The sequence below is a fragment of the Nicotiana tomentosiformis genome, chromosome 1 (assembly GCF_000390325.3).
Source record: "Nicotiana tomentosiformis chromosome 1, ASM39032v3, whole genome shotgun sequence".
NCBI lineage: Eukaryota > Viridiplantae > Streptophyta > Magnoliopsida > Solanales > Solanaceae > Nicotiana > Nicotiana tomentosiformis.
In genome coordinates, this window is record NC_090812.1 from 159,073,107 (window position 1) to 159,145,195 (window position 72,089).

The 72,089-nt window shown below is 37.6% G+C and overlaps 3 protein-coding genes across 6 annotated transcripts in view; 1 reads left to right on the top strand and 2 right to left on the bottom strand.

The window, feature by feature from the left end:
* Nucleotides 1-1,498: 1,498 nt before the first annotated feature.
* Nucleotides 1,499-8,602, bottom strand: LOC104098658 (protein EMBRYONIC FLOWER 1). Of its 2 annotated transcripts, none has more exons than XM_009605447.4 (7): nt 8,352-8,602; nt 7,037-7,227; nt 5,975-6,384; nt 5,767-5,874; nt 4,294-5,681; nt 2,509-3,481; nt 1,499-2,384 (listed from the first exon to the last, which is right to left on the bottom strand). In XM_009605447.4, exons 2-7 carry the CDS (start codon nt 7,201-7,203, stop codon nt 1,951-1,953), a joined length of 3,480 nt encoding a protein of 1,159 aa, XP_009603742.1. In that variant the 5' UTR covers nt 7,204-7,227; nt 8,352-8,602; the 3' UTR covers nt 1,499-1,950. The 2 variants fall into 2 exon arrangements, with proteins under 2 accessions (XP_009603742.1, XP_070048785.1); XM_070192684.1 differs by having other exon boundaries at nt 6,806-7,227.
* Nucleotides 8,603-46,751: 38,149 nt separating this feature from the next.
* On the bottom strand, nt 46,752-53,614 carry LOC104110862 (protein PEROXIN-4). Of its 2 annotated transcripts, XM_009620422.4 has the most exons (6): nt 53,466-53,614; nt 52,292-52,348; nt 49,195-49,314; nt 48,915-49,043; nt 47,772-47,901; nt 46,752-47,133 (listed from the first exon to the last, which is right to left on the bottom strand). In XM_009620422.4, the coding sequence occupies exons 2-6, from the start codon at nt 52,295-52,297 to the stop codon at nt 47,045-47,047; spliced, it is 474 nt and encodes a 157-aa protein (XP_009618717.1). In that variant the 5' UTR covers nt 52,298-52,348; nt 53,466-53,614; the 3' UTR covers nt 46,752-47,044. The 2 variants fall into 2 exon arrangements, with proteins under 2 accessions (XP_009618717.1, XP_009618716.1); XM_009620421.4 differs by lacking the exons at nt 52,292-52,348; nt 53,466-53,614 and having other exon boundaries at nt 49,195-49,341.
* Nucleotides 53,615-71,082: 17,468 nt separating this feature from the next.
* The window catches only part of LOC104110861 (protein EMBRYONIC FLOWER 1), a 6,927-nt gene continuing 5,920 nt past the window's right edge, over nt 71,083-72,089 (top strand). For both annotated transcript variants that reach the window (XR_011413395.1, XM_070192685.1), the window contains exon 1: nt 71,083-71,347. The gene's annotated coding sequence lies outside the window, so the exon portion shown is untranslated. The remainder of the gene's footprint in view (nt 71,348-72,089) is intronic.

Consider the following 72,089-nt stretch of genomic DNA (forward strand, 5'->3'; position numbering starts at 1 on the left):
TATTATTCAAATAATTTAATGAATTTAAATTCTCTAAATTTACAAAATTTTATGAAAATGGAATGACATATTAAAACACGACATGATTCTAATAGAATTAATCAAATATTCAGAGAATTATTTTAAACAAGAAAAGGGCTCTTTGGAAATTACAATCTAGATCTCTTTAATTTTATGCTAGATTCGTGCATCCCTAAATCTGGATTTTATATGATTCCAAGAAGCAAATAAATGTGTTATGGTCAAGTCTAGTATACATAAAATTATACTGTAGTAATTAAATACCCAGGTAAGTTTTCTTTCGTTAAAAACAATTATCTCAAAGAAAGTTTGAGAAATTTCTAATACATCTATATATATTAGGGAAGAATGGGAGCCTTGGAGTAACCAGTAAAGTTACTGTCGTGTGACTAGGAGGTCACGAGTTCCAGCTGTGAAAACAACCTTTTGCAGAAATACAGGATAAGGATGTGTACAATAGAGGTACAATAGACCCTTGTGGTCCGGCCCTTCTCCGGACCCCGCACATAGCGGAAGCTTAGAGCACCGGGTTGCCCTATATATATTAGGAAAATTTACGCTTTTCGTCCCTGGTATGGATATATAGCAATCATAATAAGAAGCAAGTGAAGCAACTAGAAATACTCGCTTCTCGCCCTTGAATTATTATTTTTTGATTTGGTCCTTATGTATCTGGTTAAGCACATTTAATCTTCAATTAATTAAAATGTGAACTTTCATATCCTTCTGATATGAAATCTTCACAAATTAACGAATCATTAACTATTAAATTGATTAAATACCCATGTGGTATGTTAATTTGTGGCGTTACTCTATGTCAGTTTGATGGTAGTATAATTCTAATAAAAAATCTAAATGTGACTTATGTTCTATGTAAAGGACCAAAAACACATATTTTACTAAATTCAAGGTAATATATGTACACAAGGACCAAAATTAGAATTTACCAATAATCGAGGGATCAAAAGTGAAATTATCCCTATATAATATTTACCTTTGAATGTTTGTTATTCTAACTAACAAGAAAATTTAAGAGACCACCATCAAAGTGTTTCAATTGAGTTAATTACAAGGAACAAATGTTCCAAGAAATAAGCCTCCGCATTAGTATTACTTTGAAATTGTAAGTGTATGGCCGCGAAATTGACTGGTAAAGTTGTTGCCATGTGATCAGGAAGTTACGGGTTCGAGTCATGAAAATAGCCTCTTGCAGAAATGAAGGGTAAAACTGCATACAATAGACCTTTGTAGTCCGGCTCTTTCCCGGACTCCGCGCATAGCGGGAGCTTAGTGCACCGGACTTCCCTTTTTATGGCCAGCCATATTTTCCACTTAAGAATTTTGAAGGAAAAAAACATCCAAGAGTATCCAATTGCATATTATAAAAGCTACAAGCTTGCAACCATCATCTCTAGAGCTTAAAACTCACACTAGATAGAGTCCGCTATAAGAAAATTAAAAGAGACACAACAGAATATATACCAGAAAATAGAAGGTACCATCTCATATTGTCTCTGTTCAACATGCTTGGGACATACAAAAGATACACATTTTAAGCTTATTTATTTTGACAACAGAAGCGCAACAACACACAAGTTATCTAGAATTCACCATGCCTGCAAGCTGGATCAAGATCCGGAATCAAGAACTCCGGTTTCTTGAATCAGTTCAAGTTTGTGTCCAGAGTATAACTCTATTCAAAGTTTCTGAACATTTTGATACATTTCTTATTATCATAGAGTATTTTACCCTGAAAACTTTAGCTGCTTTAGTAAATTAAAGTATATGCTGGGAAACCAACCAGCATTAACCATGCCCTATGAATCTCACGAACCATAAGAAAAGCTGATATACCCGAGCATAATTAGGAGGTGTGCTTTCAGCAGAATTGAGTCTCCACAGCAAACAAAGATAGGTAATTGGTGGCATTCACAATGCACGGCCTAATGATGGTAGTCTCCCTTCTTTTTCCTTTGTAATTCTCCGCTGCTTTCGCTTCTTCCCAATTTTTGGATCCTTTACACTCCTGGTGAAGGGGTTCCCTTCTTCTGGAACACTAAATTCAGCAGGGTTACGGTTAAGGCTGCAAACATTACTTCCGTTGACTGGCAATATAGCTCTGGCATTACAGTTGCCCTCCAGGTCAAAGAATTTTGAAGCATTATGATCCTGCAGCGGAAGCACCCGAGAACTTGATGTGCCAAGAATTCTGTTTTGCTCATCCTTCTCAGGATAAGAATGTTGAGTCATGCTTAGCAGTCCATTTGAAGACACAAATCTCTCCGGTTTGCTTCCACCACATCGAGAAGGTGCATGAGATTTTCTTGATTTCTCTTGTCCTCGAGACTTGAAAGATATTTGATCTGTAAACTAAGCTTATTAGAGTTTGTTTCATTTACACACGGAATGCCGATGAACCAATTAATGTACAGGAAGTGAAGATGAAATATTCTAAAAAGGAAAAGAAAGATTATCTTGAGCTCTAACCTGCAAAATGACCACCAGGGTGTACCCCGGTAGACTCCTTAAACTGATGATGTGATAAATATGACCCGTTGAGAATACTCTGCTTACCATCCATATGAAACCTCGGGTGATAACTGCACGGAGAAAAAGGTTTCTCTCGGAGCTTGTTTGCATCCAGATTGAAAGGAGGAGTAGATGGCGGCATCCTTCGGTCCATAAGGCTGAGTAACTGCATAGCCGGGATTGTCTCATTATTATAAGGATCTAAAGACCCCATACTTTTCACGTTCAAATCCACATTGCCTCCTGATTCGGGTAAACGAAGATGAGGCTCATTCTGCATTCTCACATCACCACTCTTTATGTCGCTGATAGTCCTCCCTTTCTGGATCATTTTGTCATTTGGCTGACCAATGGATTTCTGTGCAAGTCCATGTCCTAACGGCGTGTTCTGCACAGTTGAAAACCATAGAGGGTTTGCTTCTTCACCACACTGAAAACCGGATCTGATATGCATGGCATGCATATCAGAACCGTGCCCTCCACTAGATAATTCTTGTTGAGTTTGTGGAAAAGTACCAAACAGTTTGACCGGCATTCTTTCAACCTGGGCCATCCCGAGGTGGTTCCTCTTAACATGAGAGAATTGGAGGGTGCTTCCTCTGCTTGCTCCAACATCAGTGTTTGTTTTCGCATTAGCTGGATGGAAACTAATTACACCAGGACGTGACCATGTCACTGCTTCACTCTCACGTATCTCAGTATGCGGCCTTGCAATACCATCAGTTCTTTCCATCATGCATTTGGTTTTGGTCTCAGTAAGACCCCTCTCGTACTGGTTCTTTGCCATTAGCTCCACAATTTCCATTGGTATATCATCTGACAACCCTCGTTCTAAAGCCTTCTCAGAATGTTGATTTCTTTGATGCTTAATTACATCTGAACGCTCTAGAAATTCGTTAAGATTTTCTTTGTTATGCCGACGAGGCATTTCCTGCAAAGGCAAATCCCTGTGACTTCTCTGACTACAAGAAGTTACCTTAAAGTTTGTGCTAATAAGTTGCATTGACTTACTCTACAAATTTCATGAAACACCACAAAAATAGAACAATAAGCCGCACTTATAGAGTAGTATTAAGCATAACCATTCCGGTAAACATAACAATATCTTCTTTTTGATATTGTCTCTTGATATCCAGACAGGATATTCAGCTAGTCACTTCACTAACTTCAGTAGCTTAAGAACATAAAAAGAAATTAAAAGAAAAGCGAGACGTGGCTGTCTAAAGTGAATACCATTTCTTCTTACCTTTTTGACGTTTGATGTTCTTTCATCAAATTGGCAGTCTTCTAAGATATCAAGAACAAGTTTTCGAGACAGAAGCCTGTAAACCTCCCTCATTCCCATTTGGCAGATAAAAATAGTCAATCTGATATGTAAGAGACGAAGGACATAGACTTTCCTTTTTTTCTTTTGCCTAATAAAAGACTTAATCTTGCTACAATATGGATTTCAAGTCTATTTAAGACATCGTTGCTAGTTTATTATCAATATTTTTGCTTTTCCATCATATAAATCTGAATAAAGTAGCATTGACTTTGAAGGCAATGGCAAATTTCTCTGCAGGCAGTCACATGTAAAGAAAAACTATACTCGAGAAAGCTTTACTTTATAGCCTGAGCAACCAAAGAAAAGCAATGTTTCCATTTGATATAGATCCTCAGAAATAATGGAGGGAGGGGGAGGAAACTAAATCATCGCAAACAAAAGGGAAGCTCAAGTAAAACACAGAAATAAACCAGTACCATTATATCGGGAACATGAAGGTTCCCCTTCTGAAGGAGAATTGGAGAGCTTTGAATCTCTTGCCACATTGATGATGTCTGGGAAATTCCCTGGTTGAGGTCATATATCACTCCTTTCCTTGAAGATTGACCTGATTTAGGCACATTTGACTGTTCGACAAGAGTATTATCTTTCCCTCGAAGATCGCTACTCTTATTTCCCTTATGCAGAATGAATGGCCAGTTTGTCATATTTCTGCTTTGGGTAATATCATTCTCAGCATGTTTGTCAGAATATCTGAAGCTGTTCAAAGACAGGTCTAGCCTTACTTTGTCAGATAATTCATGCGTTGGCTGAGAGGTCACCATTTCCATATCAGTTGTCACAGGCACGAGATTTTTCCTCCTGGTTGAACTTTCCCCCGGGAAATTATTGTCCGGATGCATAAGAGTTGACGGAACACATCCAACTTCAGGAAACTTATTACTGTTCCAACACAAATCAGAGTCTCTGTCTGTTCCTACCAATGACTGATAACTACTTAAATGAGGTTCAAATTTCCCATCCCTTTGCGTAGAATGAATGAAGCTATTCACAGCACCATATCCCTTTGAACCAAAATCTTCCATGGTTGTATCCTGCCAGGGCATTTCAGGAGAATATCCACCGACAGGTCGAAGCTGCTTGTTTTTCTTTTTATTTATACCATTTCTATGCTTAATTCGCAGATTTTTGGTGCCACTCGGTATACCTTCTCCGTCAGATTCCTTCTCATCTGAACGTGAACCATCAATTTCATGAAAGGACCTGACCCGTTTGGCCACATTACATTGTATGCTCATCTCCGACAGATTGCTGTCATCTTCTTGAGACAACTTCCTCTTCTTCTGAAAGGATCCCTTATCCTTAGGAGCACCAACTGTATCTAGCTCAGAAGGCACAGAGGGCGTCGTACTCGATGAATTACGCTCTGCTTTGGCATGCCTAGTCTCCAAATTGACTTGTCCACCCAATATATCAGTCAACAGACGCACCTTTCGAGTTTTTCGACGCGGTAGATCGTTTGGAATATGATTGTGCAAATCACACTGTCCTTTTTCAGCCAAAATTATGTCACTTCTTGAAGATGTTTCATCATAATCTCTCAATTCAAGGGAAGGTAGCCTGCTTAGTTTTATCTTGCTAGTTTGAAGAGCTTTACCGTTGCTACCTGGTACATCAGATCCCTTGAAAGCCATTGAGGCTTTGCTCTGTCCATCATTTGGAGAATCCATTTCTTTTTCTGGACTAATATCAGCACTTACATCATTCGCACTTATGTGGAGATTTCTATGAGAAACAATTTTACCCGCTGACAGGGTTGAGTCAGAGATTGCAACTCGTATGCTGTTGTTTGAGAGATTAGCAGCTGTTTTGGAAACCAAAAGAGCTCTGGTTAATTTAAAATTGACAATCAATTAACACATATCCAAAAAATAATGCTATAGAATTACCTGGGCTCTTTGTATCTATTTCTTGACTTGAGTGTTCTTTAGATATTGCTACCTCAATAGTTGGATATCCGGTCATATTTCTAACATTTCCTGAACCAGTTCTGTTGCCTGAAAAGCAATAAGGATTATAAACACATAGGTAGAAATTATTATCATCCTAAATGAATAAAATACCCAAAATATGTAAATGAATTATTAAAGAATATACCAGTTGTGACAGCTTTGTCTTCAACTACAGTGCACCTTCCTTTGTTCGGTTTACAAAAGAAGTCATAGTCACTACTGGTATTGGGAGAATTATCAATAATAGCTTTGTTTCTGCCACTTTTTCGTGAAGTTAACTCATGCTTTGTCTCTGGCAATACATTTGCCATAGCACTAGTAGAAGCCATGTTTGCAGAGATCAATCTACTTCTGCAGCTTGAAGAAAGGATCCCACTCTCTTCTCCTGCACTTTCTGTACCAATCTCGTGAATGCAATTTTTGCATCGCCACCACCTAAATTTGGGAACATCTAGAGGAGGAAGCTGCTCCTCAGAAGTAGTACTGCAGTCACTGGTTGATGCAAAAGGTGAACAAATTTTCCTGTCCCTTTTTCTCATCTCAGCAACATATCCACTGTATTCAGCATAAGAAATGTAGTCAAGAAGATATCCACCGAAAGAGATCAGACTATAGAAATCGTACTATAAGCCACAGAGAACATAGGAGTTGGCTAAAAAGACGTGGCAGCATAAACTCACTGAAAGACAATATCCCAAGTGATTGTTTGGTTTTACTCAATCCTGAGCTTGTGAAAGCTGCTAACCGCGATGAAAAAGTTCAACATACAATACAGTTAATGTGACATGTGCCACTGCACGATTCATCCAACTTTAAATTTCGAACATATTAATTAGTAAAACCAGATATAGATCTTCACAAAACTTTCCACACTATCCGATGTGTACGAGTACACATTTATCAACCATGGATAGTAAGGGTATTTCATGAGCTTTTCCGTCACTTTTCTATGCAAAAGGAAGAAAAGGGAACTCACATGAATCCCGAGTATAGCAGTGTTCTTTTTTATTGAACCAATATCTGCTATCAGACGCTTTGTCTATTTGTCTATACCATAAGGGAGTATCCATAAGATGACCATCAATATGCAAGACAAAAGAATCGGCTTGTAAATCAAGTCAACAACGAAGATAGCATAACGGAAAGGTGAAACAGAAACTTAAATAAGAAAACATAACAAGACAAACTGTACAGATTAGAGACTCACCGTATTGAAAAATGTTGGCAGTTCCCTTCCACTTTCTTTGGCATAGGAATATCAAGGTCTATAGATATTGATTCAATTTGTATGACCGATCCCAAAGATTTCGACACAGAAGTATTGATATAACTTGCTTGAGAAGTTTCTTCCACTGCTATGATACTTTTCTCCATGTAAAAGGGAGAACAACTAAAAGCCTAAAAAAAGAAAAAATCAGGTTAGATACTCAAAGAGAAAGTACTTCAAACAGCTATGATTATTCAGAAGAAGATATTTATCAGGTAGACAAAATGTATTTTGCCTTTTGCATCTGCAGTACTACTGAAATACATATGGGCCTTTATGTGTTTGCGTACACTTAAAAGATTGGAACTTTATCATCAAATCATGCTTAAGGTACTTAATTAAGGAGCATACATGCAACAGCTCAAGCCAGATACCAGAAAATTTTAGTTCATAAAAAACCAAATGGCAGTGCCAGATAATAATAGTAAGAGTTTATCAGGTCACCAAAAGATAAACTATACGTCACTTGGTAAAAAAGAACAAGTAGCAATGGAAAATAAGGTAAGTTACCTACTACCACTACTACCACAGGTTAAAATACACCAATAGTATAAACATTAAGTTAAATTGTAGCATAATTACCATGTCGAATATCCATGACATGACTCCTTTTAGGGAATAACACACTGCAATTTCTTTTTTGATAATGAAAAGAAGAAGGAAACAAAACACACTGCAATTTCTAATTGAACACATGCTAGAAACCCTAATCTAAAGGAAAGCAAAATTCAATCTTTTCCCATCAACAATTTTAAAATCAACATGCATTATAAGAATACATATAACAAGGTCAATTATTTATGGTCATTCTAGGGTTTATGCAAAATGCTGACTTCACTCCCCAGATATAGACTTAATTACAAAGCTAAAAGGAGAGAACTAATTATATTAGTTCCCACAATTCACATAAAATTATACATATACCTAACAAATTAATTATGCTTAAAAATCAAAATCAAAATTAGGGTTTTGCTAGTACCCAATTATCTCGATAAGCTAAGCATAAACCTAAAAGCAAATCGAAAGCTACAACCTTAATAAGCACGGTAAAAGAAGACGAGGAAAATAAACCAACCAACCAAATAAATAAAAAGGAAAAAAAGAAAGAAAGAAAGAAATACTTAAAACGTACGGGAATCATTTGATGTCCAAAGAATCAGCTAAAAATCGGGTTAAAAAACAAAGACCATATAGCAAATCAGCTTACATAAAATACCCAATAATCAGAAACTAAATATTTTTAAAAAAAACTTACCTTTCTCTTAAATCGAAAGCTCAGATCAGAAAAACCCAGAATATTTTTTTCCCACGGCTGATAATAAAGCGACTAACTTTGTAAATAAGAAACTGAAATGAAGCCAATTGTACAATTTTCTTGAAGTGATTTGTAGAAAAATGAGAAGAATTGGGAGTGCGAAATGAAAGCGAAACCCTTTTTAGGTTTATTTTGCTTTGAGATGAAGCTGTAGAGAGAGAATAGGAAAGAGGAGTAAGTGTTGAGGTTTTTTAAAGTTTTTAACTTTTTATCTATCTGATTCTTGAGATTTGCATTGTGTACAGACAGAGGAGAGTGAAAGAGACTGACCAATTGGAATGTGACAACTATGCTACATTTTTGAAACCCTAGTAAAAAATGAGTCTTACGCGTGTGTTATACGCGCCGGGAGTGAAGGTAGGGTTAGTGGGTGGGTATCCTTGTCTGAGGACAGATGCCACGCACTTAGGGGTGATATGAGTGATCCGTTTTGACGCGGCCACGTTGGCGCGTGGTTAAGAACCCTAATGTTTTTTCTTTATTTTTGCGGAGGTGGGGGGTAAAAAAGGGGGGAGGGGTAAAGAGGGTGGATAACCCTAATCTTGAATAGAGGGGAACAACTTGCTGAAAACGTAAGGCACAAAATAGAACCTGTAAGTTGTGGGACCCAATACAAAATTTAAAATAAAAAAAAAAAACATTTGATTAGGGTTTTGGATAATTTCTTTATTTTTCTCTCAACTTTAAGTTAATATACCGACAACATAAAATATTTTTTTATATTTTTATGTTTATCAAAAGATATTTATAGATAAGTTTTTATAAAATATTATAACAGGTAAAAATGACATGATATGTAAAAAATTATTACATGGATGGTGTATATAATTCATAGTAGCTTTTATTCTTTTTATGACATTCTTATATATCACGTATTTTTCGTGAATATATTCTGTTTTGACCATGTTTGTTTTGTGCATGCAACAGATTTGCCTCTAAAAATGTGATGCGTGCACCATACTAAACATCAAGGAAGAACAAAACTTCGTGTAATTAACAACGATTAAGATTTTTAAATTTAGTTTGTATTTTGTCAATAAACAGTATATTTTTTTTTTAATACTGTGAGTAATTGACTTATGGCTATAGAATACTATTCATGTCAAGCTTGATATATATTAACTATAAATTCAAGTACAACCGGTTAAGTTTTATTAAAATATATATAAAAGATTATTGTGTCAGTATACTTCTTCAGAATATATAAAATAGTTACTCTACCCTACGTCGAGCAAGGGTTTGCTTCCTTTCCCTAGCAGGGCCAGAATTGACTTACATCCGTTCTCTGACTCGTTTTTTTTTTTTTGCTCCATTCCCGAGCTCCTCGATCAATAGGTCTGGGTTATACAAGGTAGCCAACTAATTATATAAACCAACAAATAGATTATTGAAATATCGATAGGTAGATCATAACACGCATTAAAAAGTGATGTTTAATAAAAGGATATAGATTTTCAAATTGTAAAATATCATTCATGTAACATAGCGAATGTAATTACAAGGTTTATATTAATTAACTGCCACCTTGACTTACTTCTTTTTGGTAGTAACTAAACCTATAACTATAAATTTATATAATTCGTTATAGATTCTCTATAATAATAATTGCTATTTGGGATTGAAACATAGTTATTGTTATTTTTGTTTGTTATAGATCGTCTATGATAATATGTCTTTTAGATAATTACTTAAGTTTCCAAATTAGATAAGTGGCCATTTTTTCACGAAAAAGAATCAGATTCTAAACTATTCATTCATTTTAGTAAAACTGAGGGAGTTCATCATTAACTATTCTTATAGCCTTATATTCTTATAGCCTTATCTGTATATGTATATCGGGACGGGTTTAGAATTTTAATTTTATGGATTTAGGATTCGGGTTTCAATCACTAAAGTATTTATCACAGTATTTGAGTTATGGTTTCGTAATTCAATATTTTCAGCAATTCTAGCGGGTCTTATAGAGATAAATTCTGATCTAGAATAAAAATTATGAATTCAAATGAACCCACGCATATACTACTAGGTCCGCCCTTGTAGGTTGTACGTACATGCTCTTTCTTTTTATTTGAAGAAACATTTTGTCTTGCAATAATTCTTACAATAAGTGCAAAAGAATATGAATACTAGGAAACTTATAATTTTGATATTTTTTATTATTCTTATCATCCATTTTATTTGCCTTCTCACTAGGTCCCAATAAATCATAAATGATTCTTACGGTACTCTTCTGTACAAGAAAGCTAAACGAATGATTTTTCTAAATAATTATGCTCAACAACAAAAGTACTTTGTCCTATGTATTACCACGAAAAGCCAATGATGTGACAGAAAACTAATAATACTATATATTAGTATTCTTTTTCCTTCACTTTTGCAGATGTTGCATGGAATAGTAAGTATTTATCTATTCTTAAATAGATTTTGAGTTTGAGTTTTGAGTATAGAATTTACTATTATGAAAGGATATTTTAGCCCTTCTACCCTCAATGTAAAATTTTCCTTCATCAATCCGAATTTACTACCAAACAACATGAGAAGCAAAAACAAAGCAATTAATTGTCTATAGTGCATGACTTTCACTTCTAAATTATTCTATATCAAACCAAATTCTTTTAAGAAAAAAATAAGATGGTTAGAATCTTTTGCAGTTATAAAGTTAAACAAAAAAAATGAGGAAAAGAACATATGTGTTAGAACATATTAAACCCATTCTCTTTCTTCAAAAAGTAAGATAACCCTTGAACAAACTTCTTAATTATAAGATCCGATAAGTTCTTGAAATGTAATTTTTTAAAAATCTGTTGCAAATATGTCATACTAAAAAAATTATTGTAAATATATCTTATTCCGAATTCTCTCTATCGTGCACGAGGGAAATAGAACTACAAGCGAACATGCCCATTAACCTGCACATGATCATAGACTAATTTTGGAAAAAATAAAAAATAATAGGCAACTGAATATTTCCACTTATGCAGTCCAAGTTTCGACCATCTAAGATGTATTGTTTTCTACCTAAAATTTTCAAACTTTTCCAAAATACGTCTCCATTCAAGTTATTTGAATACCCAAAAACCTACCAATAAACGTGTACCGTTTTCTTCTTCGTCTGTATTCTTTTTTATAATAATAGAGAAATTTCAAAGGGTCGGTTATGTAAGCTTAGCGAATCTAAGATTAATCTACAGATTCTACTAAGTATTTGTAAGCGAAATCAATCGAGCTTTGAGAGAGATAACATTGGATAGAGAGAGAAGTATCTGTAATTGAAAGAGGTTATATACTAGTATACTAGGACGACCCGAATCGTCTAAAATTTTGCCGGCTCATCAAAATCGACCTAAGGAACAATAGTCACCGCTTCGCCATGACCGTTGCTCATTTTTTTGCGTTATAGGGCCATAAAACTAGAATTTCATCCGATTCCCATATTTTCATGTGCTATAGTCCACGCCATTTGCATGCATTCGGGCGCCCATACTTGAATCGGCTAAAAAATTTTCGGACCATAAAAAACGACCTAAGGAACAATAGTGACCGCTTCTCCATGATCGTTCATCATTATTTTTGGTGTTTTAGGGCCATAAAACTGGAATTCCGCCCGATTTTAAGGTTTTAGTGTACTATAGACCACACTATATGAGTGCATCGGGGCGACCAGACCCGAATCACCTAAAAGTTTTGCCGGCCCAAAACAAATGACCTAAGGAACAATAAGTCATCGCTTTGCCATGATCATTCTTCATTTTTGGCGTTTTAAGGTCATAAAACTAAAAATCGATCTGATTCTCAGATTTTTGTGTGTTATAGCCCACGCTATGTGTATGTTGATGGTAGGCTAGAAACCCGTATTTTGGTCATAGTTTGCACTCTAATTACTGTATTTTACTTGTGTTTGAGATTAAATGATAGTGAATTGTACTTATTATGTGTTTTATACCTTACATGAAGTGATTCCGAGTTAAAAAGATAATCTTGAGCTAAATCGAATAATTTAGAGCTTTGAAGTCTGAGCAAGCCCAAAGGATTAAAATTGGGATCGCATTCGGAGGTCGGGAGCCAAGTCTGGATATCAGAAAGTGAAGAGAACAAATTACTCTGAAAAGCTAACACTGCCACACCGCATGGGACGGGGCGGTTGTGCAAATTGTTGTTGCCTGTCAGAAACTGCTCTTTGAACTTCCCCACTACAACACTGCATGGGGCGGCGCTAGGTGTGACACGCCTGACACGATTTTTAGAGGACTTTTGACCTTGGAAGCTTTTGGAGAGAATTGGAGGTTACAAGACACAAGAATTCATCATCTTTCCATCAATTCAGTACAGGAGTTTGGATTGTAACGTTAGATTGAGGTTTTCTTACTCTTTAATTCTATTTGTGATGACTTCCTCCATGATTATTGATTAGTTTCCCTTAGTGTTTGAAGGATATGGTGTTTTGATTGATATTTGTAGATTTTAACTCTAGTTCTTTTCTTGAATTCGTTTATGGAGCTTTGAATTATTTGCAACTTTATTCACCAGTTTATTTGATAGAAAGAGGAATATTGTGGTAATTATCTTGCATTATTTTGTTTGATTTAATTAAGTTATTCTCTTAAATAATCGAAAAAGCTTATTGAATTATTGATTAAATCAAGTTAGGAGAATATTCGAGAGACTTTTTTTTGAAGACTAATCTACTAACGCATGCTTGCATATTTTCACAGTGCTTATATTAGTTCACCTCGTAGAGTTAAGATTTAATCTTGACTACACGTTTAAATTAATCATCAAGTGAATTTGTGAGAATCATTAGAACATTAGAGTGAATTGAACTAGAACTGGATCCCAAATAGCTATCTTGCACCTATCCTGTCACGACTCTTATTTCTCTCATTGATATTTTGGTGTTGCTCAACTCTTGTCTTTCAGTGATCAATTGTTAATTGTTTTCGTTTCATAGTTAATTTTAGTTATTAATCATCCCAACCCACGTGTTAATCATCCTGAATAGTGTTAAGCTATAAATTACTTGACCATTATTTAAACTCAATCCCTATGGAGATGATAATTAGAACTATACTATCTTTAACTAGCGAGCATTAATTTCATGTTATGTTTTGCGCTCGTCAAATTTTGATGTCGTTGCCGGGGAGTGGCAATAAATAGTGCTCAAATTAGTTTTTGGTGCTAATTCAGGAATCAATTTTATTTTTTTCTTCACGTTTTTTCTCTTTCATGTGCAGGCAACATGTTAAGTTATGTGTGTATGACTTGATCTTTTTCAAAAGAAGTGATCCCATACAATCCAGAGGTGGAAAAGCGTATGCGACAGTTAAAAAGAGAAAGATCTCACAGGGAAATTCTTGGGGAAATCTTCAACCCAAGAGAACATGGCTAAAAACAGTAATGAGGTAGTTGATTTGGCTGCACGGGAAGCAGCCCAACAGGAAGTAGCCGCACATGCAGCTGCTGAGGAAGCTCTCAGAGCTGATAAAATGGTTGACGGGAATGGAGGACGAAAATTCAACCTGAACCGACCTCTAGTTGAAGATGAATTTGAAAATAACATGCCTAGGTGTGGACGATCACTGGAAGACTACGCCGGGCTAGTCTACAACCAAGGAGTATCTAGTATGCGACCTCCTATGATCGCAACCAATAATTTTAAGATCAAGAAAGGGTTACTTCAGGCCATTCAGAATAATTGTGTCTTCCGAGGCAAACCCAACGAATATCCAAATACTTATTTGATGGATTTCAATGAGATTATGAATACCTTCCAGCACAACGGGGTATCAAAATATGCTATATACTTTAGGACATTCTATTTTTCACTTAGGGAAGATCCTAAGCGTTGGTTTCGGAGTTTGCCGACTGGGTCAATTCAAACCTGGGAAGACATGACAAAGAAGTTCCTTCAAAAATATTTTTCAGCAGCAAAAGCAGGGAAAATTCGAAGAGAGATCCATAACTTTGAGTAGAAAGATACAAAAACGATGTTTGAAGCATGAGAAAGATTTAAGAATATCGTGAGAAGATGTCAACATCATGGAGTAGACTTGTGGATGTAACTCCAAGATTTCTGGGATGGGCTGATACCCTCTGGTAGGAGGACGCTAAACAACGCATTCGGGGTCCTCTTATGAAGAAAAATCTTAAGGAGATTGTTGCAATTCTAAATAAATCATCTAAGATGCAAATCAATGGTCTGTAGATGATAACGAGAGAAGGAAAAAGGTTGTGGTACATCAAGAAGATTCTAACACATCAATGCAAGCACAACTAGACATCATGACCAGAGAGATAAGAAAGTTAACTTTAGCCAAAGTCCAGAGCCAGCCATTTTCAGCCTGTGATTTCTGTGGAATGGGTCATCCAACACATGAGTGTCAGGCCTCGACTACTGATGAAGTGGTAAGTGTTGTAGGGAGCTTTGACAGAGACAACACCAAAGTGGCAATAATTTTAACTCTATGGGGCAGAGGCACCTAGGTTTTTCTTGGAGTTCACCAGGTGGTATTGCAAATGCATGACAACCGAATAACTCCAGACCCCAAGGACATGGAGATCCAGGTTTTCAAAATTAGTAATGGCAGTAATATCAACCTCCACAGTCTAGTCAATCTAGCATGGAAGATCTAATTAAGGCCTAGACAGATGAGAGGCTTGAAACTCATGGCACAACTATCCGAGAACAAGTTACAACTATGCGAGAATAAGGCATGACCATTCGGAACTTGGAAAGACAGGTGGGGAAACTTGTCAATCTATTGTCTGAGAGGGTTCCAGGTAGGGGTGTTCAAAACCGAACCGAAACCGAAAATCGAAAACCAAACCGCAAAAGTGGATTAATGGCTTAGTGGTATTAGATTATCGGTTTAATAGATGGGGATAACAACAACAACAACAACAACATACCTAGTAAATATCCCATATCGTGGGGTCTGGGGAGGGTATTGTGTATGCAGACCTTACCCCTACCTTGTGAGGATAGAGAGTCTGTTTCCAATAGACCCTCGACTTAGGAAAGCATAAGCACCAAATTAATAAAAATATAGACAAGAAGGGACAGTACCAAGAATCCATATAAAAGTAGAATAAAATTAACCAGATAGTAAGGTAATCAACAATGAAAGAAAACAACGGTTAGTCATAAAAAACTACTACCAACAGAAAGCAAAACTGCGTGCCAATACTATTGTTATGAATACTCTAGACTACCTACTCTACTACCCTAATCCTCGACCTCCATACCTTCCTATCAAGGGTCATGTGCTTGGTCAACTGAAGTTGCGCCATGTCTTGCCTAATCACCTCTCCCCACCTCTTATTTTGCCTACCTCTACCTCTCTGTAGTCCCTCCAATGTCAACCTCTCACAATTCCTCACTGGGGCGTCTGTGCTCCTCCTTCTCACATGACCAAACTACCTAAGTCGCGCTTCCCGCATCTTGTCCTCAATAGGGGTCACACCCACATTGTCGCAAATAACCTCATTTCTGATCATATCTAACCTGGTGTGCCTGCACATCCATCTCAACATCCTCATCTCTGCTACCTTCAACTTCTGAATATGAGCGATCTTGACTGGCCAACACTCAGTCCCATACAATATCGTTGGCCTGACTACCACTATATAGAACTTACCCTTAAGTTTCTGTGGCACCTTCTTGTCACACAAAACACTGAAAGCGAGTCTCCATTTCATCCATCCCGCCCCAATATGATGCGTGACATCTTCATCAATCTCCCCACCCCCCTGAATAAAAGACCCAAGGTACTTAAAACTCCCTCTCCTAGGGATTGAAAGTTTTTTAATAACGACTTATCGGTTTGGGGGCAGATTATTCATTTTTCTTAACGGATAATCCGTTAAGAATATATATATATATATATATATATATATATATATATATATATATATATATATATATATATAAAATTCTTTTTTATCCATATGTATATTAAATAATAAAAATCCCTTCCACACTTCCACTTCCAGTACTGGACCAGTATTAATCTATTAGACTTTAGAACCCTAACATCTAAAATTCTTAATTTCCCTCAGAAGTCAGATCTCATAAGCAACAACAAGTCATAACCCAGCGGACTGCCCTCTCGAGTCTCGCCTCTCCCCCTCGCCGACTCGTCGTCTCGCCTCTCCCTCTCGCCATAGCCGGAGTAACAGATGGTAAGTTTCTTTTCTTGTTGATGTCTTCAGAATATTCAGATGCAAATAATATCTGCCTAGTATTCTAGGCAAATAACATTGCCAGGAGCTTAAGCATTATATATCTGTTTCCAAGGATTGATTGCTGAATGGTTCACCTCATTCATAGACATATTGTAGCATGCTTTTATAGTGAAGATACCATCTAGTTGCCCTTTCCAAAAAAATTGGGTCCTCACTGTTGTTTACACCTTTAAAATCAGAGAACATCTCAAAGTATTCAGCCATTTCACGAATCTCAAATCACTGAGATTTCTTCTGAAATTGACATTCCACATGTTGCCTTCTCTACCTTGTGCTATTTTGAGATCGATGTTTAACAATTTCTGTTTAAATATCCATTAAGGAACTTGTTATTTTCATTCCTTTTATTTTCTTGTTGTAGTGAGTCATAGCATGGCTGAAAATATACAAAGTGATAAGGTGACGGGTGAAAGTGGGGCTTCTAATTCAAATGCAATAAGTCAAGCTGAAACAACGAAGTCAAATATAACCAAAAAAGAAAAAAAGTTCTGTTGTGTGGGATCATTTTACAGAAATTATTACTTCCGAAGGGAGTACAAAAGCAAAATGTGACTATTGCTTTGTTGAGTATTGTTTTAAGATACGTCGGTACTTCTTTATTATATGTTTAAGTTTCCTAAACACCCTGCTATTGTTTATAAAAAAACAATCAAATTTAGGCTTTCAATCTGTTCCGAGGGTAGTCAAGGTGACGTAGCTGTTGTTACTTGGAAATTTGATCAAGAAGAAGGTGTTATGTCGTATGGTAATAGTTTATGAGCTTCCTTTCAACTTTGTTGAGAAAGAAGGTTTTAGAGACTTTATGAAAGTGGTGCAACCTTATTTTTGGATCCCTTCCCGTAGTACTGTAACTAGGGATTGTTTTGATCTTTTCAATAAAGAAAATCAAAATTTGAAGAGGTCATTTATAGAAAGAAAACAAAGAGTATGTATTACCACTGATACCTGGACTTCTATATAAAGAATCAATTACATGTGTATCACTGCCCATTGGATTAATAGTGAATGGAATATGCATAAGAGAATAATTAATTTTTGTCCTATTGTTAGTCATAAAGGTGAAGATATGGCAAATGGTATTGGTATGTGCTTACGTGAGTGGGGGATAAATAAGATCTTCACTATCACAGTTGATAATGCAAGCTCAAATGATATGACAATAAAAGAATTGTCTAAGCAATTAACAAAAATAGGAACTAATTTGATGAACGGTAATCACCTTCACGTGAGATGTATGACTCACATCATGAATCTTGTGGTCCAGGATGGTTTAAAAGAATCTTCCGTGTCTATTGAATGTGTTAGGCATGCCGTGAGATATGTTAGGCAATCTCCTGCGAGGTTGAAGAGGTTTCAAGAATGTTTTGATGATAAAAAACTCAATTGTAAAAAAACTTTATGCTTGGATGTTCCAACTATGTGGAATTCCACCTACTTGATGTTGCGTAGGGATGTTGAATTTGAAAGTGCATTTTCACATTATGCTTCTAGTGAAATTGGCCTGAGACATTATCTTGAGCATTCTTATATTGAATTTGGAATTCCTACATATGAATTTTTGAGTAGTGATTGGGAGAATGTAAAGTGAATTACAAAGTTTCTTGAAATCATCTATCTTCTTACTTCGAAAATATCTGGATCAGGTTATGTTACATCGAATATTCATATTCTTGAAATTTGTGCGGTTGCTGTTTAGTTGAAGCAATTGATAACAAATGAAGATATAGTTTTAAGTGAAATGGCAAAGAAGATGAAAGAAAAGTTTGATAAGTATTGGGGTGATCCAGGGAAAATGAACAAGATAATTTTCATCTCATATATTTTGGATCCACGTTACAAGCTCGAATCAGTTGGCTATGCACTTGTAAAGATGTTTGGTGAATATTTTGGGGCAACTATACAAGCAGAAGTGAAGAAGTACATGACTTCACTATTTAGTGAGTATGTAAAGTCCAGCTCAAAAGGTATCGTGCTTGCTTCATCTTCAGATTGTTCTTCACTGGACACTTCTACTTCCGGGCTTTCTGGCAGTCAAGTAAGCACCCAAAATACAGGACTTTTAGAATCACTCATGAAAGATATAAAAAAATATAAAAGTGGGAGTGGAGGTGTGGATACTAGAACAGAGTTAGATAAATATTTTGGTGAAGAAACTGAGGATGACACTAAAGAATTTGATGTTCTTCTCTGGTGGAAATTGAACTCAGCTAGATTTCTTGTTCTTGCGGAGATGGCTCGTGATGTATTACATGTTTCAGTTTTAAGTGTGACATCTGAATGTGCATTTAGTACGGGAGGACGTCTTCTTGATTCATTTAGGAGTTCATTAACTCCTAAATTGGTGCAAGCTCTAGTGTGTCTTCAAGATTGGCTTCGAAATGAAAAATTAAAACAATCTGTTAGTGTTGAGGAAGATCTTGATAAAATCGAGCAGCTTGAACAAGGTAATAATATTGTTGCTATATTTGTTGTATATAAGTATTGTGGATATGCTTATATTTATCGCACAACTTATTATTTTAATTTTTTTCTTCAGATTTAGCTAGCCATGGAAAAGAACCTTCCGTAATTAATGTGTAGTGTTAATAAATCTGGTAAGAATTCGAATTGTAATACATTGTTAATAAATCTGTTAGAATTTATTTCTTAGCACACAAAAAAGGCTTACCATACATGTTAGCAGTTTGTTATATCTTGAATGTTATTAATAATATAAATGGTTCTACCATTGCAGAGTCATTCCAAAGACTCGTATGCCGAGAGAGGTACTACTCAGAACTCATAATAAACTTTGTAGTTATGTTCTATTGAGTTAGTTTCATGTTTAAGCCATGCTAAAATGTCTATTGTGGTTACTGAATGTTTCTAAATTCTAACAGTTAACCGGTGGAACTAGTTGGAGGATCTATGGCGTTGGGTGACAAGGATCCTTGGGAGCCAATAGAACTTGCAAGTTATTTGAACTTTGAAGTTGTAGAAATTGAAGCACTGTTAGGCGTTAGTTGTAGTTGTTGTATTTTGGATGTCTCCATTTGTTCTAGATTTTATGTTTAAATTTCTATTTTATCTCTAGTTGTATTCCGGACTCATTTTGACAGATGTAATTTTCATGTTAGGATGTGTTAACTGTTATGTTAGTTGAAGAAATATTGGATTTTTGCTGGTATTTACTAATTACTGGTACAATGCAATAATTATTCTTCCAAATTGAGTATTTGATTGTGTATATATATTGGAGAAGTAAGAAGAAGTGACAGAGAGAGGATGGGGTTTTCGAAGAATAGTAGAGGGTTAGTTCTAGCAATGGTATCAATCTTGTTCATTGGAACGAGTTTTACATTGAAGAAGAAAGGTCTCAAACGTGTTGTTGCTGCTAGAACTCGTGCAGGTCTGAAATGCTCTCTCTCTGTGTGTGTCTTAGATTTTTACTTTGGTTTATTACATAATTTACTAATTAAAAAGGCACAATCTAAATCAATACCCGCCCGATAATAGCTAAATCGATACCAATCCGACCGATATATTATCGGGTGGCTAGCGGATTAATACATTTAAAAGTCGATAACCGATAAGGCGAACCGTTAAGAGTAAATAACCGCTCGATCCGCCCGATAACTAGCCCTAGTTCTAGGAACTATCCCTACTGATACTGAAAGAAATCCAAAAGATATAATAAATGAAGTGTCTTTGAGGAGTGAGCACGTATTAGAGGATCCTAGGGCAAAGAAAATAGGTGAGTTGATTGAAAGACAGGTAGAGATTATGGAGGAGCAGAAAAGCAATATCCAAGAAGGTGAAGGGGTAGTAGATTATAGTCTGAAGAAGAAGGGGAAGGCTAAAGCTCAGAAAAAGAAGAAAGATGGGAATGCAATAAATGAGGTGACTGAGGAAAGCAAATACATACCTGCTCTACTTTCTCTCAGAAGTAGAGATGAGAAAAGCTGAAAAAACAATTTGGGCATTTCCTAGATGTGCTCAAGCAGGTGCATGTTAATATATCATTCACATAGGTGCTCTCTCAGATGCCATATTATGCTAAGTTCTTGAAGGAGATATTGTCCAACAAGAAAAAAGTGGAAGAGACATCGGTTGGCAAGCTCACAGAGCATTGTAGTGCTATTCTGCAAAATAAGGTCCCTCAAAAGTGTGGAGATCTAGGGAGTTTTACTATACCTTGATCTTTAGGAAGTACTAAGTTTGAAAAATCTTTGTGTGATTCATGTGCTTCTGTTAATCTTATGACTTTGTCTATTTTCAGGAAATTAGAGAGAGATATTGGAGATATCAGGTTGATACTCGTGTCCTTGCAGCTGGCGGATCAGACCACAATCATACCTGAAGGAAAAGTGAAAGATGTGCTAGTTCGGGTGGATAAATTTGTGTTCCGTGTGGACTTTATTATGGTAAAAATGGAAGAGAATAAGGAGGTCCCTCTGATTTTAGGTAGACCCTTCTTGGCTACTAGTAGAGCTATTCTGGACATTCAGGAAAGGCAGCTTATGCTCAGAGTGGGGGAAGAAAGGGTGGTCTTCAAGATGGAAGGAGCGATGGGGGCCCTAAGAACGAGCTGGAAAGAGTAAGCATGATAAGTGTGGGGTGTACCCAAAGAAGGCAGAGAAAAAACTTCCAGCATGGATGTGTGCAGAAACACCACGTATTTACCAAAAACCTGCTCACCTACTCTAACACAGAGGCCAAATACATTACCTTTTTTTCGCAAATCATGTACCCTCACACCAAAGATAAAGAGTAGTTCCACACACAATAAAATTCAATAATAAATATGAATTCAAGATAGAAAGAATTAACTCACTCTCAGAAATAAAATTCATGCACCACAGAATACGTACCATAGGCTTGCCCGTAGTGTAGTACTCTACTAATTTGAGCTCATTCAATCAAGGATCAAGTAGGACTTTAATTGGTTGTAATGTAGGTTGCGAGACGGGTATGATACATTTAGATATAGTCACTACACCTCCCTGAGCACGTTAATACATACAATTGTACATTTTAAAACCCCACACTTGTGTTGAACCATACCCCAACCTTCATAACATAATAACCTCAAACTCCCAATTTCTTTAAGCACATACAAGATGAGAACTACCACTAGAAAGGAATTAATTTTTTTCTTTGTACTACATATACAAACTCTTTTTTTTCTTTTTTAAAGTTCTGATTGATTTTTCTTTTTCTTTTTTCAATCCCTTACATGTGTCTCTCACAAATTTTCAACTAGTGCACATTATATTCTTAGCTCCGCTCAAAAGCCTACCATACCTCCACTCAACTCGTAACAAGCTCATAACAGTTTCAAGTGCTCATGAGAGATAAAAGGTTCAAACAGATGGTCAGTTCAAACCAAGGGGCCAGGCTTGTAATGCGATTGCTAAAGAAGTAGGATTACAGACTCAAAGGAGCTAACTAAGATACACAACATATAATTGGTTCAACAAAGAAATGTCTATATCACTTCCTAGACTGAACAAGACTGCTATTTCGCTTTGCAAATATACATGTCAAGTTCTAGACATCAACTGACATGCACAGAATATCAACAAAATCTCACACACACGTTGGCACATAACTTACTTAGGACCGGATCTATCCTGACTCTCTAGTCAAAGTAGTTAAGAAACATCTAAATCAAATATTTTATGGCACTTATACATGTGTCAAGAGATGAGCCGAGGTGTCACAACTAAGGCACTTACTACTCTCAAGGCACAAAAAAGTCAAGAAAAGTCATCTCCATATAATACCATGGCACAAGACTTCAAATTTCCTAACAAAAGAAAAACTAACTACACCCGATTCAAGTAAAACCCTTGAAAAATAACCACAACATAAAGAAAAACCAAGGGATAATTGTTACACTACCTAAGAAAAGCATAATATTTTTTCTTCGACTTTGATCCCTCAAGAAGACAGTCGAGGAAATCCATCGTCGGGAAAAGTCAATTTTGTTTCCAAACAAAACACAAGAAAACAAACACAAATGTACATATTTACATCCCCACCCCACACTTTAAATTGTAAACCAATGAAAAGAAAGTGGTAAAGAAACTCCACTGATTCATCTAGTCGGGGTCTGAATCAAAGTCGGGATATCCTTTGCATGCTGTCACGTTTTGAGGCTAGGATGTTATGATAGGGTGCATAGTCTACTTTAAATATTATTGGCATGATGCGTTAGGGAAGTTGTCTGATAAGAAGGTCATCTATATGTAAAGTGCAGTTTGATTGCTCGAGGACGAGCAATGGTTTAAGTGTGAGGTGTTGATTATAGGCTAAAAACCGTATTTTAGTCATAGTTTGTACTTTAATTACTGCATTTTACTTGTGTTTGAGCTTAAATGATAGTGAATTGCATTTATTATATGTTTTATGCCTTTTAGGAAGTGATTCCGAGTTAAAAGATAATCTGGAGCTAAATCGAACAATTTGGAGCTTTGAAATCTAAGTAAAAACCCAAGGGATTATATTAGGATCGCGTTCAGGGGTCGGGTGACAAGTTTGGATGTCAAAAAGTGAAGAAACCAAATTACTCTAGAAAACTAACACTTTCGCGTCGCATGGGGTGGCTCGGCTGTGTAAATTGCTGGTGCCTGTCAGAAACTGCTCTCTGAACTTCCCACTACAACACCGTATGGGACGACGCTAGGGACGGTGCGCCTGTACAAATTTCTCAGAGTATTCTTCTGTTTCAGCTTGGAAAGGGTAGTTTCATCCGGGCTCGTTCCTACATGGAATAAATACACCAAAAACATAATTTTTAAAGGACTTTTGACCTTTGAAGCTTTTAGAGAGCATTGGAGGCTACAAGACACAAGATTTCATCATATTTCCATCAATTCAATATGAGAGTTTGGATTGTAACGTTAGATTGATGTATTTTTACTCTTTAATTCTATTAGTGATGACTTCCTCCATGATTATGGAGTAGTTTCCCTTAGGGTTTGACGGATATGGTGTTTTGATTTATATTTATAGATTTTAACTCTAGTTCTTTGCTTGAATTCGTTTATAGAGCTTTGAATTATTTGCAACTTTATTCGCCAGTTTATTTAATCAAAAGAGGAATATTGTGGTGATTATCTTGCATTATTTTGTTTGGTTTAATTCAATAATTCTATAAAGTAAGCGAAAGAGCTTGTTGAATTATTGATTAAATCAAGTTAGGAGAAGATTCGAGAGACATTTTCCTGATGACTAATCCATTAACACATGATTGCACATTTTCACATTGCTTATATTAGTTCACCTTGTAGAGTTAAGATTTAATCGAGAAAGGATTCTTGACTAAACATTTGAATTAATCATCGAGTGAATTCGTGAGAATCATTTGAACATTAGTGTGAATTGAACAAGAGTTGGATCCCCAATAGCTATCTTGCACCTATCATGTCACGACCCTTATTTCTCCCATTGATATTTCGGTATTGGCTCAACTCTTGTCTTTCAGTGATTAATTTTTAATTTTTTTCGTTTCATAGTTAATTTTAGTTATTAATCATCCTAATCAAAGTGTTAATCATCCTGAATAGCATTAAGCCAGAAATTACTTGAACATTATTTAAATCCAATCACTATGGAGACGATAATCATAACTATACTATCTTTGCTAGCGAGCATTAATTTTGTATTGTGATTTGCGCTCGTCATGTGCAAACTGGCGAACAGACCCCAATCCCGTAAACTTTTGTCGGGCCATAAAAAATGACCTAAGGAATAACAATTCATCGCTTCACTATGATCGTTCTTCATTTTTTGGTATTTTAGGTCCATAAAACTAGAACTTCAACTGATTCTCAGATTTTCGTGTGCTATAGGCCACGCCATCTGTACATCTGGGCGACTGGTCTCGAATCGCCTAAAAAAATTTCGGCCCATCAAAACCGACCCAAAGAATAATAGTCACCGCTTCACTGTGATTGTTCCTCATTTTTTCTGCCTGATTCCTAGATTTTCGTGTGCTATAGCCCACGCCATCTGCATGCATCCGAGCGACCGGACTCGAATGGCCTAAAATTTTGCCGGCCCATTAAAAATGACCTAAGGAACAATAATCACCACTTCGCCATGATTGTTCCTCATTTTTGGCGTTTTAAAGTAATAAAATTAGAATTCGACTCGAGTCCCAAATATTTGTGTGCTATAACCCATGCCATGTGCGTGTATCCTAGTGACCGAACCCGAATCGCCTATAAATTTTTCGGCCCATCAAAAATGACCTAAGGAAAAATAAGTCACTGCTTTGCCATGACAGTTCCTCGTTTCTGGCATTTTAGGACCAAAAAACTGAAATTTTGCCTGTGTCACGACCCAAAATTCATTAAGGTCATGATGGCGCCGGACACCACTGTCAGGCAAGCCAACAATAAATACTAAATTGGGTTCTCATTTTTATTACTTTTGAAATTATATTTTCCTTTAATATACATAGTAAAGAATGGGGATTTACAGAGTAAATAATAATACTTTTAACAAATTCAATACAGAATAGCCCATAAGCCTCCCAAAACCTGATGTCACAAGTGCATAAGCATTTACTAGGAATATAAAATAAAATACAGCAACTATCTGGAATACAAATTAGACAGGAAAAATATAAATAACTTTGAAGGAGACTCTACTGGCTGTGGATCATAATATAGAATGCAGCTCACCTAAGTTTCCGCATTATTCACACCTCTGTGCCTACAAGGCCGTTAGACATATATGTACCCGCACAAAAATATGTGGCAAGTGTAGCATGAGTACGTAAACAACGTGTACCTTGTAAGTATCAAGCCTAATCTCGAAGAAGTAGTGACGAGAGGTCGACTTTGTCACTTACTAAGGGTCAATAATATTAAAATAGAAATATTTAATTAAACATGATTTTTGTGAACAACAATAATTTTCTTAATAAGCAGAAATAATTAATTCTTTCAATTCCAAAAATTCTCAATTTATCAATTAGCTTCACAAGCTGCAATAAAATATCAAGATATCGTGTAATTATTGTTATTAGGCACGATTTCCGCAGTGGTCGTACGACCCGATCCAGAGAGTCGTATACACTGCCGAGGGACATGCGACACGATCCATAGATGCATCTATACTGCCAAGACGTTTGGACCGCTCCACAAGAAAGGAGGTCATTTTCTTATGATCCTACGGAATGAAAAGATATTATAATATTATCACATAAGGATGTACAATTTCCATTAACAGTCAAATATTTTGAGCAATAATGCAAATATGTGAAATTTCAGTCTCTTAATATTTTCTCTAACAACTTACAGTACAATTCTAATACTTTAATTAAATAAAGGATACAATTATCACAAGAAATTCATGATTTGAGTCCTAAACTACCCGGACATAGCAATATTAGTAGCTACGCACGGACCTTCGTCTCCTCGTGCGTACGTAGCCCCACAATTAGCAACAATTATTAATTTAAATCACCTATGGGGTAAATTCCCTCTTACAAGGTTAAACAAGAGACTTACCTCACTCCAAAGCTCCATACCCTGCTCCAACGCCACTCTAATACCTCACACCGATGTTTGTCGATCCAAAACTATACAAACAATGTGCAAATCAATAAATATGTGTTCAAATACCCATGATTAATCAATTTAAATAATTTCCAACTCTTCTTGAAAAGTCAGTAAAATTTACCCTCGGGCCCACATGCCTAGATTCCGAAATTGTTTGAAGATAAACGTTACCCATAACACCACAAACTCGATTTTATCATTTATTCCAAATTTCATGTCCAATTTCGTGGTAAAAATCCAAAAATATCAATTTCTAGATTTTTCTTCAAAACCCCAAATTTCTACTAATTTCCATAAATTTTCACGCCTAAATTCGTATATAAACCAAGTATTTAACTTGCAATAGGTAGGAATCACTTACCTTGACATAGATGATGAAGATGGAGCTCCAAAATCGCTCCTAGGTCGGATCCCATGAAGGAAATGAGATGAAATGATCCAAACCCATTTTTGCAAACTTATACACTTATACACTGCCCAGGCGACCCTTCTTCGCGTTCGCGATGAATATAATTCTCAAAAGCCATTTTCAAACTCTTCTCAAATAGTCTCTAGTATACTGGTCATAACTTTCTGTACAAAACTCCATATTACAAATGGTTTGCCTTTCTGGAAACTAGACATCAAGGGCTATAACTTTCATATGTTTCTTATCTCCCAATTCATTGTAGATTGCGAGATATAAGCTTCTAAAGTCATCCCTGCGCAGCAGATATTTCCAAACTCTTCCCGAATAGTCTGTAGTGTATCTACCATAACATTTTGTACACAACTCAAAATAACAAAAGGTTTACCTTTCTGAATACTAGACACCAAGGGCTACAACTTTCATTTTTGGATCATCTCCAGATTCGTTATAGATTGAGAGATATAAGCTTTCGAAGTCAAACGACAGACAACATAAATTGCTTCTTCGCGAACGCGAGAGACTCTTTGCAAACCCGAAGAACAAAGTCCCAGCAACAGAATCCTTCTTCGCGGACACGAGAGTCGTCTTGCGAATGCGAAGAACAACACCAGAACCAGCAACCAACAGCATCAAAACACCCAAACTTGGTCCGGAACCACCCCGAATCACACCCTGAGGCCCCGTCCAATCGTACCAACCAGTCCCAATACATAACACGAACCTGCTCGAGGCCTCAAATCACATCAAACAACATCAAAACCACGAATCACACCCCAATTCAAGCTTTATGACGTTTAGAACTTCAAACTTCTACATTCGACGCCAAAACTTATCAAATCACGTCTGACTGACCTCAAATTTTACACACAAGTCACAATCGACATTACGGACCTACTCTAACATCCAGAATCGGAATCCGACCCCGATATCAAAAAGTCCTCTCTCGGTCAAACTTCTCAAAATTATCCAAATTTTCAACTTTCGCCAAATGACCCCAAAATGACCTATGGACATCCAAATCCACTTCCAGACGCGCTTCCAATACCAGAATTACCATACAGAGCTATTCCCAGTCTCAGAATCCCAAACGGACATCGATAATATTGAAATGCACTTTAACCTAAATTTATGAAATTCTTCCAAAATGCCAACTTTCCATAATAGGCGCTGAAATGCTCACGGGTCATCCAAAACCCGATCCGATCATACACCCAAGTCCAAATTCATCACACAAACCTATTGGAACCATCAAATCCCGATTCCGAGGTCGTTTTCTAAAAATGTTGACCGAAGTCAAACTCGCCCTTTTTAAAGCCAACTAAGGAATTAAGTGCTCTGATTTCAACCCGAACACTTCTAAATCCCGAACCAACCATCCCTGCAAGTCATAAATTAGTAAAAGCACATACGAGGAGTCTTATTTAGGGGAACAGGGTTCTAACAGTCAAAACGACCGGTTGGATCGTTACATTCTCTCCCACTTAAATATACATTCGTCCTCGAACGTGCTAAGAACTACTGCAGAGTTGTCCGAAATCACTATTTAACACTCCGTGCACCTTCCGGTGCTACCACTACTCAGTTGAGCACATTAGCTCGAGCCAATCTAAAGATATTCCCCTTTATTGTGGGCAAATAAGCCTTAGAGCCCAATTCTAACCTCCAGAATTCTCCACCAGGCATGTTTCCAACATACGAACACCGTACCAATCACTACACGATGCACCAATACAGGATTGCATACCTTTGTTGAATTTAAACCATGCACCGCATAATTCACATGACCATAATAACATCCTCCGACAACAATAGCCGAAATTCCACGAATCTGATGCCCACAACACACCTCATGACACATATAAGTCCTATTCCAACTCTTGCAATGCTTCCACTATGGAAGAAATGTGTAGAAATTCATAACCAACTACCGAGTCAACAAATCATTGAGTTTATCCTTCTGACAAGAACCATTACCTCTTTATGAACCAAATAAAAATATTTGCTCTTTAATATGTTTCATATAAATCTGATCGCACGGATCCCAGGTCCAATAATCTTGTCTCCCCCAGCATAAGCTACTCATAAGCCACCTCAGATACTGCCAAAAATCTCATATGATGCCACAATGTGCCCAACAACTACAAACTCGAATGTGATACATAAAGAAAACGAACTTTGGAAAGAACCACTCAACCCACGTAACTAATTAAACAACCGAAAGGATGTTATGAACCTTCCTCATAAACAAGAAACAAAACACACAAGAATAGATATAGGGAACTGTACTCAACATCACATTATTGTGGCGTGCACCCCAATCCACACATGATACCGTTGCGGCATGCAACTCCATCCAAACAACATACCCGTGGTGGCGTGCCACCCGATCCACACATGACAATAAATAGGGAAGCACCCATCAAGCCAAAACGCTTGTAGCCATGAAATACCTGAATGTCAACCATAAGCACACTAAGTGCACAATACCATCAGATATCGCCATACACTACAAAACTCAAGCACGACTAAGGTGCAATAAATGACCTGCATCTCGAGACTCATCCTGCTCATATAATATCGCAAACTATACGGGATCTCAATACAAGTGCGAATAATTAAACCGCCTCACAACCCACACGGCACAATAGAGAATACACGAAAGGGCTGACAACAGAAATAATATCCAAGTCTCGAAGACCCCTCCGAAAACAACGTTATGCTGAAATGAACACATCCAACTTGATATAGAGCCTACATTCATATTTAGATCCATCCACTGACCTCAAGCCGATTTTGATCATATCATACTAGGCCAATATCCTTCCAAAGATCCACAATAACCTTTTTCCATGACACACAATAACATTCGTTAAATCCAGAACAAACATCATACAGTCCACAACCCAAGGAATAAAATGCCTCTCTGCATAAACTCACACGTTAGCGACCTCACCAAAATCTCCATACATGGTTTCAATCTATAAGAATCAGGTGACCACCACGCCACACCGATACAAATCTCCACGTGGGGTACACTCCCACAGCCATTCTGCACCATGTGGCAACATCTACATTCCCATACCACCGACCGTGCTAATCTGTAAGGTAATTCACAATCCACAAACCAATACACAATACTTCTTCCTCCGAACACCATTATCATGTGACACTAAGATAACGCCAGCTTACTCTAAACATCTAAATTTTCTTCCCTGCTCACCTGAGCGCGTGACATTCTTATCAAAACCGAACCTCAACCTTGACCTTCAACTTCTAGTTTCCATGCCGCTTATTGCACCTATCATGCTGCTATGCGATAATACACGTATTCACTATAACCCTTGAACTACTAGTGGAATAAGTCACTCCATTGGCCTTTCACTTAGCTCATTTCCGAAAAACCAATGAAACACGCAACTGAATTCCCAGACCCCAGAGATATACCAAAATAAAGTCGCAATCTAAGTCGCCATAACTCTCCCGGGATCCATTTACACAATAAAGCCATTCGAATCAGATACCTCTCAAATAAACCAAGTTATGGTGGATGTCAAGCCCACGAGTACAACCACAAATCATATGTATAACTTTAAGCTGAAGGAACTGATTACTGCCACAATCATACTGATTTAACCATTACTAACTGACCCAACTTCTTCAAATTCACTCTTCACTTACCTTAGAAATACTAGCAGCTCCATTCAAACATAACGAACTAAATCCGCACTCATCCTGAGTGACCTTATTTCATGAGACCACGTTATCTCAAAACCCACAAACTATCTCATACCCTCCATGTGCACATATTCGCATCTTCAACTGGTACACCCATTGTGATAATTCCTCTATGAATCCGAAATCATTTTCTTCCATTTCTCCAATTCTACACCGCAACCTGAAGATAACGTAGAACACTCCAAGCCCCTTTCATAATCTGCTTCAAAATCTCGATACTTAACCATACTACGGACTCGAAATCCTTATGCACCGCACTTAAAATTTTTGAATCCACTAAGACCGCTATTGAGAGTCACTCACTCTCACTTGGTCTCAACTATAATCAAACTCCAAGGCCCTGCTAGCACATGATCACCTTCTCAAAGAAGCACCCGACTGGATCACTTTCCTTGTACATCACCTCCACATGAAGCATAAACCCTGAGTCTTCTCAAAATTGAACATGAACCGATAAAGCCCAAGTATAGCACACATTTCTCCAATCCTTTGCTCAAACTACCACTGATGTTTTCTTTCCTTAGTCGTAATAACCTACCAATATGTTGATAACCAGAAACCTTACAAGTAGACAACCATGCCATCCAATCGTAGATTGTGGGGCTCTCCCACTTAGCTTGAAGCTACAATTACATAACCCTGGAACCCACTGATACTCCTTGTTCCCTATTGGCATAATGTTGCACAACTAACCTGCCAAATTTCTCATAACCTTTCTGTTAAACATTTCATGAGCACTCTGAGTCACTAGCCACATTCACATATTCGATCCAAACCCGAGCATTCGTAGTCTGATTGCCTTTCCTCCGCCGGAAATAAAAATATTGAATCTCCTAATCATGCACTGAGTAAAACCTACTTTCCAGTCATTCACTACCTCGACGCATAGTCAAGCATCCTACCATTACACAAAACCTGTGCGATAGCAATGCACGAATCGTTATAACAACCAATGGTAAATCTCAAAACCTTAGGTAATACTGATATTGAGCTAAAACGACAGAGCGACCTTCCGCAAGGCGACGACAATAGCTCAATCAAATATGCAGGGAGAAACATCCTGCACCACATCTGTAGTAAAATTAAACTTCCTCAATTCCCAATTTATAACAAGCACTTCACGCCACATAAGATAGAATAGGAAGGAAATGAAGGCATAAGCCTCAAAGGAATCGAATCGCATGATGAGCAATCAAGAAGGGAAGTGCTCATAATAGCCATGTCGCCTCTCGAAAATAAGTATAGACGTCTCTGTAACGATCTGCAAGACTCTACTAGACTTGCTCATGACTCGTGAGACCTAAGTGAACCTAGTGCTCTGATACCATGTTGTCACGACCCAAAATCCATTAAGATCGCGATGGCACCGGACACCATTGTTAGGCAAGCCAATAATAAATACTAAATTGGGTTCTCAATTTTATTACTTTTGAAATCATATTTTCCTTTAATATACATAGTAAAGAATGGAGATTTGCATAGTAAATAATAATACTTTTAACAAATTCAATACAGAATAGCCCATAATACTCCCAAAACCCGGTGTCACAAGTGCATGAGTATTTACTAGGAATATAAAATAAAATACAGTAACTGTCCGGAATACAAATTAGACAGGAAAAATATAAATAACTCTAAAGGACATTCTACTGGTTGCGGATTGTAATATAGAATAAAACTCACCTAAGTCTCCACATTAACCACACCTCTACGACTACAAGGCCGCTAGACATATATATACCCGCACAAAAATGTGCAGCAAGTGTAGCATGCGCACGTAAACAACGTGTACCCAGTAAGTATCAAGCCTAATCTCGAAGAAATAGTGACGAGAGGTCGACTTTGACACTCACCAAGGGTCAATAATATTAAAATAGAAAAAATTAAATAAACAGGATTTATGTGAACAACAATAATTTCCTTAATAAGCAAAAATAATTAATTCTTTTAATTCCAAAAATTTCTAATTTATCAATTAGCTTCACAAGCTGCAATAAAATATCAAGGTATCGTGTAATTATTATTATTATGCACGATTTCCGTTGTGGTCGTACGACCCGATCCAGAGTATCGTGTATACTGCCGAGGGACGTGCGGCACGATTCATAGATGAATATATACTGCCAAGACATTCGGCCCGCTCCACAAGAAAGGAGGTTATTTTCTTATGATCCTCCGGAATGAGAAGATATTATAAGATTATTACATAAGTGTGTACAATTTCCATTAACAGTCAAATATTTTACGCAAGAATGCAAATATGTGAAATTTTAATCTCTTAATATTTTCCCTAACAACTTACAGTACAATTCTAATACTTTAATTAAATAAAGAATTTAATTATCACAAGAAATTCATGATTTGAGTCCTGAACTATCCAGACATAGCAATATTAGTAGCTACACACGGACCCTCGTCACCTCGTGCATACGTAGCCCCCAAATTAGCAATAATTATTAATTTAAATCGCCTATGGGGTAAATTCCCTCTTACAAGGTTAGACAAGAGACTTACCTCGCTCCGAAGCTCCATAGCCGGCATCAAAACATCTCTAATACCTCAAACCGATGCTTGTCGATCCAAAACTATGCAAACAATGTGCAAATCAATAAATATGTGTTCTAATACCCATAATTAATCAATTTAAACAATTCCAACTCCGCTCGAAAAGTAGGTAAAATTCACCCTCGGGCCCACGTGCCCGGATTCCGAAATTGTTTGAAGATAAACGTTACCCATAACACCACGAACTCGATTGTATTATTTATTCCAAATTCCATGTCCAATTTTGTGGTAAAAATCCAAAAATATCAATTTCTAGGTTTTTCTTCAAAACCCTAAATTTTTACTAATTTCAATGAATTTGCACGCCTAAATTCATATATAAACCAAGTATTTAACTTGCAATAGCTAGGAATCAGTTACCTTGACATAGATGATGAAGATGGGGCTCCAAAATTGCTCATAGGTCGGCTCCCATGAAGGAAATGAGATTAAATGAGCCAAACCCATTTTTGCAAACTTATACACTGCCCAGGCGATCCTTCTTCGCGTTCGCGAGCCCCCCATCGCCTTCACGATGAACAAAATTTCTCAAAAGCTATTTTCAAACTCTTCTCAGACAGTCTCTAGTATAATGGTCATAATGTTTTGTAAAAAACTCCATATTACCAATGGTTTGAATTTCTGGGCTATAACTTTCATATGTTGTTCCTCTACCAGTTCATTGTAGATTGCAAGATATAAGCTTCCAAAGTCAGCCCTGTGCAGTAGAGATTTCCAAACTCTTCCCGGACAGTCTGTAGTGTATCCACCATAACATTTTGTACACAACTCAAAATAACAAAAGGTTTACCTTTCTGAATACTAGATACCAAGGGCTACAACTTTAATTTTTGGATCATCTCGAGATTCGTTATAGATTGAGAGATATAAGCTTCCGAAGTCAGATGACAAACAACAGAAATTCCTTCTTCGCGAACGCGAAGAACAAAGTCCCAGCAGTAGAATCCTTCTTCGCGAACGCGAGAGTCTTCTTGCGAATGCAAAGAACAACACCAGAATCAGTAATCACTAGCATCAAAACACCTAAACTTGGTCCGGAACCACCATGAATCACACCCGAGGCCCCCGGGACCCCGTCCAATCGTACCAACCAGTCCCAATACATAACACGAACCTGCTCGAGGCCTCAAATCACATCAAACAACATCAAAACCATAATTCACCCCCCAATTTAAGCTTTATGAACTTTAGAACTTCAAACGTCTACATTTGATGCCGAAACCGATCAAATCACGTCCGATTAACCTCAAATTTTGCACACAAGTCACATTCGACATTACGGACCTACTCCAACTTTCAAAATCGGAATCAGACCCCGATATCAAAAAGTCCACTCCCGGTCTAACTTCTTAAAATTATCCAAACGCCAAATGACCCCAAAATGACTTACGGACATCCAAATCCACTTCTGGATGCGCTCCCAATACCAGAATCACCATACGGAGCTATTCCCAGACTCGGAATCCCAAACGGACATCGATAACATTGAAATGCACTTCAACCCAAATTTATGAAATTCTTCCAAAATGCCAACTTTCCACAATAGGCGCTGAAACGCTCACGGGTCATCCAAAACTCGATCTGATCATACACCCAAGTCCAAATTCATCATACGAACCTATTGGAACCGTCAAATCCCGATTCTGAAGTCATTTTCTAAAAACGTTGACCGAAGTCAAACTCTCTTTTTAAAGCCAACTAAGGAACCAAGTGCTCCGATTTCAACCCGAACACTTCCAAATCCCGAACCAACCATCCCTGTAAGTCATAAATTAGTAAAATCATATATGTGGAGTCTTATTAAGGGGAATGAGGTTCTAACAGTTAAAACGACTGATTGGGTCGTTACAGCCTGATTCCTAGATTTTCGCGTGCTATGGCCCACGCCATCTGCATGCATTCGGACGATTAAACCCAGATCGCCTAAAATTTTGTCAGGCAATGAAAAATAATATAAGGAATAATATGCACCTCTTTGCTATGATCATTCCTCATTTTTTGGCATTTTAATGCCATAACACTTTAATTTTGCCCGATTCCAAGATATTCGTGTGTTATATAGCCCACACTATCTGCATGCATTCAGGTGACAGGACCCGAATTGCCTAAAATTTTGCCGGCCCATCAAAACGACTTAAGGAAAAATAGTCATCGCTACTCCATGATCGTTCCTCGTGTTTTGGCGTATTAAGGCCATAAAACTGAAATTCGTCCTGATCTCGGATTTTCGTGTGCTATAGCCCACGCCATGTGCGTGCATTTTGGAAACCGGACCCGAATCACCTAAACAAATTTTGGCCCATCAAAAACGACCTAAGGAACAATAAGTCACCGCTTCTCCATTACCGTTTCTTTTTTAATTTTTTAGCATTTTAGGACCATAAAACTAGAATTTCGTCTGGTGCCCAAATTGTTGTATGATATGCCCACACCATTTGCATGCATCCGGGCGACCGGACTCGAATCGCCTAAAATTTTGTCGTCCCATCAAAAACCACCTAAGGAATAATAGTCACCACTTCGTAATGAACTGGAATTCTACTCGATTCCTAGATTGTGTGCTATAGCCCACGCCATCTATATGCATCCAGACGACCGGACCCAAATCGCCTAAATGTTTTTGGCCCATAAAAAATGACCTACCAAACAATAGTCACCGCTTCGCCATAATCGTTCCTCCTTTTTGGCGTTTTTGGCCATAAAACTTGAATTTCGTCCGATTCTCAGATTTTGTTGTACTATAGCCCACGTTATTTGCATGCATCTAAGCGACTGAACCCAAATGGCCTAAAATTTTGCCATCCCATCAAAACCAACCTAAGGAACAATAGTCATTGCTTCGCCAAGATCGTTGCTCATTTTTAGCAATTTAGGGCGATAAAACTGGTATTCCGCCAGATTCCCAAATTATCGTGAGCTATAACCCACATGTATCCTGGCAACCAGAACAGAATGGTCTAAAAGTTTTCCGACCCGTCACAAATGACCTAAGGAAAAAAGTCACCACTTCTCCAAGAATGTTCCTTGTTTTTGGCAATTTAAGAACATAAAAGTGGAATTTCGTGCGATTCCTAAATTTTTGTGTGCTACGGCGACTTGACCCGAATCGCCTAAAATTTTGTCGGCCCATCAAAAATGGCCTAAGGAACAATAGTTAGTGCTTCTCCATGACTGTTTCACATTTGTTTTGTATTTTAAGGCCATAAAACTAGAATTCTGCCTTATTCCTAGATTTTCATGTGTTATAGCCCACGCGATTTGTATGCATTCGGGCGACCAAACTCGAATCACCTAAAAAATATTTGGACCATAAAAAATGACCTAAGGAACTATAGTCACCGCTTCACCATGACCGTTCATCATTTTTTGGCGTTTTATGGCCGTAAAACTAAATTTTTGCCTAATTTCCAGATTTTCGTGTGCTATACCCCATACCATATGCGTGCATCCGGGAGACCAGACCTGAATCACCTAAAATTTTGCATGTCAATCAAAAATGACCTAAGAAATAATGAATCACCGCTTTGCCATAACCGTTCCTTATTCTTTAGCGTTTTAGGGCCATAAAACTGTAAATCTGCTCAATTCCTAGATTTTCGTGTGCTACAGCCCATGCCATCTACATGCATCCGGGGTATCGGACCCGAATCGCCTAAAATTATGTCGGACCATCAAAAACGACCTAAGGAACAATAAGTCATCGCTTCGCCATGGCCGTTCCTCATTTTTTGGCGGGCTAAAAAGATGGAATTTCGCCCACATATTTTCATGTATTCTAGCCCATGCCATCTGCATGCATCCCGACCCGAATCGCTTAAAACTTTTCTAGCCCATCAAAAACGACCTAAGTAATAATAGTCATCATTTCGCCATGAGTGCTCCTTATATTTTGGCATTTTAGGGTCATATAATTGTAATTTCGCATGATTCTCAGATTTTCGTGTAGTATAGCCCACGCCATCTATCTACATACATTTGGGCAACCAGACCCGAATCGCCTAAAATTTTGTTGGACCGTCAAAAATGACCTAAGGAACAACATTCATCATTTCTCCATGACCGTTCCTCGTTTTCTAGTTTTTTAGGGTCGTAAAACTAAAATTCTGTTCGATTTCTAGATTTTCGTGTGCTATATAGCCTATGATAGATTTTATCGAACAGATAAATGATATCTTGATAAATGAGTCAATGATATATCACTATTTGAGTCAATTATCATCAATATATCTTGATAAATGATAGATTTCTCAAAGAGAAATTGGTTTGATAGTATTACGTTGAAAATGTAATTGCCGGAATATGCGTTTGGTAGTGTATGCCTTATATTTAAGAAAAACCCGATAAATAACCGAAAAAACGACAAAAATCGAATCGATAAAAAAATCGACTTAATTGGTTTGGTTTGGTTCCAATACTTGAAAAACTTACTTACTTGGTTTGGTTTATTTTTCGGGAAAAACAGACCCAAACTGAACCATGAACACCCCTAGCTATAGTCCACGCTATCTGTATGTATCCGTGCGACCGGACCCGCATTGCCTAAAATTTTGTCTGACCATCAAAAATGACCTAAGTAATAATAGTCATCACTTCTCCATGATCGTTCACCCCTTTTTTGGCGTTTTAGGGCCATAAAACTAGAATTTTGCACAATTCCCAGATTTTCGTATGTTATACCCCAGATCATCTGCGTGCATCCTGGCGACCGAACCCGAATCGCCACAAATATTGTCGGCCCATCAAAAATGACCTAAGGAACAATAAATCACAACCTTTCCATGATCGTTCCTCATTTTTTAGCATTTAAGGGTCATAAAATTAGAACTCGACCCGATTCATTGATTTTTTTATCTATAGCCACACCATCTATATGCTTTCGGGTGACCAAACCCGAAGCGCCTAAAATTTTATATGTCCATCAAAAACAACCTAAGAAACAATAAGTCACTGCTTCGCCATGACTGTTCCTCATTTTTTTATATTTTAGGGCCAAAAAACTGGAACTCCGCTTGATTTTCAGATATTCGTCTGCTATAACTCACGTCATCTGCATGCATCCAGGCTACCGGACCCAAATCGCCTAAAAATATTTCTGCCCATAAAAAACGACCTAAGGAACTGTACTCATCGCTTCACCATGAATGTTCCACATTTTTTGAAGTTTTAGGGCCACAAAACTAGAATTTCGCCAAATTCCCAGATTTTCGTATGCTATAGCCCAAGCCATCTGCATGCATCAGGGCGACTGGACCCGAATTGCCTAGAATTTCTTTGGCCCATAATAAATGACCTAAGGAACAATAGTCATCGTTTGGCCATCACCGTTCCTCATATTTTGGCATTTTAGGACCATAAAATTGGAATTCCGCTCGATTTTCGAATCTTCGTGTGCTCTAGCCCACACCATCTATATGCAACCGAATGACCGGGCCCGAATCATCTAAAACTTTGCCGGGCCATAAAAAATAACCTAAGAAATAATAGTCATCGCTTCGCCATGACTGTTCCTCATTTTTTGGCATTTTAGGGTAATAAATCTGAAATTATGCCCGATTCCAAGATTTTCGTGTGCCATAGCCCATGCCATCAGCATGCATCCGGGAAACAGGATTTGAATCCCTTAAAATTTTATCGTCCCATAAAAATGACCTAAGGAACAATAGTCTTTGATTTGACATGACCGTTCCTCATTTTTAGTGTTTTAGGGATATAAAAATAGAATTTCGCGTGATTCCCAGATTTTCATGAACTATAGCTCACGCCATCTAAATGCATCTGGGTGACCAGACCCGAATCGCCTAAATTTTGCAGGCCTATCAAAAATGACCTAAGGAACAATAATAAGTTCTTTGCCATGATTGTTCCTCATATTTTGGCGTATTAGGGCCATAAAACTAGAATTTTGCCGGATTCCCAGATTTTCGTGTGTTATATCCCACACCATCTACATCCTACCGGGGAGACCAGACCTGAAGTGCCTAAACTTTTTCCGGCCATCAAAAATGACCTAAGGAACAATAGGCATATATTTGCCATGACCTTGAAAAAAATTAGAATTTTACCCGATTCTCAGATTTTCGTGTGCTACAGCCCCCGCCATCTGCATGAATCCATGCAACTGGACCCGAATCAGCTAATATTTTGACGGCCATAAAAAATGACCTAATGAATAATAGCCATCGCTTCGTCATGACCATTCCTCATTTTTTGGAGTTTTAGGGCCATAAAATTGAAATTTCGCCTCATCCCCACATTTTCGTGTGTTATAGCCCACGCCATCTACATGCATCCGGGCAACTAGACCCAAATCGTCTAAAATGTTGTTGGCCCTTCAAAAACAATCTGAGGAACAATAGTCATCGCTTCTCCATGACTGTATTTTATTTTTTGGCGTTTTAAAGCCATAAAACTGAAAGTCCGTTCGATTTCTAGATTTTTGTGTGCTATAGACCACGCCATCTGCATGCATCCGGTCAACCGAACCCGAATCGCCTAAAATTTTGCCGACCTAGAAAAAATGACTTAAGGAATAATATTTATCATTTCGTCATCACCGATGCACGTTTTTTGGTATTTCAGGGCCGAAAATCTGGAATACCGCCTGACTCCCAGATTTTCGTATGTTATAGCCAACACCATCTGCATACATCCGGGCGACTAGACCCGAATCGCCTAAAATTTTGTCGGCCCATCAAAAACAACCTAAGGACCAATAGTCATCGCTTTGCCATGACCGTTCATTATTTTTTATATTTAAGGCCATAATATTGGAGTTCCGCCCGATTCCCATATTTTCGTGTACTATAGCCCATGCCATCTACATGCATCCGGGTGACCGGACACGTTCCTTGTTTTATAGCGTTTTTAGGGTCACAACACTGAATTTTCGCCCGATTCTCATATTTCGTATGCTATAGCTTACGCCATCTACTTGCATCCGGGTGACCGAACCTATTTCACCTAAAATTTTGTCGGACCACAAACATGACCTAAGGAACATTAAGTCACCGCTACGCCATGTCTGTTCCTCAATTTTTAGAGTTTTAGGGTCATAAAACTGAAGTTCCGCCCGATTCTCAAATTTTCGTGTGCTATAGCCTACACCATTTGCATGCATCCGAGCGACCGGACCCGAATCGCCTAAAATTTTTGCCGGACCATCAAAAACAACCTAAGGAATAATAGTCATCACTTTGCCATGACCGTTCTCATTTTTTTGCGTTTTAAGGTCATAAAACTAGAATTTCACCCAATTCCTAGATTTTCATGTGCTATAACCCATACTATTTGCATGCATCTGGGCGATCGCATGTTAATCGCCTAAAATCTTGTCGGACCATTAAAAATGGCATATGGAACTATAAGTCACCGCTTCGCCACGACCATTCATCATATTTTGGCACTTTAGGGACATAAAATTAGAATTCAACCCGTTTGCTAGCTTTTTGGATGATATAGCCCATGCCTTCTGCATGCATCCATGTGATCGGGCCTGAATCTCCTAAAATCCTGTCAGACCATAAAAACGATCTAAGGAACAATAAGTCATTGTTTCGCCATGACCTTTCCTTGTTTTTTTACATTTTAGGACCATAAATTTATAATTCGGCCTAATTCCCAAATTTCATGTGTTATAACCCACGCCATCTGCATGCATCCATGCGATCGGACTCGAATCACTTAAATTTTGCCTGCCAATCAAAAATGACATACGAAACAATATTCATCGCTTCGCCATGACCGTCTCTCATTTTTAGGCGTTTTAGGGCCAGAAAACTAGAATTTCGCCCTATTCTCAGATTTTCGTGTGCAATAGCCCACGCCATCTGCATGTGTCACGACCCAATTTCCCCTCCGTTTAGGTATCGTGATGGCACTTGGTCTTAGGGACTAGGTAAGCTTAAATTAATTAAAACAACAACATTATTTAAATAGAATCTCTTATAATTCCCAAAACCGGTAGTATAAGTTATAAGCTCTACAGAGTGTTTGCTAGAAAACCTCTAAATACAACTATCCATAAATAGGAATAAACAGTGCAAAACGAAAACTTGAAGGTGGCTCTGAAGCCTGCGAACGCAGCGGCAGGTATACTTTGAGTCTCCACAGCAACAGTCTACACATCTAGCTAACGAACAAATACCTGGATCTGCATAAAAATATGCAGAAGAGTAGCATGAGCACACCACAGCGGTGCCCAGTAAGTATCAAGACTAACCTTGGTGGAGTAGTGACGAGGAACAGTCAAGACACCCACTGGTCTAATAAACTAAACAGGTACAAGTATATGAGCAGCAGAAGTATGATGTCCACATAAAGACTATGCAATATGGCTCACAATACAGTAATGGCAATAAGGAAGGAAATAACAAGTATCAGCGGAATATCATGAAAATGACACAGACAGGGTGAATGGAACACAACCTAAATCCGGAATCACAAATACAGCAGGGACAAGTAATAACTCAGCAACTACAACTGCTTTTTACATCATGTTTTAGTCAACAAACTCCACGAGGTATCGAACCTCGTACAAATTACAACTCACGGGTCTCAATACCTGAACCCTAACACTGGGCATCATGTGCCCTCATTACACTTCATAACCGCACTGACGACCCACATGCCAATAGAGCCATTCTCACATAGAAGGCAAGTAAACAATGGTGAGCATTTATGCTCAAGAATACCAAGAACACCTCTTAACCGATAAGAGTGCTTAACCACGTGTATGCTTGTGCAAGTGTCCTAACATAGTCCATACCACGAAATAAACATAAGGAAAAAGAACGGACAGCACGTAGAATAGTTTCTCACAACTTTCACAAGATAAAGCTCACACAGGTAAGTATACCACTACACAAATATCAACAACAAGAATGCCCCCAGGCCATCACAAATCAATCCCTGACACAGCCCACCTTGTCTCGCCATGTGTGCAACCGCCTTGTCTCGCCACACGTGCATAACAATGTTCCCACCTAGTCTCACCACATGCGCAACCTACATATATATACATATCCCGCCTTGTCACGCCATATGTGCAAATATCAATAGTAACAATAGCACGGCAGAAACCTCGTGAAACCACATAACAACAATCGCACGGTAGAAACCTCGTGCATCATAATAATAACAACTGCACCGCACGGCAGAAACCTCGTACATCACCACAACAAGTGCAACATCAACAATGGCAATAATACAAAGTACAACAAGTAAATCAACTCAAGAACATTAAATCACAAGTAATGGTAGAACAAATTCACAAGGAATAACCACAGTAAAGAATGCAAGGCGTAAAGAGAATAGCTCATTAAGGGAAAAACTAATATGTAGCAACGGTCCCGCAATATACATTTCAACAACAGGGAAACTAACACGAGTCAAATAATTCCAAATAAAACAAGTCGACTAAGATATAGGATATCTAAAACTTCTTTTAAGGTTGAGGAATTACTAAGGATATTCAACAATTTAATTAAGGATAAGCAGCGGAAAGATAATCATAACCTCAATTAAAATTGAATAAATTATAAGATGATATAATAATAATTTCAAATAAAGATAAGCAGTTATAAAAAGATAGCATGACAATAGAGGAGGTAAAATCTTCAGTTAAGTCAAATAAGAGTCAAATAGGCAATAAGAGTGAATCCTGAAAGCAATTAATTCTAATTAAAGCATGTAGAGGTGAAGCTTGTAAATAAGAACTTAATCATATCAAGAACAACTTCATACTCAGTGAATATAAGGACCTAAGAATCCTAAAAGGCCAACTTTTCACAAATAAGTCTGATCACGCACTCGTCACCTCGCGTCCATGGACTACAATCAACATAGAAGACCCAAATCCTAAGGAGAAAATCCCCCACAAAAGGTTAGGCAAGATACTTACCTCGAACCAAGCTCGATCAATCGGTCACAATGCCTTTCCCACGAATATCCGGCTCTGAATGGCCAAAATCTAGCCAAACACAATTGCATATCATGAATACAACCATAATAGACTAATCTAATCAATAAAATTAATATTTTCATAAAAAATTCGAAATTCACCCTAAAAAGTCGACCCGGGCCCACGCCTCGGAATAGGGTAAAAGTCACAAAATCTGAAAGCCCATTCACTCACGAGTCTAACCATATCAATTTTACAAAAATTCGACACCAAATGGTCCTTCAAATCCATAAATTAAACTTTCCAAATCCCTAGTCTCAACTCCCAAATTCCACCTTAAATACACACCAACTAGGTGGAAACATTAATGGGGAAACAAGATTATTGATCAAAAATAAGCACAAGGGATTTACCTCAATAAATCTCTCGAAAATGCTCTCAAAACTCGCCCTAAACCGAGTTTGCAAAGTCCAAAATGACAAAAATCACGAAGCCTTTCGGTTTTAAACACTGCCCAGGCATTTCCGCACTTGCGGAACCTGGGCTCGCACCTGCGCTTGTGCAAAAAATGAGCGCTTCTGCGCAAATCACTTGCCCCCTCTACCTCCGCACCTGCAATGAAAGGGCCGCACCTGCGCGTGCGGGCCTGCGAAATTCTCGTCCGCTTCTGCGGACCTTGCGCACCTGCGATGTCCATTGCGCTTCTGCGTGATCACACTTGCGAGCCAAGTTCCGCAGGTGCGATTGCACTAGAAGGCGGAAACTTCAGATTTCTTCTAAGTTCGAATTTGATCCGTTAACTATCCGAAACTCACCCCAGGCACCCGGGACCTCGACCAAACATACCAACCAATCCTAAAATATCATACGAACTTAGTCGAGCCCTCAAACCACATCAAACAACGCTAAAATCACGAATTACCATCCAATTTAAACTTAATGAACTTGAAACTTCAAATTTCCACAACATATAGTGAAACCTATCAAACCACGTCTGATTGACCCCAAATTTTGCACACAAGTCATATTTAAAATTTCGGACCTACTCCAACTTTCGGAATCAGAATTCAACCCCGATATCAAAATTTCCACTACCGATCCAAATCTCCAAAAATTTGACTTTCGCCATTTCAAGCCTAAATAAGCTACGGACCTCAAATGCACAGACCGGACACGCTCCCAAGTCCAAAATCACTCAACGGAGCTAACAGAACCGACGGAACTCTATTTCGGAGTTATCTTCACACAGTTCCGACTACGGTCAAAATCCTAAGACTTAAGCTTTTGCTTTAGGGACTAAGTGTCCCAATAACTCTGAATCATTCGGTAACTGAATTCAACCACGCACGTAAGTCAATACACATAATACGAAGTTACTCAGGGTCTTATGCCGCCGAACGGGATTTAAATTCTCAAAACGGTCGGCCGGGTCGTTACATCCTTCCTCTCTTAAATAAATGTTCGTCCTCGAATGTGCCAAGAATCGCCTCGAAGTCTTCAAGTCACTGAAGGCACATATTCAACATACAATTGCGGGGGACCCCACGTCACCCCAATCCACATAAGCCTGACGATACCATCCCAACTGTAATTTATCCTTTCTATCACCTCCGATAAGCCTTAGAGTCAAAATTCTCACCTTTTATTTATCTTCAAAAGACCCGATTCTAAATCCAGAACCGGTATCAGTCTCAACCAACTGTAACAACTCATTTTGTGGCAATATTTTGGGCTCTAAACTGGTCTCTCCTATATATATATATATATATATTAAAAGAGAATGCATGTGCAGCTTTGGAAATAGGCCCAAATGAGACTTCAATATAATCATTATATTATCACCATATCATATCATATCATATCATTATATTATAAGATCATATCATATCATATTTATATTATAAGTGTGAAGCCTCAAAACGAAAGCTGAAAGACTGAAATAACCCTATAAAGTTGATCATATTTATATTATAAGTGTGAAGTCCCAAAACGAAAGTTGAAAGACCGAAATCATCCTATAAAGTTGAATAACTATAAAACCCAATATATATATATATATATATATATATATATATATATATGTGTGTGTGTGTGTGTGTGTGTGTGCGCGCGCGCGCGCGCGCGCGTAACCTCCTTCATAAAATTGTTACATTAATGAGTATTCCTTTTGTTGTTATAGAAATATGGAGAATTTAAGAAGTTATGTTGAATAATAAATAAATTCATTAAATATTTAATACATGGACTATATTCATCTACTAAATGTCAATACATAGTGAAACACAACGGATGACATTTTGTTTCTCATCCTAGAATGTTAAGAATCTGGTTGAAAATGAAAGATTTTATTTTTATTTTTTATGAATGTTTGTAAGATTAACTTCTTAAAAAATATTTAAGTGAAAAAAATTCAAAAATGTTAAAATAGGAGAAACCCATGAAGGACTGAAAGATGTGCCTTGTAAGATGTTTGAAGAGTTAAATTTGATTTATTTATAGTGATGTGTTGGTACAATACTAGATATGTGTTGTATGTGTACGATGAATAACCGCATATTATTTATATTGAAATTATATTATTGGAGTTAATTAAATACAGGATAAAATCAATTATTGGTTTATATAATTTAAAAATGAAAAGAGAAAATCTAATCGATAGTGTCATCGTTGGAATTTTAAATCGAGATTGAGTTGATTAGATAGTAGGATTTCTGACTTCATTCGTAAGAGGTATTAAAGATATGAAAAAATGATAACTTTTTGTATATTTGGATTACTTATATTTCAAATGCTCGTAGAATATGCGTATTGGAATTCATAACTTAACCATTTTATTAGACTTAGATATACGTTATTTAAAATTAATATGGGATACACGTGCAACGTACGTGCCTAAAAATGTATTTGATTTTTGTGATGAATTAGCCATTAAGAGAGATTTTCTCTTGTTGTTTCTAAAGAATGAACTTAAATAAATTATTATTTTTTATTGTGTGAATAAGAAGTGATTCAATCTTATATTTGCCAACTTGAATAGGTGTGAGCGTGGGGCAAATGCCCTATCTACCCTTTGATGTAAAGAATAGAATGCTTTTATAAAATAGTCTAATCTAGCTACAATCGAGTTAGCACTAACTTGATAATATACACGTATTTTTGTTCCACTTTTATCTTGCATTATTTTAATTTAATTACACATCAATTATGTTAGTATTGGTAATTCCACGTTTAATACCAGAAACAAAAAAACATTGCATCAGTTATACAGAGTTTTAAACCCAAAACGAATATTGTACTTCCTCCGTTCACTTTTAGTTGTCCATTTTAAACTTTTCACGTCCTTTACGAAACAATAAATGAAATATATATTTTACAATTTTGCCCCTAATAATGATAGCATTTTCAAAAGTCTTGAAAAATAATTTGGGGAATGAGTAATTAATGATAAGGGTAAAACAGAATAAAAAAATATTGTCTTTCTCTTTATTTAGTATAGTAAACAAGTAAAAGTGAATATATTTTTAGTATAGTAAACAAATAAAAATGAACGTAGGAGTAATAAAATTGGATCGACACAGAAAAAGTAGCATTGCCCCTACCCCAAGGATGACAAGTACAACAATATCCCAATATAATCTCACTAGTAGGGTCTGGGGAGGATAGTGTGTACGCAAACCTTACCCCTACCTTGGACTAGAGAGGCTGTTTCCAATAGACCCTCGGCTCCCTTCCTCCAAGAACTCCCGACCTTGCTCTTGGGGTGACTCGAACTCACAACCTCTTGGTTGAAAGTGGAGGGTGCTTATTGGTATGGAGGGTGCTTATTGGTTGAAAGTGGAGTTTACTTACCACTAGAGCAACCCACTCTGATTGAGGATGACAAGTACAAATCGAGAAAAGGCCCAAATAACAAAAAAAAAAATCACAAGCACAAGACATTGTCATCCTGAGGTAGTATCAATATGGAACATAGTGTTACAACAATGAACAATCTAAATCAGCTATCCAAGCATTCTTTCTGCAAGGTGCAAAAATCAAGATGATTTAAACATATTCCACTTGCTAAAGGCGCACAAGAAACCTGCTAGAGTGATGAGTAGTTGTTACCAGAAATCGCTGCGAAAAAACAAAAAATTAATACACAATAGTTCATGCACAGTTGATAGAAAACATTAAACAGATGCGCAATGATTCAACTTTTGTTAATGCCATTATTACAAGCTCGTCGTTTTCAACCCTTCTTGGGCATTGCTGCAAGTCTAGTGTACATCCTTGCCATCGACTGATATCCTCTGATATCACCAGACCGAAGAAGATTGCCTGTGTACATAGTAGGCAGAGAAAATTAGCATCAAGAAATAATCTAATTAGAGAAATTGAAAGGGGAGAAAGGCGCGCAAAAGTTGTGCGGAGAGAAGCACTGTCATCTACCTAAAATCTGAAGAAAATTATAATTGGGGACAAGTTGGTATATGGTTCGATATGCAATTATAATTTTCTTCCCCCCCCCCCCCCTCTTTCATCCATCTGTTTTCTTTGTTGCCGCTGTAGCATCAAACTGTTTCTTTCACTTTCTTCCAGTGTTTTTAAAATCAAAAAGCACAAAAGAGCAACAAGGTCCATGACAGTTGAAGCTAAAGGTGTGTAATCAAGTGCACGCTTCTTTGAAATGAAGTGGAAAATTTAGGTAAAAGTCAAAAATACCAAACATAATAACTTTAGTAATATAATAATAAATTTTTGTTTAAAAACAACTAATCTCATTATCCAATATACAGTCTATTGATATTAATCAACTCCTCAAACTTGAGATTCAAAGAACTGATTGCTTCTCATTGGGATCACTTTGTGCGTTATTGTTTGAACCATGCATTTCTCTAAAGTGCATTCACCAAATGGAATCAAAGGGATTCTAAGAGATGCATTTGCAATCACCAAATCAAGGCATCGCATAGTACCTGAGTCACAGTTTAGTGGACTATCAGCTTCGGGGTGAGCCATCAAAGCAATTATAGCTCGACAAACAGACTGGAGTGTCCATGCTGGGCTCCATGCATTCTTCAAAATATCAAGGCAAATCTCTCCAGTCTGAGCAAAAACAAAAGAAAAGAATTTTCGTAAGTTAGTAAGAACCAACTGTACAACTACTTTAATAAATTCCTAAACATTGCAAAGGACACAAAGACAAGCACACGTGTGTCAAATATTATTTCAGCTTTTTAATTTTAGTTGAGAGATCTTTCTCAGTCCATCTAGAAATGCATGATTTGGTTCTCTCATTCCAGGAAAATAACAAAACTACACATTGCAGCACCAGATAACCACAATATTTCCAAACAAGGGATTAGCCTCTACAGATACAAGTACAAAACTAGAAACGGCCTAAATGAATCTGCAAGAGGCACTCCGCTATAATTCCACACCATTGTTAATGGCATAGGTACATGACTTTTAGCGTAAAGAACGTGCTTCTTACATTCAGTACTATAATTGCATATAATAATGTAACTAAAGCAATTAAAAACCAATAGTGAACAGCTAATCTCAAACTCGGTTTATTGGCAAAGTATAGCAGATCCAAGCCGATAAATCAGGAAGGTTGCAGTAGGTTGACGTTCAGCATAAAAATAATATAAGTACGATGAATCCACTAAATACTTGGCTAGGATATAGCCAAATGGATATAAACAACCCAGATAGCCGATCCAACTAGTTTGAAGTTAGGGCATATTGGTTGGTTGGTTGACAGTGAAATTTTACACAATATAATGGCCAAATCAATCGAAATCCTAAGTTAAAATTTAGGTCTCGTTGAAGCATGGGGGCGAGGGGAAAACGGCATTTTTAATGAATTTTGCTCCATGCGTTTTTCTACATTTTAATGTTAGCGTTTTGGAAAAATCAGCTCGCAGCATCTTTATCACACCAGCAGCATTTACAAAATTTTGCTTTTTCGAAGGACAAAGTGCCATAAAACAAAGTCAAAACAGGAAACATGTAGCAAATTCCACTTGTGTCTTAGCTGCAGTTCAGGATATCAGACTCCCAGCAAGTTTATTCTCAGCAGAAACCAAATAGCACTAAAAAGGTTAAAAGGATACCTTAAAATGCACGTTTGGGTGAAATATTTTGGTCAGGAACCGCACTTGAGGAGGTTGCAAAGGATACTGCTCCGGAACTGAGAAGGCAAGCTGGAAAACTCCGCCATCATAAGGAGTTTCAGATGGCCCCTGTGCACAACATGATAGAGCCAGAATCATTAATAAAAAGCTTTTGTCCCCCCCTCCCCCTTTTTTTTTTTTTGGGGGGGGGGGGGGGGGAGTTGGTGGAAGAAATTAACCATGAAAAAAGAGGTTGATCATAATCAATTAAGGAGCATACTTTAATAAGAGCCGTCCATTTAAAGATATTAGAATCATCACAAACTAATTGAATATCTGGATCAGCAGATTTCTCTCTCTGTACTTCTTTGTACTCTTTGAAAAGCCTTGCCCTTGAAGCCTGCCGCAGCATATAATCCTTTAGTTTAAATTTTCAAAGGTATACAATAGTAAAATATTGACCAAGATGCAGATAATTGTAGAGAGAAGAGACCAAATAATGCCTATGTTTTCTAATGTTATAGTTAATTAATGCTTTCTAATGTTATAGTTGTAAGCCACATTAATGTAATATGTAACTCATCTTGCTTGCACGGTTCTAGTTTGCAACAAGAACTATGATTGGTAAAAGTATGAACTGAATATATGTATTTAAAGCAAGCCACTTTAGTGGGAGCTTTAGTTCTCCAAACTAATTGTGCCAATCTCCAATTATACTATTTGCTGCACACCAAGTTCTCATAATACTCGTTTACTGTAAATGTAGATGGGATACTGTTATCTCATCCCCTACATTACTACCAACAGTGAATCACTTAATCCATTGATGGTGAACTGCTTTCTCCACCGTCCTGCTAACGGGTTCCATTACTAGTAAAAGCAGAAACCACCCACTTTGCGATTAACAAAACCCCACAGGCTCACCATTTAACAAAATAGAATATCTCACTGTTGTAGCACAAAATCTTAACCAGTTAAGCCATCTTCCACTGAACCCCAATTGTTGAAGAGTGTTAAAAAGGAACTGCCAACTAATGTTGTCATATGCCTTTTCCACATCTAATTTACATATTATTCAAGCCACAAGTGACGAATTAGTTCTTTGCCTTCCTTTGAGGAAGACATTTTACTGCCCTAACACCAGTTTCCACCCCATTCTTTTCAGCATTTCAGCCAGAAAGATATTTTACTGCCCTAACACCAGTTTCCACCCCACCCTTTTCAGCATTTCAGCCAGAATTCTTGCTATCATTTTGTAAACACTTCCAATAAGGCTAATGGGTCTGAAATCTTAAGTTCTATAGCACCTTTCCTCTTTGGAATGAAAGCTATAAAAGTAGCATTGCTTGCTTTCGATAATCGGCAGCTCTGATGGGAGTGATTTAGAGATCCCATTATGTGCTCCTCAATTACAAACTATGCTCTTTGGAAGAATGCTATGATATATCTGTCCGGACCAAAAGCCTTGTCAGCGGCACACGGCTTTATGACTTCTAAAACTATCTCTTTCTCATAAGGCCTTTCAAGCCAATTTATTTCATCTTCATATATTAAGCTCTGAAAGTATTTAAGAAGTAATGCCTTAATCTCTTCAGTATCTTCTGTCCACACACCTTCTACCAGCCGTTTATTGATGGAATTACTTCTTTGTCTGAATTTGCTACTCTCTGAAGTATTTAGTATTTCTGTCTCCGTCCTTAATCACAAGCACCTTGAATTTTGTCGTCATGAAGTTTCTTCTTCCTTTGCTAATTTTTTCAGCTCCAATTAGCTCTCTTTTTTTCTATTTTTCTCATCCTGCATGAGCTGCCTATTGTCAGCAGCATGGTCCAAAACTGCGAGCTCCTCTAAAAAAGTTTGTTTTTTTCAAGTCTACGAAACTCTTCCCTGTTCCATCTCCTAACATCACCCTTCAGTATTGCATAAAACCTTCTACTTGCAGACACATATTCTCAAACTTAAAAGTAAGAATGTTTCTGCACCCACTCCCCACATTCTAGAACAATAGGCTTATGATCTAAGAGGACATTTGACATTATTGCAGCCTGCTTTATGACTTTGAATGTCTCGTCCCATTTGTAGAGATCATAAATCTGTCTAAAAGCGAGGCATAGGAACTTTTACCCCTCTTTCCGTAGTGTAAACACTTTAGGTAAGAATGTGGAATCCTAGAATCCACTCACAAAGTTTATAAATGATGGTCAAACTAATACTGTTTGAAACCTAATAAAATGGCTTTTAACAATTATGTGAGTTACATATTGGGGTGACTTCTTTTTTTTTTTTTTATAACCATGGTGTCAGGGACTCAGGGCCAAGCTTGCGCACTCCTCGAATAATTCCACGGAAACCTGTTAGCTCCCACCAGCACAAATATCGGCTAATTCTATCCGCTTGGACAAATGGAAAGAAATTACTCTGTGTGTTTTTGCCTTTGTTGGGAGCTGGGATTTGGACCTGAGACATCATTGACCACTAGGCTACACCCTTGGGGCCCATATTGGGGTGACTTCTTAATCCTTATTTGATTCATGGCGTCCAAACCTACAATGATAATGTCCATGAACATTCCATCAAGACAAATTTCTTTGTTCACTAATTACCAATTCTCACAGCCCAAAAGTTACCTGATCACAATCCACTACTACATCTAGTCACTTCGCACTACAACTCCATGAAAGCTATCACAAACCATCGTTGTTGTCAAAGGCACACTTAAGCCCTGCATCAAGGTGCAAAACATGTTGAGCACTTTACCTCACTTAGCAGGCACTACAATGTCATCATCAAGGCTATAGGCATACTTTTCCTTTCCAATGAGCGTAATCCTAAAGGGGCGACACTAAACAATTCATATTTCACTTTATCGTAATTTATTTTCAATTTCTTTGTCCGTCCATATTTGTTATTCATGCTTATAATTGTTAGTCTTAGACTACACATACATATTTCTACATTTTCTCCATTTGCTCCTTTTTTTTATTAAAGCCCACACTTTATTTGTGTTTTGCACTTAAAGCCCAACAGACGTTAGAGATTTTTTGCGTTCTTCACCTTTGATAACATTGCAAACCATGTGCACCACAAAATTTTGCAAAAACTATCAATTTTTCCCACAATCAATTGCCAATTTACCAAAGAAATGTAACACAAAATGATAAAAGTTGTGCTCTGAAGCATTGATGAAGAAACTTAAACACATAAACTAAACCCAAAATGAACCATTGGGTAATATCAAGATCGTCAAATAGGACGCATAAATTTACAGATCAAGCTAAGAAAAAATAGAAACAAATCAATTCTATAATTAGAAATGTGGTAATATTTTGTAATGTTTTATCCTCAGAATAACAAAAATCGCTTTTAAAGTTACGAACCTGCATCCTTTTTCACTCCTTTAGAATCAGAACAAGCACTTCACAGCTCAGAAGAACCTAAAATACATCAGTATATATAAAACAATTAGAACCTAGAGAATTCCCATAATAAAGCTGATGACAAGAAAGCTTGTTCACAAAGAATAATCCCAAAAGATTTCACCTTTGAATTCTTGGAAACAATACAGAAACCCCTAAAGAACTAAACTTGCTAGTAGAATTATAGTTCAATACTATATAACATATCAGATTGAAGATATAAAATACAACAGTACCCAAAAAATCCCAGATATAAGCAGTGTTATCAAAGGCGAAAAGCGCAAAAAAGCTCTAAGGTCCGTTGGGGCTTTAAGCGCAAAGTGCAAATAAAGCGTGGGCTTTAATGAAAAAAGGCGCAACTGGAAAAAAAGTAAAAATATGTATATGTAGTCCAAGACTAATAATTATAAGCATGAATAACAAATATATGGACAAAGAAATTGAAAAAAATTACGATAAAGTGAAATATCAAATGTTTAATGTCGCATTTTCAGGATTACACTCGTTGGCAAAGAAAAGTATGCCTTAGAGCCTTGGTGCGACACTAAAGCGCCCACAAAGCGAAGCGAAGCGCTCAACATGTTTTGAGCCTCGCTTCAGGGCTTAAGCGCGCCTTTGACAATACTGGATATAAGCTGATAAAAGGGTAGGATAATTCACATAGAATACACCCAAAAAGTTTTCTCCTTTAAATTCTTAGAAAACAATCTAAAGAACTGGGTTTTGCAAGTAGAATTATAGTCCAATATACATATAAAGCTCAAGATAAAAAATACAAACAGTACAAATAAAATCAGTGAGAACCCAAAAATTCTCATAATAAGCTGATAAACGGGTAGGTTATATCACATTAAATAAGCCCAAAAGTTCACCTTTAAATCTCTTGAAAACAATACAAAAACTCAAGAACTAAACTTGCAACTAGAAATATACTTCAAACTAATAAATGATATTGAATATTATGCTAAAAATCTTGCCTAACATTCAACAGTAACAGCACGAAAAAATCACTTAATAAAGCTGATTATTAAGGCCATTAAATTTTTGAAAATAATACAAAATCCCTCAAGAACTAAAATTGCAAGTAGAATTATAGTTCAATATATAATTAAGATTCAAGCTTAGGAAATTTTACCTTAAATCAATTGATTCAATTTGATCTGAATCGGGAAAAAGGGGTTTTTATTTTGGGATTGGGAAATTTAAGAAATGATAAAAGCGGTCGTTCGGGTCTTCACCGTGGCAGTATATTGGATGAAAGATGTCCGCTTATGCCACATGAGGTTTAGAAATGTCAAAGTCAGTCCGCCAACTTTTTTATATTTATAGATTGACCACTTTATTATATGTCAAAGTCAGAAGAGATATAGTAAAATATTTTTGTTTTGCATAATAATTTATATGGAGTAATATAATCATTGAAGATTCACTGAGTTGCTCGGACACGGGTACGAGTGTCCGATACGGGTGCGGATTTAGAGGTCGGATTCTTCAAGATTTAAATTCTAAGATTTGGGGATATGGATCCTAGTACAGATACAGGTGCGGGAATACAACTAAAAATAATTCAAAAAAATAAAAATGTCCCAAAATTATGAGAAATTATGTGAAATACTTACTTATAGCTTGTAAAGTGTAGATAAGTAAATGATTGATTTTTTAATAAGGTATATTATTTTCTACCGATTTACTCTAGTTTTGGCTCTGATTTTTGGAATCAAATTGTATCTCGTCTCGAATTTTTCCATTTTTTGTGGTCAAAGTACCAAAAATTGTTTGACCAAATCCCGTACGGATCTCATACCCACGCCCATACTAATGTCGTATCGACACGGGTGCGGCACCTAAATTACCGTGTCGGAGCAACTTAGAAGATTCATATAGAAACCCAACTTATTTTTTTCCTTACCACCGTCTCGATCTATATACGTGGACAATGACCAACAGATAATTTTTAAGGAAAACTGGGCGAGGTGACTACTTTTTGGGCCGATTATGAGTTTCTAGCCACTATGTAAAATGTAATAACAAAATAGATACTCTTTTTAATGCCGAATAAAATTTAAATAAAAATATTTTTAGTTAAAATATGGAAGAACTTAGCATGGAGTTCGAACCTCTTACCAATACAGTATATTGAAATTCAAAAGTTAACTACACAATACAACAAAACCAAGGACTAGAATCCCACAATAGAATAAGAACGAGAAAATTTAGTGGATTTAGAGATTTGGTTTTCTTACTCTAGCAAACTAGTTTGAAGTTTCATATGTAAGAAGTTTAAAACTCTATCACAAATAATGGTTTGTGATGGAATGGTAAATACTCGTTTATTGTTAACTAGATGTTTCGGATTCGAGTTCTAGATATGGAGTCATCTTTGTTAGGGAGTATTTTACTCTCAATGTAGGATTTTCGGCGTGAATCCGAATATAATGGGGTCCCAATACGGATACCGGACATCCGGTAAAAAACCCAAAAAAAAAAATTAAAACTCATCATCTTATGCTGCAGTTTAAAAACTCCAATAGTTTTTCACTATTAAATTGCAAAAAATTTGAACCCCGTGAATTGGTCTTGAGATTTGAACTTATAAAGGTTTGAACCTCATGAATTATTCATGAGATTTGAAATTCCAGTAAAATTTTACACTTAATCATGAAATTTCCGACTCCAAGAATCGTGCTTTGAGTTTGAACTAATTATAAAAATTTAAACTCCACTTGTTGTGTGTCTTAGTTGGGAATATTTGTTGTCCAAATTAAATGAGTATTCTAACTAGAAAAATGACATTGTATAGCCGATATAAAAATATTAGTCAAAAAAATATATAAAATTTGTATATTTATTGTATATATTTTGTATATTATATACAAAAATCATACAAATTTTATACACTTTTTTCGGCTAACAGATTTAAATAGTTTCTCGCGCATGCTAAAAGTGGTAAAACCCTTATCTAAATGTTGATAGCTTTTAATACAGTTGCTAAAGTTTGATTAACGGTCCAAAAATAGCTATTTACTAATTTCTTCCCTATCAAAAGGCACGTAATTAGCGCGATCTACTTTCGAGTATTTTCTCTTGATTTTTTCTAAAAGTCTTTAACTATAACATACAGAGTACTCCTATATTTGACTTAGAATTAGGTTGTATACGGTCGAAATCAGGCATACCCGATTTTGTTGGCAGGAGAGTTGCCTCGAGGGTAACATCATAATAGATCGGGCTCGAGATCGAAGATAGAACATCACACCTCGAGATTGAAGTGTTCATTGAGATCGAGGCCAGCAATAATCGAAATCGAGCATGACTGACTTCGAGTAAGGCGTAATAACGGAATGGCGAGATTTTAGTAACCGGTAGAAAGTTAGGGCGAAAATCCCGGAACAGATCAAATCAAAGTGGTTATTAGCGCCAATCATGGGATCTACTTATGTTATTAGAGTTGTACCTTATTTATGATTCCTCTATTATATAAAGAGGGATCACATTCACTTGTAGCCACGAACATAATTCACGGATAATAATATACATATATGTTGCTTTCTTTGTTCATCATTGTTCATCGTTGTTTGTTCTATCCTATATTGTTCTTATTAACTAACCTCAAGACTATCTCGAATCGAGGTCGAGGCATCGTTTGCAGACCGGTTTGATTTATTTTATTGTCCAAGTTATCTATTTAATTCGTTGTTTATCAATTGGTGCTGGTTTAAATCATATATCCTTAAAACCACAATATAAGTTTAATTGTTACTCAATTTTTAGGGTAAACAGTTTGGCGCCCACCGTGGGGCTAATGATAATAGTGATTGTTCAGTACTGATTCTGGTAAAACACACTATTTTACGCTTGTTCTTGTCAAGTATCTTTGCTTTCAAGTTAAAACATGTCAAACTCACAAAACGCATCCACACACGGTGACAATGGCCTCGGATTCCACGGTGAAAATGAAAATGTGATTGCTCCAGGAGTCGAGGTACCACAGGCTAATCTCGGGGGAACGCCGGTTGCCAACCCAGTCGGTGTCAGTTTGCACATTGCTCTAAATGAGGACTTAGGCGCAAATCTCGATGGGAGTGTACTCAGGGAAGCCCAATCTAGTGGCCAAGGAACATGGGGCAGAGGAGACAAAAGAGTCAGTCTCCAAGTGATATTCGAGATGCTTCAGGCTCAGCAAGCCGCTATTGCTCAGTTACAAAATCAACATAGAGCTTCGAATAGGGTCGAGCCGAAAATTACTCACCGTACCGATCCAGTACCGGAAAGGTCGAATGGTAACGAATCGAAGACTGATCATGCGGTAATGAAAATGCTCGAGGAGCTCACCAAAAAAATTGAATCAGGGGAGAAGAAAATCGAAGCCAACGATAAAAAAGTGAAGACATACAACTCTCGAGTTGATCAGATACCAAGGGCACCGCCAATCTTGAAAGGGATGGATTCGAAGAAGTTTGTATAAAAGTCATTTCCTCTAAGTGCGGCTCCGAAGCCTATTCCAAAGAAGTTTCGTATGCCAGATATACCCAAATATAATGGGACCACTGATCCCAACGAGCATGTTATTTCATATACATGCGCCATCAAGGATAAGGATTTAGAAGATGATGAAATCGAATATGTGCTGTTGAAAAAATCCGGAAAGACCCTTTCGAAGGGAACAATAATTTGGTATCACAACCTGCCACCAAATTCCATCGACTCATTTGCCATGTTAGCAGATTCTTTCGTAAAGGCACACGTCGGGGCCATAAAGGTCGCAATGAGGAAATCAAACCTTTTCAAGGTAATACAAAGGGATACTGAAATGCTGAGGGAGTTCGTGTCCCGATTTTAAATAGAACGCATGGAGTTGTCACCGGTCACAGATGATTGGGTCGTTCAAGCTTTCACCCAAGGGTTGAACGAGCGGAGTTCGATAGCATCACGTCAGTTGAAATAAAATTTGATCGAGTATCCAGCTGTAACTTGGCCAGATATGCACAATCGATATCAATCAAAGATCAGGGTCGAGGACGACCAATTAGGAGCCCCTTCCGGTTCAGTACATCCAAACAAGTCAGCAGTTAAAAACCATAGGGACATCGACAGGGAGACAAGGTCGAACAGAGACCGATATCAGCCATATACCGCAGATCGAAGGAATAATGGTTCAGGACGCAATTTCGCCCGGAACGATCGAAGAAGTGATCGAGGACAGAATTCTCAGGGACATATGAGCAAAAGTGGTTTTGACAAGTATGTCGATCCCACATAGGTACCTCGATTATCAGAATATAACTTTAGCATCGATGCATCAGGCATTGTATCGGCAATCGGAAGGATCAGAGATACTAGGTGGCCCAGACACATACAAACCGATCCTTCCCAAATAAACCCAAATTTGATATGCAAGTATCATGGCACGCACGGTCACAAGACCGAGGATTGCAGGCAATTAAGAGAGGAGTTAGCCCGTCTATTCAATGAGGGCCACCTTCAAGAGTTCCTCAGCGATCGAGCCAAGAATCATTTAAAAGAAAGGGACGCCAACAGGAAAAATGAACAGGAGGAACCCGAACATGTCATTCATATAATCGCCGGTGGGGTCGACATTCCATAGGGACCCATATTCAAACGTACTAAAGTATCAATCACTAGAGAAAAACGAACCCGAGATTATGTGCCCGAAGGCACTTTATCGTTCAATAACGAAGAAGCAGAAGACATTTCTCAGCCCCCACAATGACGCTCCAGTAATTTCTATCTTATTAAAATAAAGTTCAAGTTAAGCGTATTTTAGTGGATCCAGGTAGCTCGACAAATATCATCTGATCGAGGGTCGTGGAGCGGCCTACAAAATCAAATCGTGCCCGCAGCTCGAGTCTTAAACGGCTTTAATATGGCCAGTGAAACAACTATAGGGGAGATTATTCTACCGGTGAATGTGGCTGGAACCATTCAAGATACCAAGTTCCACGTAATCGAGGGCGACATGAGGTACAATGCTCTGCTCGGAAGGCCTTGGATCCACAATATGAGGGCAGTCCCTTCGACTCTCCACCAAATGATAAAATTCCCAACATTGGACGGTGTAAAAACAATATACGAGGAGCAGCATGCTGCAAAGGAAATGTTTGTGGTCGATGAGGTAACACCGATATAGACACTATCAACCTCAGAAAGGTCAAGCATCAAAGATAAATAGGAAGTCAAATAGCAATCACAGCCACCAGCCTCGACCGAATCGGGGAAGCAGGAGATAGAAGAAGAAGAGGAGGATTTTCTGACCCCTCGAACTTTTATTGTTCTCGAAGATTCTGACGCCACCAAATCAATGGTTGAAGAGCTAGAACAGGTTATATTGATCGAGTACCTACCCGAGAAAAAGGTATACCTGGGAACGGGATTAACCTATGAACTCAGGAAAAAGCTTATTCAATTTCTTATTGATAACATAGATTGTTTTCCTTGGTCCCATTTAGACATGACATGGATCCCACCGGAGATAACGACGCATCGACTAAGCCTGGACCCTAGGTTCAAACCGGTGAAGCAGAAGAGAAGACCCCAGTCTGAGGTCAAGCATGCATTCATAAAGGATTTAAACAAGGCGTGCCCCAAAGATTCTTTTCCACTGCCTAACATCGATCGCATGATCGATGTCACGGCCGGTCACGAGATCCTTACTTTTCTCGATGCCTATTCCGGGTACAATCAAATTCAAATGAACCCGGAGGACCGAGAAAAGACTTCATTTATCACCAAGTATGAAATATATTGTTATAATGTAATTCCATTCGGGCTAAAGAATGCAGGAGCTACTTACCAATGCCTAGTAAATAAAATGTTTGAAGAACAAAAAGGTAAATCAATAGAAGTTTATATTGATGACATGCTAGTTAAGTCCCTACGCGTAGAGGACAATTTGGCTCATTTGTAGGAAACGTTCGAGATTTTAAGAAAATACAACATGAAGCTCAACCCCGAGAAATGTGCTTTTGGGGTCAGTTCGGGCAAGTTCCTTGGCTTCATGGTATCGAATCGGGGGATCGAGATCAACCCCGATAAAATCAAGGCCATCGAAGACATCACCATCGTGGACAGTGTAAAAGTTGTGTAGAGGATAACTGGACGGATAGCTGCCTTATGATGATTCATTTTGAGGTCGTCGGATCGAAGCCACAGATTTTTCTCTCTACTCAAAAAGAAGAACGATTTCGCTTGGACCCCAGAATGCCAACATGCATTAGAGGAATTGAATCGACACCTATCAAGCCCACCGCTGCTTCACACTCCAAAGGCAGATGAGAAACTTTACTTGTACTTGGCATTATCGGAAATCGCGGTAAGTAGTATCCTAGTTCGAGAAGAGCAAGGTACACAATTTCCCATTTATTATGTAAGTCGAACCTTAGGAGAAGCAGAAACTATATATCCACACTTGGAAAATTTGGCATTTGCACTGATAAGCGCCTCTAGAAAGTTAATACCATACTTTAAATGTCACCCCATATGCGTATTAACCACTTACCCACTTTGTAATATTTTGCACAAGCCCGAACTATCGGGCCGATTGGCCAAATGGGTCGTCAAACTCAGTGGGTACGATATCGAATATCAACCCAGGACGGCCATCAAGTCTCAAATTTTAACGGACTTCGTGGCCGATTTCACGCCAACCCTCGTACCCAAAGTTGAAAAGGAACTCTTGTTAAAATCGGATACATCATTGGGGGTATGGACCCTCTTCACAGACGATGCTTCGAATGTGAAGGGGTCCGGGCTAGGCATCGTTTTGAAGCCGCCCACGGGTAGCACTATTAGGCAATCTATCAAGACTAGGTTGACTAACAATAAGGCCGAGTATGAGGCCATGATTGCAGGTCTCGAGCTAGCTAAAAGCTTGGGAGCAGAAGTCATTAAAGCCAAGTGTGACTCTTTACTGGTGGTGAACCAAGTAAACAAAACCTTCGAAGTTCGAGAGGATATAAAGCAAAGGTATTTGGACAAATTGTAGGTAACTTTGCACTATTTCAAGGAATGGACTTTGCAGCATGTACCTCAATAACAAAACAATGAGGCCGATGCACTTGCAAATTTGGGGTCATTGGTCGAGGAAGATGAGATCAACTCGGGGACTGTCATTCAACTCTAAAGATCCGTGATCGAGGAAGGTCATGCCGAGATAAATTCTACAAGCTTAACCTAGGATTAGAGGAATAAATATATTGAATATTTGAAGAACGGAAAGCTCTCATCGGACCCTAGAGAGTCGAGGGCCCTACGAACCAAAGCTGCTCGATTCACATTGGCTAAAGATAGAACATTATACAGAAGGACATTCGATGGACCATTGGCGGATGCTTAAGACCGGGTAACAATGATTATGTTCTACAAGAGGTCCATGAAGGCACTTGTGGGAACCACTCCAGCGTCGAATCACTGATTCATAAAATCATTAGAGTTGGATACTACTGGGATAACATGGAAAAAGACACTAGGGAGTTTGTTCAAAAATATGATAAATGTCAAAGGTTTGCACCGATGATCCATCATCCCGGAGAACAACTTCATCCAGTCTTATCCCTAGGCCATTCATGAAATGGGGAATGGATATCGTCGGCCCTCTGCCATCGGCCCCAGGTAAGCTAAGTTCGTTTCATTTATGACTGACTACTTCTCTAAATAGGTTGAAGCACATGCATTCGAGAAAGTGAGAGAGAAAGAGGTTATAGACTTCATCTGGGATCACATCGTATGTCGATTTGGGATAACCGCCGAAATAGTGTGTGACAATGGAAAATAATTTATCGGCATCAAAGTGATGAAATTCCTCGAAGACCACAAAATAAAAAGGATGTTATCAACACCATATCACCCTAGTGGGAACGGACATGCCGAATCGACGAACAACTATCGTTCAAAACTTAAAGAAAAGGTTGAATGACGCTAAGGGGAAATGGAGAGAAATTCTACCCGAAGTTCTTTGGGCATATCGAACAACATCAAAGTCCAGTACGAGGACAACCCCGTTCTCCTTAGTATATGGCTCTGAAGCCTTGATTCTAGTCGAAGTCGGGGAACCTAGTGCCAGGTTTCGACATATAACAGAAGAGTCAAATCACGAGGCTATGAATACTAGCCTCGAATTATTGGATGAAAAATGAGAAGCCGCAATCGATCGAATGGCTGCACAAAAGCAACGAATGGAAATATACTACAATAGGAGAACCAACCTTCTCCACTTCAGAGTCGGGGACTTAGTCCTGAGGAAAGTCACCATCAAGACTCGAGATCCTAATGAAGGGAAGCTAGGCCCAAATTGGGAGGGAACCTACCAAGTCCTCGACATCGTCGGAAAGGGATCTTATAAGCTCGGCACGATGGACGGCGAACAACTACCAAATAATTGGAACATATCGCTTCTCAAACGGTATTATTTCTAAAGGTATAACTTTATTCCCTTTTTCATTTATATATTCGACACTAACTCACTGCAGGTGTTCGATCGAAGACATCGAGACCTTATGTTTTAAAGCACGCGTTGCACTCTTTTTTCCTAAGATAGATTTTTGTCCCAAGTGGGTTTTCCCAACAAGGTTTTTTAACGAGGCAACAATTATGTGCTACATGAGGATAATTCAATAGTATCCAAGGCTTCTTTACAATCAACCTCGAATATTGGGGGGCATCACACTCGGATGTTACACTATCAAGGAAATTACTTCGTGTCAAAGGGTCTCGATAGAGAAACTTTGTAATGGGCCAAACGGTCGAATGAACCATGTCCGTATAGATTAGTCAAGCCCCGATGGAAAAACATGTACGCATGTATAAATTATACAAAGAAGCATTATTTCTATATCAAACATCTTGTGTCTCAAAGAAAATTTTCTATTATACAAGCTCCATACTTATGATTTTGTAAAAAATGGCTCAAGGGCCAAGTGCAAATATACCTCGTACACTCGGGGATTGCCATCGATGATCGACATATTCGAGTAATCTACACTAGACCTCAAAGAGGCACCCCTCGATCTATAGGACGAGGACATCACTCTCGGGGACTAACACTTCGAACAAGTTTGATGTGTTATTGGGAAATAAGCCCAAGAAGCATACTCAAAGGCTACGACCAAATTAAGGCGGCTCGGAGACGTCCGAATCCCGCAATAAAAATAGGCCTTCGAATTCTTTGAAAAAACGGTTTAAAAAGGCTACCCTCGGCAAAAGGGCTTCGATGAAATCAACCCTTGAAAAACCTTAAGAGGTATCAAATTATCTTAACACAAACGTGCTAAGGCACAAAAAACAAAGGGGTTTCAATCGACATCGAACCTTAAAAAAATCCAATGGGTAAAGAATACGTGTTAAGGCATAAATTTTTTTTACTAAGTCTTCTAAGCCGAAAAAGGGAAAAGTAGCCATCTTTTAGAGGCCATATCGACCCAATATAAAGAGCCTAAGGGGCAATACACTTAGAGTTCGAGATTTTGTTCTTACTCAATTCGGACCTAAGGATTCCACTATTCCGAGCTTAAATAAAATTGACTTGAATATAGCTTGAAGATTTATCATTATTTGATATAAAACCTTGAGGGGTCTGTTACTGTGAGTTTGAAACTTACTCGAACTCAGCTACAAAAATAGTATAATTACGACTTTGATCAAGCCATACGAAATCAAAATCCCGAACTTATTGTTGAGCTCGGGGACTCGCCTTTGCTTAACTAAAAAACCTAAGGGTTTGTTCTACTCTGAGTTCGAGCTGTTGCTCACTCGATTATAGAGGCTACAACAACCCGATTGCAACAAAGTTTTTACAAGACAAAGGCAAAACAGAATTTATCATAAATCAGAAATCGGAGACGAAATGGAAAGAAAAGGAATCTTTCATATATGCAAAGTATTTATAAAAGACCACACATGGTCTTACACAAAAAAACAAAAGGAGAAAAAAATCCTAAGTGCCTAGTCCTCCTCGGGAGCTGCATCTTCAGGAGCTTCATCTTCATCTCATCCGCTCTCGGATCCACTCACAGAGTCTTCATCATCGAAAAGCAAAGCTCCGGCCTCGTCCTCCAAAACTTTTGCACTCTCGATATCAGCCGTGAGCTCGAAGCCACTAGCATGTACCTCCTCAAGAGTCTCTTCGAGATTGGAACCTAGCATGCTCGGCAACACAGGATAATCTAACCTCAGCAGCGTCAGAAGTTTTCTTTTCCCGAGTGTTAGCAGCTTCAGCATCGGCTCGGTAGGAGGCCACGGGCGCCTCTGCCTCGAATGTGGCCCTTGCAAGCTCAGTGGCCAACCGAGTCTCGAGCTCTTCAACCTTCTAGGCTCGGGCCAAGTTCTCCACCTTTACACTTTGGAGTTGACGCTCAACCGAAGACAGTTGGGCCCGAACCACATCTTTCTCTGAGGCGAGACGGTCCATGCTCTGCTTCCACCCCAAAGCCTCTGCCTCTTTCATCTTAGCCTCCTCACGAAGCTGCTCAACCAATTCGGCCTTCTGCTGAACCTGCAAGATCAAAGTGTTAGTTGCCAATATCAAGTTAATACATAACAAGCTCCCAAAAATTTACATTACCCATTCAATGAGCTCGGTCTGATCTCGATGAGTTCTTGTTAGCTCGGCTCGAATGCTCATGATCTCATATTCTTTTCGCACATAGAGGAGTTTGAGGGCGTTTCTCTCCTCCATAAGCTTTTTAAGATCAGTCTCACATCGATCCAGCTCATCTTGGTACTTGGAAGACGCTTCTCGATGGAGCGTTGTAGCCTATACAGAAAGAAAGGAAATCAGACTTAGAGAAATAAGAACAAACACAAGCATGGTAGCATGGGCTAAAACTCACTTGGTTTAGAAGCCGTTGAGCCTCATAAAAAATAAGTGATGCGTCCAGGTCGAAAACATCATCGACCCCCGCAAAGCAACTGCTGAATATATCATCCCCTTCGGGGGCCGTCCCTACATCGGGGGTCCCCATGGATCGGGCATCCCGAAACTACCCCTCAGAGAATGTGGGGCTGGGCGGCGAATCGTCAATATTAATTGCCCCGAGTGAGTTACTAGGGGCATTCTCTTCTCTTTGAAGGGCCTCAGAACTAGACCCTTCGGGCACACTCACCATTTGCTCATCACGGCAAGAGGCATCATCTACATCTGATGATTTGGGGACTCTGCTCGGACCTTCCCTCAAGATCACCTTGGTCTGTGGCTGAACCCCCTCGACCGTCACCGGCTCAGTAAATTTTGAAGCTTCGATGCTTTCCCTCTTCCGAGCCACCAGTAGGAAGTCGGTATCTTCTCCCTCCTCATCTTCATCTCGTAGCGTTTGGACTACATCAGCAGATAGAACAGCGAGATCAGTCTTCAACTTTCGAGCCCTACTTTTCTTGGGCCTTGGGGTATCTGGTGGCAAGGCCTTTCTCATTTTCTTATCTTTGGTTGGCTTCGGGACCTCCTCTTCCCCGAGGGGATGCGGCCTCATAACGACATTATCTCCAAGACATGTATGAGAAGAAATCAAGTTAAAAAGAAGTATTTCACTTGAAAGCATCAAACACGGACAAGAGAACTTACCATGATTTTTGGCCTCCCATCGACCCTTGGCCAAATCACGCCACAAGCGCTCAGTATACGAAGAGGTTGAAACCAGTTGTCGAACCCAACCTGCAAGGTCCGAGACTGCACCAGGAAACCGGAGGGAAGCTTCACCATAAAGAAGAATATAGATGAGAAGATGTAAAGGAAACATAACAAGTAATCAAACATTATCGGTGAAGTAATACTTACGCTTCATGTTCTATTCTTCGAGGAATGACATCTTCTCGATAGGGATTAAATCGGAGGTCCAGACTCGGACAAACCAGCATATCCATCCTCGGTCATTGTCCTCGCCTATGCTCGAGAATAGCACATTCGTGGCCCGGCGCTGAAGCCTTATCAGTCCGCCCCGATAAAGACGGGGGCTGTATAGCCTTAATAAGGTGATAGAGCATGAAAGACATCCCCTCGATCTTGCTCGAGAAGAATCTGAGCAAAATGACAATGCGCCAAAAAGAGGGGTAGATGTGGCCTAGGGTTACCCGGTATTGGCGGTAGAAGCCGATTATGACGGGATCGACGGAACCCAGTGTGAAAGGGTAAGTATACACACTTAAGAACCCTGTCACATAAGTGGTGATGTCCTCTTCGGGGTTAGGAATCACCACCTTTTTATTCTCCTAGTGGTAGTCCTTTTTCACCTGCCCGAGATCGCCTTCGAATATCGAACAGATGTATCTAGACATGGGCTCGCATCGGCGAGGAACCGAAGAGGGTTTTTCGACTTTAAAGTTGGAAGTAAGTTCACATAGCCCGATGATACACTTTTCGATACGTGGCTTCACCAGTGTTTTGTCACCGTCCGGCTGCGATGAATAAGCCTTTTCTTCTTGAGGAACGGTCTTTGATGTTTTTTCCATTGCTATATGAGGTTTAAGGAAGGAAAAGGTAGAATTTGCGTTAAGAGATTGGAAAACAAAAACCGACAAAGTTGATGGACTTGAAGAGAATAGAAGAGCTTTTGAAGATTAGAAGAAGTTTGAAAATAAAGTTTGAAAAGGTTATGAAGGTGATCTATTTATAATAGCCACTTTGACGGTTTGAAAGCAATGGCAGCCGTCCATCAACTGGTGTTAATTAATAACCTTGGGAACTGCGCAGACGCGACGCTTCAATCGCTTCTGTCACTTACGTCACGACGTTGACATCATAATTGATCGAGGTATTAAATCGAGGTCTCAAATTCATTTCTTCTCGTTACACTCCAAAAAATGAGGGGACTATTTGTATACGATCAAAATCGGGCATACCCGATTTTGTTGGCAGGGGAGTTGCCTCGAGGGTAACCTCATAATAGATCGGGCTCGAGCCAGTGGCGAAGCTAGAAAATATTTCAAGGGTGTTCAAACTTGAACAAGAAAAATAAAAAATGTGGAGAGTGGAGCTCGAACCCACGACCATGAGGCCCTCTTGACCACCCTTTGCCACTGAGCTATGATTCTTTATTGTTGTAAGGGTGTTCAATATGTATTACATGCATGTAAATCCAAAATTTTACCTATATACACAGTGTTAATTTTCTGATATTTTCCGACGAAGGGTGGTCAGTTGACCACCCTTGCTACACTGTAGCTTCGCCCCTGGCTCGAGCTTGAAGATAGAACATCACACCTGGATATTGAAGTATTCATTGAGATCGAGGCCAGAAATAATCGAGATCGAGCATGACTGACTTCGGGTAAGGCATAATAACGGAATGACGAGATATCAGTAACAGGTCGAAAGTCAGGACGAAAATCCCAGAACAGATCAAATCAAAGCGATTATTAGCGCCAATCATGGGATCTACTTCCGATATTAGAGTTGTACCTTATTTAGGATTCCTCTATTATATAAAGAGGGATCCCATTCACTTGTAGCCACGAACATGATTCACGGATAAGAATATACATATACGCTGCTTTCTTTGTTCATCACTATTTGTTCTATCCTATATTGTTCTTATTAACTAACCTCGAGACTATCTCGAATCGAGGTCGAGGCATCGTTTACAGACCAGTTTTTAATTTTATTGTCCAAGTTATCTATTTAATTCATTGTTTATCAATTGGTGCTGGTTTAAATCACATATCTTTAAAACCACAATATAAGTTTAATTGTTACTCAATTTTTAGGGTAAACATAGGTAAAATTAAGTAAGCATATTGTTAAGTACACAAGTTATTATGCTTAGTTAATTGTGTTAATTTTCATATTTTGTTTCGTGTTTTAGTTTTACATAATTTAATGTATTTTCGTAAATATTAAATGTTGTTGGCCTTTCTCTTACAAAAATACAGGGTAAGGCTGCGTACTGTAGACTTTTATGGTCCGGCCCTTCCCCGGATCCCGCGAATAGCAGGAGCTTAGTGCACCAGGCCGCCTTTTTTTATTTTATTATTACTCTTTTTAAAAAATAAAATGCTCATAAGGTCACTATCTATCAACCACAAATGATTGATCAAAAGCACATGAGTTATTCCTAGAGCTATTTGTAATCATGGACATTAATTTTAGTTCTTTTGCTAAAATCTAAATAAGATGCATTTTTTTCTTTGGAAAATTTTTAGGGAAACCCGCATTTGTTATTCTTATGATGCGCATTAGGCAACCTGTTTAATGCACAATAACTCGCAAATTACACAAAAAATATAAATCGTACTAGGCAAGTCCGGTGCGACGAGTTCTGACCAATAAGATGTAGTTTTAAAATTGATTTCCCAAAAAGTATTTGTGTAATAAATTTAAATAAAGCATGTAGGGAGTACGGAAAGTGTGATGATTCCAAAATACTGTTTTTGTGCGTTGTTCTTGATTTCCAAAATGAGCTACCGAACCTGTCATCATATTTATCTTTCTGTAAATTTATTGAAAGAGAGGACAATCCATAACTTCAAGTAAAATATGATAATAAATTAGACGAAAAAAATTATAGTAAAAGTATTCTACATGTCAAAAAAATAATTAATGCAAAAGATAATACTATAAGTTCATCTCGACACATCCTAGATCTCATCTCCTGTTTGTAAATCAATAAAGATATCTTTTTGGGCAACGAAACTCAAAATATCAAATTCCAAATCGTTTTTCTTCTTTTCTTTTATTTTGTGTTGAAAAATCCTTTTTATTTTGTTTAAGGAAAAAAAATGCAAAATGTTTCTTTGATTTTATGATCTCCGGCCACTGAGCACAAAATCCCACCCAAATATAAATTAAAGAAGAAAGAGACAAAATAGAGAGGACAGTGGAGTGCATTTTGCTTATACAAAGAGGGAGGGATAGAGAGAGAAAAATTCAAGTATTTTTTATTTTGTTAAAACGGAAATATAAAGAGGTTTATTACATAAAAAGGCACTGATTTATGTATTAATTAACACCCCTAATTTCCTAACAAGATTTTCTAATCACTGTTTCCAGCTTTTCACATGCTTTCAGACTTTCAGTGAAAGGTTAGGCTTGAATTTAAATTATATGCACAGAGTTTAAAGACCTTTATAGTTTGACCTATTATAGGATTAGTTGTAATTTTAATTATCAGCTTACCAATAAATATTTATCGTAGAAATTTACATGTAATTACTTTATCATAATCTAATTATATAAATATTTTTTACCAACTAGTATATAATTTAAACTCATGTGTCTTAATATATTAGTAGGTAATATAGAGTTTAATGTTTGATAGGGAAATAAGAGGTGCACTTGTAACTCAGTCATGGAACACACGCGTTTAACTCTTGTACGTACATATTTTTTATAAAGGGAAATTAATTGAAGTAGAAAATAACAATCCATTACATCTTGGACTTATAAAATTCTCATACAGAAAGTATACCGTATATATATATTAGCTCGAACAAGTCGCTAACAAGATATCATGATATTTAAGTAGTAAAGGATAGACCAACGAGCTAATTGTTTACTATGTTACGAACCACACAACTAATCTCGGAGATTTCTCCACTATTTTAGAAAAAAGTGCACGTTTGTTAGTAGGTTTTTGGGTTTTCAAGTAACTTATTGGATGGATACATATTGTGGAAACTTGAAAAGTTTAGGTAGAAACCAATACATCTTATTAGATATGGTTGGGGCTTGGATTCCATAAGTGGAAATATTCAGTTATCTATTATTTATATATATATATATATATATATATAAAGTTAGTTTATGATCATGTGCCAAGTAATATTATATTAGGCATGTTCGCTTGATGATCTACTTTTCTTGTGCGCGATAGAAATAACGTGAAATATCATTTATTAGAGGTCGATGTAGGAACCCCTAAATGTTAAACTTGGGATTCGCCTCTACTTATTAATTTATGTATTTAATGCATCATAAGACAATTTTTCATTTTTCAAAAACAAAAATTATCAATACATGATACACCTTTCATATGATAATACATCTTCCTATGAAGAAGAACACTACAGTTTTAATTTTCTGTCACATCATTGACTGTTCGTGGTAGGGCGTAGGGCAATGTATTTTTGTTGTTGTCCATAATTATTATAAAGATAGTACTCCAATTCGTTTAACTTTTTTTGTACAGAAAAGTACCGTAAGAATAATTTGTGATTGATCTCTAGTTCAAAGCGGAGGCAAAAATACTAGTTAGGTATGTTTTTCTCATTTGTTCAAGCTGTGGTGAACAAAATTATTTAATATGTATGCTTGGTGAAAACTAGCAGATAAACGTAAATTAGTTGAGTAGCGCAAGACTCGAACACTATGATTATTTAAAAAAAAATTGTGATTGGGACCTGTGAGAAGGTAAATAAGAATGGGTTGTCGGCTAAATATTGTTTTGCAAGAATAATGCAAATCTCAAAATTATATGTTTCCTAGTATTCATATATTCTGTTGCACTACTCCTATGAGAATTATCGCAAGACAAAAATTAAATGTACTTAATTCAAATAAAAACTAAGAGCATATACAAATAATTAAGGCTGTAAAAATAGTTAATGTATGAACTCCCTCAACCTTTTAAAAATGAATGAATACTTTAGAATCTGATTCTTTTTCGTGAAAAAATGCCGCTTATCTAATTTGGAAACTTAGCTAATATAGACAATTTATAACAAACAAATAATAATAACTATGTTTCAGTTCCAAATAATAACTATTATTATAGATATATTTTTTTTATAGCTATAGTTAACTACCAAAGGGAAGTAAGTCAAGGGTGGCAATTAATTATTGTATACAAACCTGGTAATTACATTCGCTATGTTTCATAAATGATATATTACAATTTTAAAATCTATGCATACCCGTGTTCATTGAACATCACTTTTTAAATGTGTTGTGATCTACCTATTGGTCTTTCAATAATCTCTTTAATTGTTGGTTGTACATGTATGGTAAATAATTAAATGACCTCAATGTTTATATCGAACAATTTAATTATAACCGTCATAAATTAAAGTGATGCAAATCACCTAATTATAGTTAAGTGATAAATTATTTATATACAAGAGTAGTGTTATGTACTCATTTGCTAGTAATAATTTGGAATGCAAATAAGTTTTAATCATACAATATATCCATGTGTGATTGCATGTATCATATTTGCCGAGGGAAAACTCTTGCATGCGTGAAACTGAATAATACGGAAAAAAAGGGTAAAAAGCAGAATAATATTCACCAAAAATACATGATAAAAGAAAATTATCAAATCAAAACCCTAATCAAATACTTATTTTATTTTTTTTACCATATATTGGGTCCCACATCTTTCAAGTTCTATTTTGTGCCTTACGTTTTGTACAAGATTAGGGTTATTCCCACATTTTAACCCCCCTCCCCCCCTCCCCCACCAACCTAAAACATTAGGGTTTCATCCTCGGATCTTTCACAGCCACGCGCCACACGTGGCCTCGTCAGCACGGACCACTCATATCTCTCCTAAGTGCGTGCCATCTGTCTTCAGACAAGGAACATCCACTCAAAAGGCCCACTCTCACGTGTAGCGCGTGTATACACGCGTCACAACTCAATTTTTTACTAGGGTTTCAAAGTATCACACTTGTCACATTCCCTTTGGTCAATCCCTTTTCTCTCTCCTCTATCTGTACACATGCAAAATCTCAATTAAAGTTAGATACACGTAATAATGAGTGTATATATAAATAACAACAAGGCTAATTCAAGAATCAGATTAGATAAAAAGTTAAAAACTTCAAAAAAACCTCAACACTCACTTATCTTTCCTATTCTCTCTCTACAACTTCATCTCAAACCAAAATAAACCTAAAAAGGGTTTCGCTTTCATTTCGCACTCCCAATTCTTCTCATTTTTCTAAAAATCATTTCAAGAAAATTGTACAATTGGCTTCATTTCAGTTTCTTCTTTACAAAGATAGTCGCCTTATTATCAGCCGTGGAAAAAAATAATTCTGGGTTTTTCTGATCTGAGCTTTCGATTTAGGAGAAAGGTAAGTTTTTTTACTTAATTTTCTTTAGTTTTTAATTTTTGGGTTTTTGATTTAAGGTGATTTGAGAGGTTTTGTTTTTTACGCGATTTTTTAGCTGATTCTTTGGACATGAAATGATTCCCGTACGTTTTAAGTATTTCTTTTTTTTTTCTTCCCCTTTTTGGTTATTTATTTTTGTGTACTTCTTGGGTTTTATTTCCTTGTCTGTTACTGTGTTTAAGGTTGTAGCTTCGATTGCTTATAGGTTTATACTTAGCTTGTCGAGATAATTGGGTATTAACAAAACCCTAATTTTGCTTGTGGATATTAATTTGTTAGATTTAGGTATGATTTTATGTGAATTGTGGAACAAATGCACAATTCCTAGAACGGCTACAAATGATTGATTATGGAAATAGTTGATGGGAAAAGATTGATTTCTGTTGTCATTTAGATTAGGGTTTTTAGCATTTGAATTTCATTAGAATTGTAGTCACGTGTTATTCCTTAATGTAATGTCTTTGGTATTCAGCATTGTAATTATGTTAGAATTTAACTTATATACACTAGCAGTACAAATAATATTTACACCTACCTTTTTCCCATGTTGCTAATTCTACTTTTTTATTGACGGTTACATATAATTAGCTTTTAGGTGACCTGACGAATTTATAAAAGTTACATATATGTCACTGTTGGTTTTTTATGAACTAAAATTTTCTCCTTAAGTACCTTAAGCTTGGTTTAATGATAAAGTTCCAAT

What these genes read in the sequence shown, in the direction of transcription:
- LOC104098658 (XM_009605447.4), bottom strand. Translation starts at nt 7,203, where the DNA reads ATGGAGAAAAGTATCATAGCAGTGGAAGAAACTTCTCAAGCAAGTTAT. An exon ending in AATAGATACAAAGAGCCCAG is followed by an intron (nt 5,682 to 5,766) that starts GTAATTCTATAG and finishes TTTCCAAAACAG; the next exon opens with CTGCTAATCTCTCAAACAAC. An exon ending in TTCATGTTCCCGATATAATG is followed by an intron (nt 3,482 to 4,293) that starts GTACTGGTTTAT and finishes TTGCCTTTGCAG; the next exon opens with GAAATGCCTCGTCGGCATAA.
- LOC104110862 (XM_009620421.4), bottom strand. Translation starts at nt 49,326, where the DNA reads ATGCTGCGGCAGGCTTCAAGGGCAAGGCTTTTCAAAGAGTACAAAGAA. An exon ending in ACCCAAACGTGCATTTTAAG is followed by an intron (nt 47,902 to 48,914) that starts GTATCCTTTTAA and finishes GTTTTTGCTCAG; the next exon opens with ACTGGAGAGATTTGCCTTGA. An exon ending in TCCACTAAACTGTGACTCAG is followed by an intron (nt 47,134 to 47,771) that starts GTACTATGCGAT and finishes CTATGTACACAG; the next exon opens with GCAATCTTCTTCGGTCTGGT.